We start from the raw sequence: 72,089 nt of genomic DNA on the forward strand, positions 1-72,089 counted from the left end.
AGTGACGTCACTTCCATTCACATAAATGAAAGTTAATGCACCATTGATTGTACAGTACAGCACATTGCTTCTCACCATAAAAGAGACCGCAGTTCCTAAACAACCAACTGGACAAGACAGATATCAGATTTTTCAGTGAATGGTTTCCAAATCAACCAATTTTGTCTACAAGGTCCTTGAGCAATCTACCAAACATTACTATACAGATGCAGCCTTGGTCGTATCAGGTAGAATAAACCCACTGAAAGCAGCCATGGTTTTTACGGTTCGTTCCCCGAGCCGCAGCGTTTTGCTTTTCTTCACACAGCTCTGGCGATAGTAATACTGGCTACATCTGTATCCAATACAAAGGCAGAGAATGGCGGGGGAGGGGGGCATTTTTTATTACCGTGTTTATTTTTCATTGGCGAAACTTTTACAGAAAAATATTTTTCTCCTGTGCGTTCAACCTACAAAAAAAAGAAAAGAAAAAGATAATAGATCACGTCCTAACTAAGGCCTCGTCCAGGCTCTTCGCTTGCGTGCTGAGGCGCAGGGAAAGCGTTGTCTTTCCCTGGCCTTGCGGTTGCTTGCCCTGCGCTCCGTCAGGGGGCGGGCCAGTTCCGTCACGGAGCTGGTCCGCCCTCATTGGGCGAACCGCTCACGTGACCGGCAAGCGCTTGATTTTTTTGGATTTTTAAAATTGGGTAAGACCTACGGTTCCGCGCGCTTGCGGAAGCGTAAGCGAGCCCCTACTGAAGCCGCTCTAATTGCGACTGTAGGGGCTCAGTGCTGAACGGGAGCGCGCGTCAGCATGCTTCAGCAAGCAAGTGCTTACCATGGACGAGGCCTAAAGGTGTAATTAGCAGTGACATCTACAAGTCATACTCTACATTTTACTTGCCAATTTCCTATCAAATGGCAGAAAAGCCAATTGGCTACAGATCATAGAATTTACTTAGTAAAAAGTCATTTATTTATAAAGAGATAATATTTAGCAGCGCAGTACAACGGGCTGTGAAAGACCATAACAATAAAATGACATTAACAGACAATAAGCAAGGAGGGCCTTGCTCAAAGGATACAGTCCAAAACGTGAGGGCGTGCAAGTTACAGTGGGGAAGAAAAAAGGAAGGGTGTGTGCCGAGCATGCGCGTTCTAAGTGAAACTTCTTTGTGTTTTGTCACTGACATTGTATTTTGATTGTTATGATTTTGATTGAATTAAAGACTTGAGTATAATTTTTTTTCCTGCAGAAATTTCCATAATACCAGTTGGAAAAGATGATACAATTGACTTATGATAACTAAAGTAAGATATACAGGTAAACCCCGTTATAGCGCGACCCGTTATAACGCGGTTTTCACGTGGCTCCCGTTTAAAAATAAATAAATATATAAATCAAAATTTTTTTTTACATGTTTTTTTGCACACTGCACGCTTCACACTGCACACACTGCACACACTGCACACACACTCTCACTGCACACACACACACTCTCACTGCACACACACACTCACTGCACACACACTCTCACTGCACCACTGCACACACTCACAGGACACTACATACTCACAGGACACTGCACACACTGACTGCACACTGCACACACACTGCACACACTCACAGGACACTGCACACACTCACAGGACACTGCACACTGCACACACTCACAGGACACTGCACACACTCACAGGACACTGCACACACTCACAGGACACTGCACACACTCACAGGATACTGCACACTGCACACACATTCACAGGACACTGCACACACACTCACAGGACACTGCACAGCACACACACTCACAGGACACTGCACAGCACACACACTGACAGGACACTGCACAGTACACACACTCACAGGACACTGCACAGCACACACACTCACAGGACACACACACTCTCTCCCTCTCCCCCCCCCCCCCCCCCCCACACACAGGATAGAATGTCTGTGGTGTAGAGCAGGAGAAGCTATCAGGAACACAGACACACAGACACACAGCTCTCTTCCTAGACAGGGCAGGCTCCCCTGGCGTCCCTGAAAAGTTTGCGAGTGAGAGCAGGAGAAGCTGCTGTGCGGGTGATCAGTGGACATGTGAGTAAAATTGCCATGGAGAGAAGGCTGCAGCCCTGAGCCTCGCACTCTCCAAGCACTGCCTGCAGCTCTCTGACTGCTGGGGAGGAGGGAGGAGTAGCACAGTGCGATGATGCGATCCCAGCTCTCCCCCCTCTGTAGACACGGAACCCCGGGCGCGGCGGCCATTTTTAAATTTGTTTAATTCATTAATTAATTTAATTAGCGCGACCCCGTTTGTAGCGCGGTCGGATCGGGTGGTCCCCGAGGACCGCGCTATAACGGGGTTTACCTGTATACATAATTTGGATTTTAAAGTATCTAAATGCCGATACTTTCAAAAGTCTTTCATTCAATCAAAATCATAAAAATCAAAATACAAATCAGTGACAAAACAAAGAAGTTTCACTTCGAACGCGCGTGATCGGCACACACTTTTTTTTTAAAACTCACTTCTATATTTTGCTTTCATTCAGGATTACCCATGTTGTCCTTAGTTACAGTATGTGATACATTTGTATTTTATTTATTATTCATCCTCATGCTTGTGTTGCTGGTTCTTTTCATTCATAAATTTTCAACACACATACTAAGTTTTTTTTTTCAATTATCCTTAGACCAGAAGTGTTTGTTTATTTAGACAGTTGCATACATTGTATTGTATTGTATTGTATTGTATGTCTTTATTTATATAGCGCCATTAGTGTACATAGCGCTTCACAGTAGTAATACATGTGGTAATCAAATAAATAACAGATAATATAAATAACAGATCATGGGAATAAGTGCTTTAGACATAAAAGTAACATTTCGGAAGAGGAGTCCCTGCCCTGAGGAGCTTACATTCTAATTGGTAGGTAGGGAGAACGTACACAGACAGTAGGAGGGAGTTCTGGTAAGTGCGTCTGCAGGGGGCCAATCTTTATGTATCCTGTGTTCAGAATATCCACAGTGCTATTCATATGCTTCTTTAAGTAAGTGTGTCTTAAGGTGGGTCTTAAAGGTGGATAGAGAGGGTGCAAGTCGGGTACTGAGGGGAAGGGCATTCCAGAGGTGTGGGGCAGTCAGTGAAAAAGGTTTAAGGCGGGAGAGGGCTTTAGATACAAAGGGGGTAGAAAGTAGACATCCTTGAGCAGAACGCAAGAGTCGGGATGGTGCATAGCGAGAAATTAGGGCTGAGATGTAAGGAGGAGCAGAAAAGTGTAAAGCTTTAAAAGTGAGGAGAAGAATGGAGTGTGAGATGCGGGATTTGATCGGAAGCCAGGAGAGGGATTTCATGAGGGGAGATGCTGAGACAGATCTAGGAAAGAGTAGAGTGATTCTGGCAGCAGCATTTAGGATAGATTGTAGGGGAGACAGGTGAGAGGCAGGAAGGCCAGACAGCAGGAGGTTACAGTAATCAAGACGGGAGAGAATGAGGGCCTGAGTCAGAGTTTTAGCAGTCGAACAACAGAGGAAAGGGCGTATCTTAGTTATATTGCGGAGGAAAAAGCGACAAGTTTTAGAAATGTTTTGAATGTGAGGGGCGAATGTGAGAGAGGAGTCGAGTGTGACCCCTAGGCAGCGTGCTTGGGCTACTGGGTGAATGATTGTAGTTCCAACAGTAATGTGGAAGGAGGTAGTAGGGCCAGGTTTGGGAGGAAGTATGAGGAGCTCTGTTTTAGCCATGTTGAGTTTAAGGCGTCGGAGGGCCATCCAGGATGATATAGCAGAGAGACATTCAGAAACTTTGGTTTGTACAGCAGGTGTAAGGTCAGGTGTTGAAAAGTATATTTGTGTGTCGTCGGCAAAGAGGTGATAATTAAACCCAAAAGATGTTATTAGGTCACCTATAGAGAGTGTGTACAGAGAAAAGAGAAGAGGTCCCAGGACAGAGCCCTGGGGTACCCCCAAAGAGAGATCAAAAGAGGAGGAGGAGGTGTTAGCAGAAGAGACACTAAAAGTACGATGGGAGAGGTAGGATGAGATCCATGATAGAGCTTTGTTCCGAATACCTAGAGTATGGAGAATGTGGAGGAGAAGAGGGTGGTCCACGGTGTCAAATGCTGCAGAGAGGTCGAGTAATATGAGCAGAGTGTAATGACCTCTGTCTTTGGCAGCATGGAGGTCGTCAGTTATTTTGGTGAGGGCTGTTTCGGTGGAGTGAGCAGTGCGGAAGCCAGATTGTAGAGGGTCTAGGAGAGAATAGGTGTTGAGAAAATGGAGCAAGCGAGAGAATACAAGACGTTCAAGTAGTTTAGAGGCAAAAGGCAGGAGGGAGACAGGTCGATAGTTAGAAAGACAGGTAGGGTCAAGCTTGCTGTTTTTGAGTAATGGTATGACTGTTGCATGTTTGAAGGAGGATGGAAAGGTTCCAGAGCAGAGGGAGGAGTTAAAAATGTGTGTAAGCGTAGGGATTATAGTAGGAGCTAGAGGTTTTAGGAGATGGGAGGGAATGGGGTCAAGAGGGCAAGTGGTAGAGGGAGAAGAGGAGATCAACAGCGACACATCCTCCTCTGAGACAGTGGAAAAAGACTCAAGGAAGGCAGGAGGAGAGTTAGGAAGAGGTGTAGGATGGGGGGAAGAAACAGAGGGGATGTTCTGCCGTATGGATTCCACCTTTTCCTTAAAATAGTCAGCAAAGTCCTGAGCGGAGATGGAAGAAGGAGAGGCAGCTGAGGGTGGTTTGAGTAGAGTATCAAAGACAGAGAACAGTCGGCGTGGGTTAGACTTGTGCATGTTGATTAGTGCAGAAAAGTAGGCTTGTTTAGCTTGCGAGAGGGCAGAGTTGAAACAGGATAGCATAAATTTGTAGTGAAGGAAGTCTGCGAGAGTGTGAGACTTCCTCCAGAGGCGTTCAGAGGAACGAGTGGAGGAACGCAGCATGCGCGTGTGGGAATTTAGCCAGGGTCTAGGGTTAGAAGGGCGAGGGCGGCAGAGAGAAAGCGGGGCATGTAGATCAAGAGACGAGGACAAGACAGAGTTGTACTTTCTTTCATACATACAATGAATTTAACAGATGGGTGTGTAATATCAATTGTTACTTCTTTATAAGCTCATGTTCTGCTCATTTAGAGGGCTATTGAATCACCTTTGATGAAGCGAGAATTTACCTCACAAAATGTGCCAGGTGTGCCATAAATAGTGGGAACACCATAGCAACGTTTCCCAACATCCAGCACATGTGCAAGCAGCTCTGGCTGTTTCTGCACATGCGTGAAAATGGGAAACCTCTTCTATGCATGCGTGAGGGTGGACGGCCGTTTACACGCATGCACAAGCGGCTCTGGTCGTTTCTGCGAATGCGGTGCTGGCCTCTGTTAGTTGTTTCTGCGCATGCACGATAATGGAAAAGTTCTTCAGCACATGCGCGAATGCCATCAGGCGTTTGTACGCATGTGGATGCAACTTTTGCCGCTTCTGCGCATGCACTCTGACTGCTCCTGCACAAGCGGTTCTGATGTCACCTGCGCATGCGGCGACCACTTCTGTGTATGCGCGGTGCAGCACCAGCAAATTACGTCACTTCCGTTACACATTTTCGCCTCCGTGAAGGAGATTTTGTCCTATGAGAATTTACTAGGTGCCATTAAAGTTTCACTTCAAAAGATGGGTGTGGTTGTAAAGACTACTATGAATCTAGCACAGGGGTGGGCAACTCCAGTCCTCAAGGGCCACCAACAGGTCTGGTATTAATGATATTCCTGCGTCAGCACAGGTGGCTCAGTCAAAAACTGCCACCTGCGCTGAAGCAGGGATATCCTTAATACCGGACCTGTTGGTGGCCCATGAGGATTGGAGTTGCCCACCCCTGAGCTAATGTGTGTTGCAGTAGAGGCAGGAATAAGCAGAGTAACATAACAGGAGGATGTTGAAAACCATTCTTCGAAGGAAGGCGTTTTTCAGACACCTTATGTGAAGGGTAAGGCAAATTTGATGTTCCAGGGTAGGTAGAAAATGTTTGGACCCGGCAGAGGTTTTGGATGCAAGTTGAGGAATAGGAGACTAAAAAGTGAGATATCATGGAAAATGTGTGTGTGGAAGAGTTGTTTGGAGAGAACTTGCAATGTGTACAGAGCAGTGGTTCTAAAATGTAAGATTCAAAAATATATACTTACGGCCAATGTTTTAGGAATTGCTCTTTCATTGAAGTGAACAATAATATCTACATCTGCAACATATTTTTTCCCAAGCTTCAGATCTGAAAAATGCACTAAAGGAGCATGATCCTGTTAAAAAAAAAAATATATATATATATATATATATATATATATATATATATCACTATATATAGTATAGAATAGATCATGAAGCATATTTATATAATTTTTTAAAAAAAAGGGAAGAAGGGGAGGATTCAGCACCCACCTTCCGATTTCATTTTGGACAGACCATACTGTGCAGTGATATTTTGTGGATACCTCCCACGGGAAAATAGACCTTTAACTTGATCCAAAAAGTATGGGGTGTCACATAAATGGAATGATTTACTTAAATCTGCAGTTCAGGCTGCCGTTTTTTTTTAATGTATTTATTTTTTCATTTAATATGTGCATCAATAAAATCTGCACACTGACAAGTGATTAGCTAAGCTGCAGATCGATTGTTTCTCCTGTAATTAATCGCTGAAGATTTGGTTTTGGGGGTTCTTTACATCACCATTAGGGCAGCAGAAGATTCCCCAAGATGCAAAGTTCTGTGGGAAAGATCATGTGACCAGGCAGCCACTAGATACAATTGGTGTACTGCTAGAGAGGGCAAAAGGGGTATGCCAGAGCGTTTCAGAAGAGGAAGTGTGTGTGACTTTGTAAATGGTTGCTATAGAAACAAAAATGCTTGTTACATTATAATACATTAAAAATGTCTTTAAAAAATTGTTAAAAAAAAAAAAGGGCTACAAGTATTTTCTCATTGTACAGAACTGATTTATTAAAACAAACATACACGTAGGATATTGCTTGAACTGCAGCTTTAAACCCGTCCCCTGAGCTAAAATCTCACTTCTTTGTATTAACTAATTGCAACAACAAAATTGAAACAGAAAAAAAGCCCGTCTCTCAAAAACGAATTTTAAATAAATGGTTACATTGCGCAAACGTGGGAAATTCTGGTGGTCAGTTTGCCTCCAAACTGAAGATGGACTTCCTGTTTTTGTAAGCAACACATTCCACATCGGACAAAATAGCCACCATCCCTGGTTCAAATCCAAGCCTAAGGCTGGGTCCATAGAAGGGGAAGCAGGGCTGGACCGCGCTGACGCTGAGGCTCGCCTGCTGAAATCTGCGCGATTTCATGCCCATGCAGGCGAGCCAGCGGGCGCGATCGGAGGCGGGGGGAGACTGAGGGAGGCGGGGCAGTGACGTCGCTGGGCCAATCGCCCGCGACGCACCAATGTCAACGTCACGGCGCCGTGACATTGACGCTGCTCCGCGCTGATTGGTTGTTTTCAGCCGACAGCGCTCTGAAAAACAGCTTGGCTGTCGGCTGAAAAATCCAGCGCCTCAGCATGCCTGCGGACGCTCGCGTGAGCCCCCTCTCAAGGCATCCTCATTGAGGATGCAGGGGCTCAGCGCGGAGCGTATATATAAGAAAATAGATCAGGCAATTAAGTCACCAGCAAAACAATGTAATAAGTTAATAATGAATTTCACTGTATCCAATGAGGGAGCAGCAACAACTGAACCCTTTTAGGCACGCTAGATCGTGCGGGTAATCGCTGAGAGAGTTGTGCATCTTCATCTGCACATGAAAAAGAGATGCAGGGGTTTGTAAATCTCTGTACACTCAATTATCTCTGAAAAATTCTAGTTGTTGGTTTATTAAAAAATGTATGACAGTCATTGAATCATTTAAAACTATGAAGGAACATTAATACATAGTGACGGAAGAGTAACAGGGTAAGTTCTTTTTGTTTTTGTTTCCTGTCAATATAAATACTAATAGGGATTGGTTCATTGAACTGCTGCAATTACCTCCACACTCATTTCACTCCATGTTAGAGTGTTTTTGTCATTGAAGACAGACAGATGTAGTCAGATTGAATGATTAGAAGGACGCTCCCTCCCCATCAGAGGTACACACAAAAGCACCCTAAATAATGTAGTTAATGGCTGAACAATAAAGCAAAACATTCTCATGCAAACAATTTATTAAGCCTTAGGCAGAGGCCAGGCAGGGAGCGGGCGCTCATGCGCGGTGACGTCACTCTCCCTGCTCGGTTGGGAGATTTGTGGCTGGCTAGATGCGCACACTGGGGGCGCGGCCATGACGTCACAGAGCTGGTTCGCCCTCATTGGGCAAACAGCTCACGTGATGTGCGAGGAACAAATTCAATTTTGCTTGCTTTGGCAAGCAGGTAGGCGCCGCTCATGCACTTGCTCACACTGGCCACACATTGTCGCAATGTGTTTCATCGCGGCCAGCGTGAGCGCCCGCTCAGCGCCACCCTGACCGAGGCCTTCGTGTTGCATTCATTATCAGGAGCAAATAAATAACAGGCAGTCCTTGGTTATCCAACAGAATCCGTTCTGGAAGTAGCGTTGGATAATGAAAACGTTGTAAAGTGAGTCCCATGTTAATCAGTGGTGGTGAGCGTTGGATAACGCATTCCGGCGTAGAAAAATGGCCCATAGGGTTGCATTGTAAAGCATTGGATATGCCATTCATTGTAATGTGAAACGTTGGACAGCGAGGACTACCTGTACTTGTGATGGATGGGGTAGCTGTCATCACAAAACTGGGATGAAGCCCAGCTAGCTACCCCATAATCCATGTAACTTGGCCACCTATGTAAGGCTTATTTTGGCCAAATGTACTTTAATATCTGGGGGAGAACAGGGAAAGTATAATGCACTATGTATGTAAATCAAAGCACTTTATTCCCTGTAAATGCAAGCCCCCAGTTTAGTGAATCAACATTGTTCTGTGATGTGATTTGGGAGTCAGCCCTGTAAAGTGTAAATTGGATTAGGTGACTGTATGTGCTCATTTCTAAGATGACAGACTTGTAATGTGATTTGCATGTGTACATTTCTATAGAGGGGACTCTGTGATTTAATCAGCTGAGGTTCCTTCAGAGAAATGTGTATTGTGACAAAGGCTGGGAACGTGGAGGTGTTAAAGACATTTGGCGAGTGGGAAAGAGTGGTCAATCAGGTCTGCTCTGATTGGCCAGCAACCCGTCCCATGTAAAGGATAGCAACAGAGGGCTATATAAGAGGCACTGCTGATCAGAGAATCTATCTGGGAGACATTCTGTGAAGGAGTTTGGATCTTGACTGTGACCAGCTGGAGATACGTTAGAGGGGCTGCTGTGTGATCAGCACTCTGATATCCTGGACGAGAAGCGGACAGGGCAAGCCTTTTTGAAGCAGGCCCCTGCACCTAGCGAGGCTAGTCTACTCCCCAGGTGGTATTGTATCTTGCTTTGTGCATCTTTGTTTTGTCTGCTGGCGTGCCAGAATAAACCTCATTTTACTCAACAACCTTGTCCTATTTGGTGCTAGTGATCCCGGTGTAAAAGTTCTGGTCTCCTGTGACAGTACTTACATTAGAAGATTTCAGTTCGGAATTGCTGGTAGTATCTGGATGGCTTCCACTGTCATCTTCACCTTTAACAGAAAGAAAATATATTCTTGCAAACCAATTCATTTAGTATTTTTTTTTTTTAGGGACAGAGTAATATTTTATCCTTCTTACCGGAGATAACGTAGCTGTCACAGCACACATTAATATTATCTTCAATCGCATGCACCTGACAAGGAGTAAAACGAAAGTATCACACCTTTATTCTAAAAACAGTGAAATAATTACAGAATATGGATGTCTGGTAAATAATGTCACCCATTAAAACAAATTTCAGGTATCAGCATTGCATCTTCGTTCGACTTTTTGATAACTCCTATGAACAGCCAGCTGATAAATGCTGGTTAAACCATACTCAAGTTAAAATGATGGAATTGTGAGGCGAGAGAATTTGAGGCCACGCTGGTGAACTGGGAATCTATATTCAGCTACTGTATAAACATGCTTCATAGATAAAATCAATAATCTACTCTACACTCTGTTTTGCCAACACAAAAGGCAAATCACACCTGGCAAGGGGGTCACCCCCTTTATCATTGGAACATGTGAATAACAATCAATAAACCCCACGTATTAAAAAAAAAAAATCTAAATGTAATATCCTCATTACCCGTTATAGAGCTGGCCTAGCCCGCATGGGTGGCTACAGCTATTGACCGGGGGGTGCGGCCCCCCCCCCCAGCTAGGCTGTTGGTCGCGTGCACGATCAGGGAAGGCAGTTGGGGCGGTTAGTTTTTAAATAGAGCCAAGGAACAAGCAACTGTCACTTGTTCCTTGGCGTTCAACAGTTTCACACACTCTCCTCTCTTCTCCTGCGTTTAGTAGGTTAAAATTGGTTTGATTTGGGCCCCCCTCCCGGGGTGAGGGATTTTCCCTTCCCTCCTCGTGGTGAGGGACCCTCCGCCTCCCCCCGTGTGTTTTTGCCGGTTTTGCCAGTGCCCGGGGGGGGGGGGGGGGGGGAATTGCAAGTAAGGCTGTTGTTTTTTGTCCTGCGTGGGACCTCCCTTCCTTCCTCGTGGTGAGGGACCCTCCGCCCCCCCCCCCCCATGTGTTTTTGCCGGTTTTGCCGGTGCTCGGGGGGAGGTTGGGGATTGCGAGTAGGGATAGGTTTTTGTCCTGCCTTTCGTTATCGCGCTGTTTTATTGGTAGCAGCGGCGGGGGGAGGAGGGAGAAGGATGAGGAGAGTGACTCCTACCTGGGGCTGATGCGTGTAGGAAGGCGCATCGGCGTGGAGGAGGTTTTTGCTTGGCGCCGTTTGCGAGCCCTGTTCCTGTCCTCCTATTGTGGCCGCTTGTGTGGCTGGGGGGGGGGAAGAGAGGCTCGCCCAGCCCACGCTTAGCCGTGCGGTTGGGCTAATGGCAAGGGAGGTCTTTGCATACACGAGTGTCATGTGGTTCCGCCTCCTGACGATGATCAGGGGGTGGTTTTTTTGGGGGGGGGCTGGGGGCAAGGCTGTTATTACGTCTGGGGGAGGGGGCTGTTCGTGGTTTGGCTGGAATGGTGGGCTTTTGCCCCCCCTCCTCCCTCCTCCTTGGGGAGATATTGGCCCTTTTCCTTCCCCCCCTTTTTTCTTCCACTCTTTTAAACAGGGGCTGTCCATTTAAAAAAATAATAATAATTAAATAAATAATTAAAAATATATATTAAAAAAAAAAAAAGGTTTAAAAAAAAAAAACGCCTTTTGAGGTTGGTCTTGGTTGTGGTTAATGGAAGCCAATTCTAAGGTTTTTCGTGTCGTGGGTGACACCATACTTAAAAAAAAAAAAAAGCTTTAGAGCGGTTCTAAGTCTATTCAAGTGAACTGGTTTTCGTGGAAAGATCGGCCAGGCAAGAGTTCAAGAGTAGTTTGCTGGCAGGATTTAGGTGGTGGAATTAAACCAGTGTTTGACGAGCCATTGGATAAATTCAGCGCTAGTAGCGATGTCCTTTCAGGTCAGCACCATGCAGCTTTTGGCGGAGGCGCACAACAATGAGGAAGGATGGTTTCAGAAGCAGATGTGTGCACTAGTGCTGAAAGCTGGAAGTGATCAAGGAAGTTTGGGCAGTCGTGGAAACGCGAGAGGACAGGGTGGTTCCCATGCTACCTGCGCTGAGGCGTGGCCATCATCAAGTGATGAAGGGGGTCCTAGTTACGGAGCACGGGAAGCGTTGGTGGTGCAGAAGGGTATGTCATGGCGGAGTTTTTGGAAATCACAGCCTATTTGGTTGAAGGCTGGGTGACTTTTGGGAGGAGCCTGGGAGATGGGTTCCCACATGAACAGGTGTGGGACATTGGGTCCCTGGAAAAACAGGGGTGGGACATGGGTCTCCACAAAAACAGGTGTGCGACATGGGTCCCCACAAAAAACAAGTGTTGGACATGGGTCCCCACAAAAACAGGTGTGGGACATGGGCCCCTGGAAAAAACAGGGGTGGGACATGGGTCTCCACAAAAACAGGTGTGGGACATGGGTCCCCACAAAAACAAGTGTTGGACATGGGTCCCCACAAAAACCGGTGTGGGACATGGGTCCCTGGAAAAAGCAAGGGTGGGACATGGGTCCCTGGAAAAAACAAGGGTGGGACATGGGTCCCTGAGAAAAAAAAAAAAAATAAAAAAAAAAAACAAGGGTGGGACATGGGTCCCTGGAAAAACAGGGGTGGGACATGGGTCCCAACCTTATATAAAAAAAAAAAAAAAAAAGCATGGATGGAGGCGAGCAGTAGGTGGCTAAGTATTCCATTTCTCCCCTAAAAAAAAAAAAAAGGGGGGGATTTTGGGAGAGGGCCGACATGCTCGCCATAGCCGGTTACTGGTGAAAGGAAAGCTGGAAAAGGATAGTTGGTAATAAAAAAAAAAAAAAAAAAAAAAAAAATAGAGGTTGGGGGGTTTGGTCCCAGCCTAGAAGAGAACGTAGGTAAAGGATTGGTCCTTTTAAAAAAAAAAAAAAAATAAGCGTTTATTCAGGAATAAAGGTTAGCTTAATTGGGGGTTTAATATTTGCTTCCTCATTTACAGGTAAATCTGGAACGGCCGGGACGCGGTCGACCTCGCTTCGTGGCGCTGGTACGTCGTCCACGGCTCGCAAGCGGTCCGGGCCTCGGGTTGAGCTTGCTGTCAGAGGCTTAGAGGACAAGGGTCTTGGGGCAGGTCCCGACAGGCGGTTCAAAACACCGCCGGGGACTGGGGCATCGAAGGGTAAGCGAAAAAGAGTTGCTTGTTTGGGAAATAAGGGCGTTACCTTGCCGGGCATTGTTAGCTCCCCTGGGCCACAGGTGTTGGAGTTGGGGTTAGCGGGCGATGCCGAGGCAAGAATGATTAGTGCGGTGGTTAAGGGCGTTCAGTTAGCTTTATTGCCGATGACAACGTTATTATCCACTAAGCAAGCAGTGGAGGCATGCAAGTCAAGTGAGCGGCAGGGGGGGTCAGATTCAGTGCTTGATGGGGGGAGCAACCGTGGAACAGTGGGTGGAGAGTTGGCTCAGGTGTCTTTGGGTGGGGAGAGTACAGCAGGTTGTACCCTTAGCACAGTGCCGAAAGTTATTCAAGATGCGTTGGCATCGGCCACAGCATTGCCGGTGCAGGTGGCGGGACAAGGAGCTGATTTAACGACAGTTGTTAGTTTGTTAGGTGAGCATCCGGTGGTGAATTCAGGTGCTGGGCAGGGGACAGGGCTCGGAAGGCCATTGGCAGGTTCAAAAAGGCTGCCGGATGCGGCCTATGGGGACTCATGTACGACCATATCACGTTCCTTAGGCGTGCATTTGTCAAAGGAAGTAAAGGAAAAGATTTGGGCGGGTGATTACGTTGAGATTTTGTCATTGCTTCCGGGTTACAATGAAGCGGTAGCTAAATCCGGAAAAAAAAAGGGGGAGGCTAAAAAGGAGGATGTGGAAAAGCGTCTTTTTCCTCGCAAGTTCAGTAATTGGTCGCAGGCATTTGGGATTTTGGCGGGCGTTGCGGGGGAAAAGGATCCGCATTTATGCTCGGCGCTTTTTAAGTATCAGGATACGATTAGAAAAGCGTTTCAGAAACACGGGGGGTCGTCCTTTCGTGGGTCAAATAGCCTCAAAGGGGTCTGGCGGGAGCATTTTCAGGTGCGCACATCAGGGAGAGGGCGTGCAGGTGGGAAGCAGTCGGGGGTATGTTGGCGTTACAACGAGTCAAGATGCAATTTTGAGAATTGTATGTAGATTCCAACATACTTGCGCTGGGTGCGGGGGTCAGCATCCCAAATCAAAGTGCTTTAAGAAAGATAGTAAGGGTTTCAAGGGAGCAGGACAGCAGGCTGTTCAGGAAGGCGGGAACGCCAGTTTCAGCAGAGGCAATGGCGCCTTGGCTGGAAAAATACCCCAATAGACGGGCAGCTAGCTTATTACGAGAGGGGTTTAAGGAAGGATTCAGGATCCCCTTTGAGTATCAGGAGGGATCGGGGGGCGAGAGGAATTTGAAGTCGGTCAGGTTGAATGGGGATGTGGCAAAAGAAAAAATTGATAAAGAGATTGAGTTGGGCAGAATGGCGGGCCCTTTCCTTTCCCCGCCCCTGAAAAATCTTAGGGTGTCGCTGTTGGGAGTGGTTCCGAAAAAGGAGGCGGGGGCTTTCAGGTTAATTCAACATCTGTCTTACCCGAAAGGGTCGTCAGTTAATGACGGGATAGATAGGGACTTATGCTCCGTAAGCTACGCCACTTTTGATCAAGCGGCGGCTTTGGTGGGAAGGATGGGGCAGGGGGCATTGATGGCGAAGGCTGACGTTAAGTCAGCTTTCAGACTCTTGCCGGTACATCCAGATGGTTTTCATTTATCGGGCTGTATGTTGGAAGGGCGTTATTTTGTTGACCTTTGTTTACCTATGGGTTGTGCATTGTCTTGTTTTTATTTTGAAACATTCAGCACATTTTGGAAAAATACCCCAATAGACGGGCAGCTAGCTTATTACGAGAGGGGTTTAAGGAAGGATTCAGGATCCCCTTTGAGTATCAGGAGGGATCGGGGGGCGAGAGGAATTTGAAGTTGGTCAGGTTGAATGGGGATGTGGCAAAAGAAAAAATTGATAAAGAGATTGAGTTGGGCAGAATGGCGGGCCCTTTCCTTTCCCCGCCACTGAAAAATCTTAGGGTGTCACTGTTGGGAGTGGTTCCAAAAAAGGAGGCGGGGGCTTTCAGGTTAATTCAACATCTGTCTTACCCGAAAGGGTCGTCAGTTAATGACGGGATAGATAGGGACTTATGCTCAGTAAGCTACGCCACTTTTGATCAAGCGGCGGCTTTGGTGGGAAGGATGGGGCAGGGGGCATTGATGGCGAAGGCTGACGTTAAGTCAGCTTTCAGACTCTTGCCGGTACATCCAGATGGTTTTCATTTATCGGGCTGTATGTTGGAAGGGCTTTATTTTGTTGACCTTTGTTTACCTATGGGTTGTGCATTGTCTTGTTTTTATTTTGAAACATTCAGCACATTTTTGGAGTGGGTGATCCGCAATAGGGTGCAGGCAGCAGGGATCATACATTATTTGGATGATTTCCTTTTCGTTGGTCCGCAGGGGTCTGATTTGTGCGCAAGGTGGCTTTTTCATTTTCAGCCATGGCGCGCGAATTTGGGGTTCCTTTGGCGAATGAAAAAACAGTGGCACCCACGACCACTCTCAGTTTTCTGGGCATAGTAATTGATTCAGTGAACAGGGAATATAGGTTACCTCCTGAGAAGTTAGTTGTTTTGGAGAGTATGATAAAGGATTTCATGCTTCTTAGGAAGGCCTCATTAAGACAGTTTCCGGTTTTGATGGGCCATTTGGTGCTTGCAGCTCGCATTATGCCTGTGGGAAGGGTGTTTTCCAGGCGCTTGTCAGCAGCTACAGCGGGGGTAAGGTGTCCCAACCACTTCATTCGGGTCACAACAGATATTCGGAAGGATTTGGTGGTGTGGCAAGAATTCTTACAGAGTTACAACGGAAGGACGTTGTGGAGGGGGCGTCCAGCGCGGAACGATGAGCTGCAGCTATTTACGGATGCGGCTGGGTCAGTAGGGTTTGGTGTATATTTTAATGGAGCTTGGTGTGCGGAGGAATGGCCAGAGGATTGGCGAGGGACTCAGCTTATCAGGAATCTGACATTTTTTGAACTTTTCCCTTTACTAGTGGCTGTACATCTTTGGGGGGACAAGTTTGCTAACAGGGAGGTGACGTTTTGGTCCAACAACTTGGGTGTGGTGGAGGCTGTGAATAATTTTGGTTCACGGTCCCCACCAGTGTTGGTTCTGTTGAGGCATTTTGTGTTACGGTGTTTACAGCTTAATATAGGTTTCAAGGCTAGGCATGTTCCTGGGGTGGAGAACAACATTGCTGATGCATTATCACGTTTGCAGATGGAGCTGTTTCGGAGGTTGGCACCGGGGGCGGAGACCCAGGGCGAACGGTGCCCAGCAGTCTTGTGGGATCTGGTAACGGAGGTGTGATTGATATAATCAAGGCTTCACTCGCCCCGGGTACGTGGGGTGCTTAGGTGGCTGCTTGGCGAGAATTTCGGGAGGCGGAAAGGTTGGCGGGAGGAAAGATCTCGGAGGTAGACATTTTGCTGGGTCACATGATGAGTTTGAGGGACAAGTGTTTAGCTGGTGGATCCATAGGGAGAAAGATGGCGGGTATATCGTTCTTCCTTAGGCTGAATGGTAGGGTTGATGTGTTTTGTGGTAAGGAAGGTGCTAGCAGGCATGGTTAAAGGGATAACTAGCAGGGATGGCAGAAGACCAGTGACGCCGGTAATTTTGGAAGGTTTGTTGTGGGTCACAGACGTGGTATGCTCTTCCAGTTTTGAGGCAGTACTTTTTAAGGTCACATTCATCATAGCATTTTTTGCAGCTCTGTGAGCAGGTGAATTGGTTTGTGTATCCAAGAAAGGAGGGGGTGGCTTGCAGCGGGCTGACGTAAGTTTAGGAGAAGGTTTGGTGAGGTTGCTGGTACGGAGGTCTAAAACGGATCCGAAAGGAAAGGGAGCGTGGATCTTGTTGAAGGGTTTGCCTGGAAGTGTGGTGTGCCCAGTAAAAGCTTTGGAAGATTATTTGGCCATTAGGCCAGAACAAGGGGGTCCACTGTTAGTGCACATGAACGGGGGGGCATTGTCAAGGTTTCAATATTTGCGGGTCTTTCGGATGTGTCTCAAGCAGCAAGGGTTAGAAGGGGGCAGTATGGAACGCATTCTTTTCGCATTGGGTCAGCGACGGAAGCAGCACGCGTTGGGCTCGCGGTAGCAAAGATACGGAGGATTGGGCGCTGGAAGTCAGACAGTTACCGGACATACATCAGGCCGGATTTGGTAGGGGAGAATGTTGCGATAGAGTAATCACTCTGCTGTTGTTTTTCTTTTTTCCCACCATGTTTTTGCCTCCTCAGATTTCGTGGTAATTTGGATCGTGGGAGATTCAATGGTACACTGGGCGGGGAAGAGGGTGAATTCGCGCCCGTATGGAAAGAATTTAGGTTTGAGTATGGAGCAGGTGGAGGTAACGTGGTGGGGGATGAGAGGGATGCGGTGGGGACGTCTTTTTCCGCTGCTAATTTCTAGGGCCAGGGGTAGGAGGGCACCGGACATCATCATTATTCATGTTGGGGGTAATGATGTGGCAAAATTGCGGTCGATTGATTTATTCCAGCAGATTAAGCAAGATTTGGCGCGCATGTTAGCGTTTTGGCCAAAGGTGCAATTATTTTGGTCCGAGATAATAAGATAATATGCAGGTTGGTTTGGAAAGGTGCGCGTATCCCGGGGAGAGTTAACAAGATGAGGAAGAGGTTAAACAGGAAGGTGGGGAATTTCTTGGTTCAATGTGGGGGTGGGGTCATTCGTCACCCGCAGTTTAGTTTTTAATTGAGTGGATGGTTTAGGGAAGATGGGGTACAGTTGTCGGATGTGGGTGTGGATATGTTTAATAATGATTTACAGGAAGGTTTGGAAGAGGTCATAAGGGGTATGGCGGTACGGGTCTGATTTAAGGGGGTTAAACAGGCCCGTTGGTGGCGGCAGTTGGGGGGGGGGGTGTTAACATTTCTTTATTTTGCAGATAAATAAGAGTATATATTCGAGACAAGGAAGAAAAGATAACGATGGAGGGGTCAGTGGACCAATTGCTTTGTCGCGGCGGCAGTTGGGGGGGGGGGGGTAGGTGCTTGTTCCCCAGAAGTGGCTCGGGGCTGGTTATCGGGGGGTTTGAAGCAATTGGGCAGGTCACCGGGACGTACTTCCGGGTGCCCCCTTTGCGTTGCCCAGCCCTGAGCATTCTGGCGCGGACAGGTGGTACGCTATCCCCATTTGTGTTAATAAATAAGCCGCGGCCTTTTACCTCCATATATGTGTCCTCTTGTTATTTGTATGTCTTTATGTAGAGGGTTTTTATGAGAGGGGGGGGGGGGAAGCTCGCGCCTCCTTGGTCAATGAAAATGTTTACGTTTTGAAAACCAGACAACGCATGCATATAATGTAAATATCAAACTTAAGATAAAAAGGATCTATACATTTGTTAAGATATTTAATTCTGAAAGGAGCATTCCATACTAAGGTCACATATTGTAAATCGGTATGAAGCTGAACCGCATTCGTTTTGGTTCTGCGGACCCCATGCTTCCCAAGATACTAACTTCTGTAGTTGCTGTTGGTACTTACTGGATCTAAAACCTCCCATGGCACGTGGGCCAAAAGGATGCAATTTTGTTACCCCAGCAGGGGATGGTACCGAGGGTCACCAGTAGTGGATTTACAAAAACTGCCGGCCATAGTCACTTACCTGGTGCCGCGCCCCTCCTTCTGCAGCATCAAATGAAGCTACAACGTCCCATGGCTTCGCGTTACGATGGTAACGTGACGTCATGTTGTCATGGTACCGCGATGTGACACGGCAGCACGTTGCCATGGTACCGGACGTCGCTGCGTCATTTGACTCTGCAGAAGAAGCGCGGCATGACGCAGAAGGTAAGAACTTTAGAGGCCCTATTCTCTCCTGCAGCAACCAGTGGGGAAGAGAGAGGCGCCTCTTTATATTGTGGGGGGAGGGGGTGTAAAGAAATATGCCGGCCTAGGCACAGGCCTAATGGAAAATCCACCACTGGGGGTCAGAGGCAAGTATATCTGCAAGAGATGATTCCCAAAGCTGAAAATAACGCAGTACAGCTCCTGCTTCCAATCTAGGGGGGACAAAAGAAACCCAAGACCGAACCACAACTTCAATGCATGTTGTTGGAAATTCTAGATCTGCTTTGTAAAGCAGTGTAAAAAAAAAAAGTGTGACCACATAGGTATAATAATAATAATAATAAATGTACTACTAGAATAAGTATTTATTTGGGCTTTCACTGTGCGTGATATGCTATATATGAATACTTAATATCAGGAAACGCTTGTGATTAAAGTTGTTTGTGTATGGTTATATACAGTGGTTGACAAATCACCAAAAAATCTACTCGCCACACAAAAAAATCTACTCGCCACCTAGTACTAAACGTGTGCTGCTTGGGCCAATATTTACTCGCCCGGGGGATAAATCCACTCGCCCGGGGCGAGCAAATGTATAGGTTTGTCGAACACTGGTTATATATATATGGACACATTTCAACGTATGCATATGAGAGTATGCATGTGTAAGTCCCTCAGGAGGGTACGGCAGTCCTTGTCACAGCAATTCATTGCTCCCGTTTCATTTTTCTTTTTAGTCAATCCCTAACCGGGTTAGTCTTCAATTTGTAATTGCTGCAGCATTTACTAAAAAGGAACATTAACTCATAATGGAAGAAATCCCAAGCTTTGGTGGACAGAGCTCTTTTATAGAGGGACACCTAGCTCCTCCCTTACCTGTACATGTATGTCCTGTTGGAGGGGAAAGGATTACACATTATCTCCATAAAAGACTTTGCACTTATCTAAAAGGGAGTTGAGGATTTATGCATGAAATGTTATGGGAGCATGGAAAACACGGGGCATAATCCAGATGAGGAAGAGCGAGAAGAAACCACCAATGATGTACCATGCGTGTTAGTCCTGGTCTCCCGTGACACATGCTACCGGTAATCATTTGATCTCTGTACCACTCCTGAGCGGTGACGTCACCCTTGAGTGTCTGTGTCGCAGCTGCTCCCTGAAAGGAGGTGATTCCAGCCCCCGATGAAGCCACAACGGTGAAACATATGTTGGGCAGGCTAAGCGTCACCACCTAGTGCGCTGGCTATATCGGAGAGGACTGTTGCCTTCTCTCAGTTAGAGTGTTTCGGAGCCTTCTAAAGGAAGCACAACACTCTGACTACTTTCCTATTTGTCATGGTTCTGAGTACAAGACACATACTTTGTGATCTTGAAATAGCTGTTCTGCTAAACATAACAGACCTCTATGTTCATTTACCTTTGAACCCGTTGGTCTGGTACATATGTGTGTGTATATATCCGTATACTAGCATTAGCTGGCTCAACAAATATATTATTCTGAGCACACACACTACATTAAGCTATACTCTCCATTTAGGTGTAGTCCTCAAACTATATAGAACTGTATTGGTATAACTACCACTGTTAGTATAATTATATAGCAGTGGGACATTCTAAAATAGTTATTCCTAGCATACACTGTTAGTTTGAATTAGGCATACAGTTACCTGCTCCGTTTTTTAATTTATTTTAATCACTTTGGTTCACGTTAGCTTTTTGCTGCAATAAATATATTTTAATCATTTATTAATAAATAGTAATTTTTAACATAGGTATAGGTGTTCTCTTGTGCGGCTATTAGGGAGCTTTCTTTCTTTTCTTTGCTTATGATTCCAGCTTAACCTGCTCATCTGAGTGGAGCGTGGGGTGTGGACGCCTTAGGCCTCGGGCATGGTCAGTGCTTAGGCGCTGAGGCGCGCTGCTGCTCGGCAGCGAGCCCCTGCAGCCGCAATGAGAGCGGCTTTAGAAGGGGCTTCCGCAAGCGTGTCTTAAGAAAATTTTAGTTGCAGTGATGGAGTGTATGCTTTGGACCGGGAGAGGGTGCTTTCCCTATCGGAACGGGTATTTCCAATGCTGCAGTGATTGTGTGAATACACCTACCTGCATTGTTACCAATAGGCTGGCTGGGCTTCCTTGTGGGGTCCCTGTCACTTCGGTGTGCCTATGAGGGTCTGGTATTCCGACGACTCCTGATGGTTATTATACCCAATTGTTTTTATTTTTCCACTGTACCATATGTGTATTCAGTACCTTTTACCCACTAAAATATTTGTTTAGTAATGCTTTATGAGGGTTTGGGCTTGTCTTTTCTATCTATCTTAAGCAAAATAAGACTACAAAGTTGATAAATACCTTTTTCTTTGAACGATTTTTATATTTCGGTTTCTTTTTAATATTTTTATAGCAGCCATTCCATATTTTGGGTCCTAGATTTAAAAAAAAAAAAAAAGAAAGAAAAGATTGAGTAAAAATGAACACATTAAATAAAGCAGAGAAGGGGAGTCATCCGTTGAGATAATAATTTATTGGATTGCTAGACGTTATAGGTTTGCTTTTTCTTGTCATATTTAATGGGTTAAAAAGTGTCATCACAGTGCTAGGTGAACTACAATGGTAGCACAAATATTGCTGTAGTCTGGATACCCAACCAAGGAATGCTTGCAGTAGCAGCTGTTGGTATCAATATCAGGTCAGAATTAGGCTGTAGCCCGAGAGGAGAGAAATGCTGGCAGCTACAGAGACTTGCTCTGAACCAGTGGGCAGAAGTAGGTTAAAAGAGCCAAAACATCTGAGAAGACATCTACTGAGATAGGTAGGAGTGTTAAATGAACCACTCAAGGAGCATAACGGAGAGATAAGTGGATGGCTGAATAAAGATGGAAAGTATTGCAGACTTGAGGAGAGAGAAGTGGATCGTGTTCAACTTTCAATTAATGAAAGGAGGTCCCAATATGAACTGGCCGAAGACGTTCATTTTGATATCATTGGTAGGGATGACACAAACATCTTCCTACACTTACTAATAGCTACAAAGAAATGATGATCAAATCACGTGCAACCGGAAATTAATTACATGTTCTGTCCAAAACGAAGCCATTGATCTTTGCAACACTGGACACATGTCTAAAAAATTTTTTAGATATATATACAGGCATTAACGTACACAATGGGACCAAAGCATGTATGTTAAGCGAAAATGTACTTAAAGTGAAGCACTACCTTTTCCCCCCACTTATCGATGCTTCGGTACAGGTAGGGAGCCGGTATTGCTGTTCAGGACGTGCAGACAGGCGCATGCGCGAGCTGCCGTTTGCCTATTGGGCGAGGGGAATCAGCGCATCGCTACTACGGCGGTCTGTAGGGCAGAATAAGTGTCCGCACTCGCGAAGCAAGCGTATGGACACAGAGGTATGGTGCTATTGTAAATATGTCCTTACTCGCGAGTGTACTTAAAGTGAGTGTCCTTAAACTGGGGTATGCCTGTAAGCAATTCATTCTTTGACATGATGGTTAATGTAAAAAAATATGAAGCAGTTAGATCTATTCCCACCTTTCTCCAATTTCAGCGATGCCATATTGCAATTATAGAGAGGAGTGCCACCATAAAAAAAAGCTGACACGCTTGGCTACTACAGTGTAATCGGGACACCAAAACAGCAGCACTGGTGTAATTGCCTTGGTACTGCAGAATCTCCAACAAACGCCACTCGCAAATGAATGTTCCAAGTGTTTAATTAAATAGATCAATCTCTGGTCCCGATGGGATCTTTAACACTTGCAACATTCATTTGAATGTGAGACACGCATTAAAATAATGTTACAAGATATAACAAGCCAGAAAATGAAACCGTACAATTATTATGCATACAATCATACACAGTATTAACAGGTCACTTGACATTTCCTGGGGTTTGTTTTTTTAAAGTAGTAAGTAGTTTTCATGTTCATTTGGAAATATAAACACTTTACATGTCCGTGCTATTGGACCAGACTACATTTCTTGGCTCCAACAATTAACCGATTAAAAGAACAATTTACCCACTCACATGAGATTTCCCATGGACTTTTATCGGTTGCAAATACTTCCTTACCATTTGGGGTATCATAAGTTAAACTTGCAATATCTATTAGTAGATCATCTTCAAAAGGCTTGTCGTACTATGTAAAAAAAAAAAAACAGACATGAAAAGGCGTTGCAGCAGTTACTATTTACTTTGTAGCAGACAGAACCATAACAACAAATACCTTCACATTATTCAGCTACACCTCACACTTATCTGATATGGAATGTCGTGGTGGTGTGTGTTGGATACAGATATAACATTCACTGCTGGTTGTACTGCAGCACACAATCTGCTTTTTCAGGTGCTCCACTAAAATTAGGGTTGAAGCAGCATCCCCCACCAAAATAATATATATATATATAAAAAAAATAAAAATCAGAACCCAAAACAGTTAGATTGTATTGTGCAGATTTTTCTTGTTCTATTTAATTTTTTTCCAAAAAACTGGTTTACACAGTTTTCACCGGTTTATTATTGCACTGTTAAGACATCCCCATGCAAATAGCTGCTTTAAAATGTTTGTGGGTGGCAGCAACCATTTTTATTTCCCTCGGAGGGGAAGAAAAATAAAAATCATTTATCCAGAATGCCCTTACAGAATTTAGAAATGAAATAAACATTTATTTTTATGGCGGGCACAGGAGATTGTCACTTTATATGGAATACCAACTTAAAGTAGCCTGTGAAAACACATGCACAGGTGTACCAGGTGTGTTCTCTCTACTCTTGTACAGGCTTTCAAACCCATGTACTCCATTCCTCTGACAGACCTGAGAAATGTCTGCGAACCCCCCTGATGCAGATCACATCATAAATAATATATAGCACAGGCATAGGCTTTAAACGGTTAAATGAAAATATCATGTAAGAAACATCAATCCATATATTCATGGTAGAGCGATATGGCTCCTACCTTCATTAAAATCATTGTCATTTTAGCTTGGAAGACCTTCTCATTTCTGTCCAGTTCACTGTTCAAAACGCCGCTTGGGTCCAGAGGCAATTTCCCGGAGGACAGGTCAGCGAAGACCTGGGTAGGGTAAAATTAAACACGAAAAATCAAGTCTTCCGAATTCACCGACAAAGGCACTCAGGGTAGGGCTTTAACTTCTTAAAATGTCTCACTAATGTCATTGTTGTAGTACAGAAGAAGGGGCAACAAACAAGCCAATACGTTCACTAACTATCTAGGAGGTCGGTTACCTGATGTTTAACCAGAACCAAGCATAATAGGATGGAAGACTAGTGCTGGAACTTAATTTCAACATTACTGTTTGATACTCAAGACAGGTTAAAAATCAGCAGCTCACGATGCTATACCTTTTTGGTTCTTATTTGGTTTATAACTTACTTGGAATTGGGTTCCCCTTGAGCTGATCCATGGTCCTCCAACCTTCAATGGACCATTTAATTCCTGAGATATTTGTTGTTTTTTTGTGTGCTTGTTTTGACACACACAAAAAAAAACCCTACAAATAATAGCCATTTTATGTAAACCTGGCAGTAGTTCCTATAATCTTAGGTATTCTTGCTGGGTTTCAGGTAAGCTTTAAATAATCAAAAAGTGAAAATTGTCACTTTCTGGTCTTTCATCACAGAATTTTCAGTTTATATTTTATATTGTTATACAGTATTGAATAATTCACTAAGCACTTTCTTATTTAAGAATTGCACTTATATTTGGTTTTGAGCACAATTACCCTGATAACACTGTTTTATTCAAGCTTTAAATGATGTTACACTGGTGAGTTCTCTCCTTATAATGGGGCGGTTTATGAATCACTGAACCAAAATATTACACAAGGTTGTCTCTGCACTTCACTAAAAAACAGTATGAACCGGCTCCGGACACGCGCGGCAGTGAAGATACCGGAAAGGAGTGTGGGAATAGGCTCGGGTGACATTTCCAGCACACTCTGCAGTCAGACCACTACTAGAAGCATCCAGCATATACAGCTGCAATGCCTTCGAGGAGAACTACCCACTTTTCTGATGAACCCGCTGATACTGGCATCTTGTGAGTGCATTGATGACTTTACGTTGCCCCACTTAAACTACTGCACAATGCAATCACATTCATGAGTGTCCACCAAAATGGTCTCAGGGTCAGCATTTCGCTTTTTGTGGGGAGTGAAACATGACCGGTTGTCACGTTTGTAACTTTTGTAGTTTTGTTAAAGACATAATATATATAATATATATATATATATATATATATTGCATAAATAAAATAGCATGTTTCCCAGGAATCTCAGGGGTGTTCCATTAGGTGCACGTCTCTCTCCACGTTGTATAAAATGGTGTGTTTTGGGAGGTATATACAGGCATACCCCGCATTAACGTACGCAATGGGACCGGAGCATGTATGTAAAGCGAAAATGTACTTAAAGTGAAGCACTACCTTTTCCCCACTTATTGATGCATGTACTGTACTGTAATCATCATATACGTGCATAACTGATGTAAATAACGCATTTGTAACAGGCTCTATAGTCTCCCCGCTTGCGCACAGCTTCGGTACAGGTAGGGAGCCGGTATTGCTGTTCAGGACGTGCTGACAGGCGCATGCGTGAGCTGCCGTTTGCCTATTGGGCGATATGTACTTACTCGCGAGTGTACTTAAAGTGAGTGTACTTAAAGCGGGGTATGCCTGTATAGCACTTGGGACTCTAGTGATAACGAGTCTCAGCGAAATTTATGAAGTTTGTCGGTGCGAACTCTAGTGGCGCAAGGTGAAACTGCATGTTTTTGCACAAACTTTTTATAACAAACTCTTTGCACAAACCTCCACGGATTTGCAAAGAAATAGTAATGTGCGTGAGAATTTGCAGACTGAACACGCTCGTCCATCTCTAATAACGTCGAAGCCATACTTTCTCACGTCTACCCTTAGGGACACCAGAGAGACCAGGTTTTTGTGACTAACCAAAGTATGCAATATACAAAGCGCTGTGTCAGGGCCCTGGAGTCCAAACCAAGGGGGAAATGCAGGCAACCATAGAAAGCTTTATAAAGAAAACACTGCTGTACTGTATTAACGGATCGACATTAAGATCAACACACAATACACACCTAAACGCAAATCAAAAAAGTGTGCAACACACACACCGACCCACTAAAGCGATAGTGAGACATATTAAAAGTCATAAGTGACCCGGCGGTAGCAAGCCTTAGGCTACGTTTATAGTGCCGGCGATCCGACTGTCAGGTGACGGTCGCTGGAAAATCAAATAGAGATGACTTCCAGCGATCGCGACCAATCCGTCGCGCTTACTATAAGCGCACACGATGGCGGCAATATATTTGTTTTGCCGCGACGTCGCCAGCACTATAAGCGCAGCCTTAGGCCTCTCCATGTTGATCAATGTAAATCCATTGGAGTGTCCATACTCTGTGTGCGCGCTCGCGCGTCTGTAGGCGCGATTCATGCAGAGACAAAAATTGTCTGTTGCGCGATGGGCCGGTCACGTGCTTGGTTCAGCCAATGAGAGCGAACTGCGCACGTGACATCACGGGCACACCCCGAGCAAGCCGCCCATCGCGCTACACTGCAGGCCAGGAATCGCCCGTGCTGCAAGCGAGCGCCATGGCGCTCCGTCCTCATGGACAAGGCATAAGGCCTCGTCCCCACTGCTAGCACGTACAAAATACGGCTCTATGGGGCCGGCCCCAGTCAGTGCATGCGCGCATATGATCAAGCGCGAGTGGCGACTACATTTTGAGAAGTCAAGAAATTTGACTTATGGTGCGGCCGAGCGATGGCCACGTCACGGTGGCGGTTCAGCCAATGAGGGCGAAGCAGACACATGAGATCATGGCTGCGCCCCCGCCGCCTCAGATTGCTCGGCTGAAGGCCACGAGCGCCACCAGGCACTCCGTTGCTCGCGCACGCTCACTGGCGCTGTAGCTTTAAGCTTAAAACCACGGGAAACTCTTTTTGAAGTTGAGGTAATAATATAGGGACATTGTGATATGATAATATAATATTGTTGCTTATGCATTCCTGTGCTTGGATTGTTTTCAGGCATAAATCCCTGCACTATTAACATTATAATGTAACATTATAATAACAGTAGTTGAGGCACAAGGGGACGTAAAGTGACTTTACCCAGGACGTAGGCAGCAGACACTGGGTTTTTAACGGTGATCACCCACTTCAAAAGGTTGTGACATTACCACTACTGCTCCTGGCGATTGCGTTTCACTCCCCCTCAATATTTGGGTGCCACGGCCCGTGCCTCGTTTTAGCGCTGGCCTTCCTCTGAGTTTCAGTTTCGATAATAAAAAAAAAAAATCATTAAAATAATGCCAACTGATACGGGTTACTTTAAATGTCCAAAAGTAACTGCATTATTGCCCAATGCTTCATTAATGGTTCCTAAAATCTGGTCTGCTTGGGTTAGATTAAAGGCAACTGTTCTACAATAAAACCCAAATCATATGGGAAGCTCATTACCAACACTACAGCAGTAATGTTCCAGCATATAATAGAGGGTTATCCTACGCCCTATACTTGGCGTGGGCCTCTCGTGAAGCAATGTGTTCCAGAGCAATGACGCAGTATTAATGGCAAAGAAACAACTGGAAAAAGCAATAAGATCATGGCATACATAATCTATAAATAAAAAGATGTCCTTAGAATTCCAGATGAGATTTAACCAAGACATTGTCAGGCAAATAAGGGGCCCCAAATTGACGAAGCCATCTTCATGGTGAAACGCGTAGGAGGAGGAGCATAGGGTTTTTGCTCTCATTCAGTGCAGTGGAGCAAGCAACATCATACAGTGGGCTCCAGCCAGTAGCACCTGTTTCAAGTTTGTTTGCCTTTCATCGGCAACCACCAGGAGGAGAGCTGACGGACGCAGTCCAGAGACTACCGGGAAGGGTCTGTGCGTCACGGCCGGAAGTGACATCAGACCCGGACACCCGGAGGGCTGCGTGGTATCGTGTGTCAACGTGCATCTGTGCAGCGTGTACTGGAGCAAATTTCGAGATTGAAGAAAGTCATCGGACCCCCACGGACCAGCAGCGATTAAAGGGTGAGCATATCGAGCATTGCTTCAACCCTGGGGTACCCCTCTATATCATAATCTGCCCGGGCAGCGCACAGTTTACAGGACTCTGACTGTACACCGGGATTCTCCCGTTTTTAACCCCTTGGAGACCCATTGAGTGCAATTGCACAACAGCTTCATCTGCACAGTTTTTAAACTTTATTGTCTATATATTGATCATCATGTTTTTGTTGTCCTAGAGGGTGATCCCTGGGACAGGATTTTTAATAAAAGTGTCTAGTTTTACCACTACCCAATTTTGACTGCGCTTCTCACTTTTTTTCTTTTTGCTGTAACATACTCTACGCTTGGATTTACCTGGAAAACGCTAAAGCCCTCCTGGTCTTATCTAGCACTTAAAAAGGTCGCAATGCAGGTCGAGTGCCCTACCATATTTCCTCTATTCCCGTGGTCACTGAAAGATCGCAACCAAAGGGTTAAACATTAAAGTATAGAGTATAGGCAGCACTCTAAAAATAAACACATCTATGCAAAAGCGCAATGGTGGTACAAGTGGAACATGCGAGGGACCCTAAAACCCTTGAAAATATCCACACGAAAACACACTCAAGTTCCCAGCACTGAAAGGTAAATGATGAGTCTCAAATGGATATGCCAAAAAAACTTTACTTAATTACAAAATCATAACAAAAAACACTAATGAATGAACAATGTAGTGTGTGTGTGTGTGTATATATACACACACACACACACACACACACACACACACACACACACACACACACACACACACACACACACACACACACACACACACACACACACACACACACACACACACACACACAGATAAAACCGAGTAGTGTGTGAACAAAATATGAACACAAATGATTCCAAAACAAAGTACAGTGCACACAAGGGAAATACTACACAAAAGAACAGATGACCAAAAAAGGGGGAGGGAGGAAATCTGAATTTGCAGCTATACGGTTCTTTGGTTCCTGCATCACATACCATTAGCCCTGCTGGGGAATATTTAGTATTGAGGACGCTTATACTTGGAGCTTTCCAGCGTTTTGAACTTTTGCTTGTACTTAGCTTTTTTTTTTTTTGCACAAGTTTCGGAGCTCTGTGGGAAAGGGGGAAGGGATGATACTCCCGCATCAGCCTAAGTACCATATTTGCCCGAATATAGTGCGACCTGGTACTTACAGTATAAGGCCGCGCTTATAGTGCTGGCGACGACGGCAGAAGACGTCACCAGCGAAAGTTATAATTTGATTTGAAGCGACGTCCCTGATTGGTTTAGAGACAGTCACATGTGGCGACTGTCTCTAAAAAATCAAATAGACCCGGCGACAAAATGTTTGGTTGCAATGTCGCTCCGTTGCGCTTACTATAAGCACTTGCGAGGTCGTCAATGTATTTGTTTCGGATCGACGTCGCGTCACCGCCGCGGGCACTATAAGCGCAGCCTTAATATATTGATTGATATGTTAACACTGGAGGTGCAATAGGAACAATATAATAATGATAAACAGAACAAGAAAAGTTTCCCTGTTGAACGCACTCACTGTACGAGTGCATTCAACAGGGAAGCTTTTCTTGTTTTGTTTATCACTGCTAGAGGACATACCTGTTTCTTGGGCTATTACATAGGCCAGCCATTGTGCAACTGCTTTCCCATCATTGGGACTACAGTACACATTTTACATCTTTTCTTTGCCAACAAGGGAGGACCTAACTAAGGACTCGTCCATAGTGAATGCGTGTGCAACGTCACGCTCGCCTGTTCTGTCCTGCAGGCAGAAGCGACAGGGAGGCGTGGCTGTGATGTCACAGAGCTGGTTCACACTCATTGGGCGAACTGCTCACGAGAACCAGCATCGCACAGCAAATTCAATAAAGGTTGTCGCGCGAAGCGCCGGTCGCTCTTGTGCACGCGCTCACACTATACACACTTATAATGGCGCCCTAGTGTTTGTTTTCGGCGCAAGCGACGTCACTCACGTCGTCTCCGCACAATGTACGCAGCCTAAGGCTACGGCCCCTGTAACTCAGCTGCAACGCGCGCCCGCGAGATTGGCGGCGCGTGCAGCCGATTACCTGGTCTGCAGGGAGCTGCAGTAAGAGACCGGGGGGGCGTGGCGGAGGAGTGACGGGGGCGTGGCCATGACGTCACCCGGCAGGTTCGCCCTCATTGGCTGAACCGCCGGGGGGCGTGCCGTATCGCTCGACGCTAGGTCCTGCTCTCAATTCTATTGAGAGCAGGAGTAGCTCTCGCTCGAGCGCTGCGGCCCCCGCTCGCAGCGGGCCCGGCGCCATTGCGGGGAGGGCTCTCGTGCGCGCAGCGTCCGCCACAGCGGACGCTGTAGTAGGCAGCGGGGGCAAGGCCTAAGGGTCTTAAGGGAAGTACCACAGACCTTTCGGTGGTAACAGATTTTCATTGTGTTCTTTTCCTTCTCATTTCCCCCCCCCCCTTTGGTCATCTGTTCTTGTGTGTAGTATTTCCCTTTTGCGCACGGTGTTTTGGATTTGTGTTCACACACTGTGCTCTGTTCTCTCTCTATCCGTGTGTTCTTGCATGTATATATACATACAGTGTCTAAACTGTTCATTCATTCGTGTTTTTTGTTATGATTTTGTAATATGGGTAAAGTTTTTTTTGGCATATCCATTTGACACTTACTCATCATTTATGAGTGCTGGGAACATTTTTTTTCTTCAAAGGGTTAAACATCACCCTCAATAGCAAATCAAAGCTTTGCTGTCAAAGTACTCGGATTCCTTCAGTCACAGGGCCAGCAATAAACTTCAGTGTTTCTGCAAGCAGGTTAGGGGTTAAATGAGTTATTTATAAAAATGTTTTACCAGGAAGTAATACATTGAGTTACCTCTCCTTTTCAAGTACTGTATGTCTTGGGCATAGTTACAAAAATTACACATGCAGTGTTGCATGGTTTCACTATGTAAAAAAAAATGTTTTAATGAATTTTTCTGCATACTTTCAATACATTAAAATGTGGATGCAATTGTGTAAAACAAAAAACAAGAAGCCAATAATAGCTTAATATTAACGCTTTGCTGTTCTGTGCAGTGTTTTTCTTTTACTACAGTAAATGCTTTAATCAGAACTGCTGGACACAACAATCGTGTAACGCGTTTTATTATTAACAAAAAAAACAACTAGGTGTAAAAGCAGTAAAATCTGAATTCCTATGATAAAAAAAATAATACTTGGACAGTACACATGCAGTACACATGCAGTAACATTTAGCCAAACCATTGCTAACATGGCGATGCACTCCTGCCCCATCCCAGATGTCACCACATAAACCTGCAGTGTCCTATGCTGGGAATGAGAGATGAATTGTATGAACGGATGTGTAAGGCTGGTGAGATAGGGCCAGTGGGTAATCCAACCACGGGGCCCTGCAGAGAGCTGTCACTCCAGGAAGCAGACACTCTTCACCATTGCATATTACTGCCTACCCGGCCCAGAGTCCGGGCTCTTTCACCCTAATCACGGACTTCTGAGCACGGCTCTTCATGCACAAGGCGCTCTTTACCCAATTCTCTGCCCGTGTGTTGCTTGCCACCCTGGCAGCGCGTGGGGTAACCCTGCTCAGTGCCCCGCCGGCTCTGCCCGTGGTTACCTCGTTGCACGGCCGCGGATCAGCAGCCTGCCCGCTCCTTCCTGCCCTTGCGCCCTGCATGATGATGCCGCCGCCGCCGCTGCAGACGCCCCGTTCTATGCCACCAAACCAGCGCCTGGTGGTGAGGGCAGGCGTAGTGACGTCACTGATAGCCAGCACGCCAGCCCTAGTCACAGTAATGCAGCACGGAGGGGGCTGGGGCAGCAGTCTCCCTAGCTGAGGTGCGCGTGTTCTGTGCGCTGAGGTGCGCGTGTTCTGTGCGCTGAGGTGCGCGTGTTCTGTGCGTTCTTTTAACAATGTTACTCTTTCTGTTATTAAAGCAGAAATCATGTTGAAGGAAACACGGATATCAGTCTCCAAGGACAGAACATGAGTGACATGTAGGTGTTCTGGACCGAAAGTGGCCTTTTCATTTTCATCAAGAAGATCTGATTGTATTCTACAAACCTTCCCAATTCAATATGCTGTGAAGGTGCTTTTGAGTACTGGACAAGATTGTAGTCACATTAGATTGGAGCTGATCTCATCTCCAGCCAGGGAAAGGGGAATAATTTAACAGCATAGTACTGTGTATAATTACAGGCTGTCCTCGGTTATCCAATGGAATCCGTTCTGGAAGTAGCGTTGGATAGTGAAACCGTTGCAAGGGCTGTTCTATAGAGGGCACGCTTGCTACGTGATTGAGTGTGTGTGTTGTGTCTGTGTGTGTTGTGTAGGTTGTGATATGAGTATGTGTTCTGTGTGTGTTGTGATCATGTGTGCTGTGTCTGTGTTGTGATTGAATGCAGCAGTGCGTAAACGGGGGGGGGGGGGGGCGCAAGATTATCTATGGGGGCGCGTGCAGCGAAACCTGGTGTGCGTGGGCCGGCAGATGCTGTGCATGGAAGGGCCAAGAAGATGTGCACGGACGGGCAGCCGAAGATGTGCGCGGGCGAACAGGATAGTGCCGGTGGCGGCCACGTGATTGTGTGTGCGCACGCGCGAGGGCTTCGGAGGTACGGGGAGGAGCACGCCCCAGCGCTGTGATGTCAAACGCCCCTCCTTCCGGTGTCTGCCCTGCAATAGCGCTGGGTTCCTGCTCTCCGCTGGCAAACTGTTTCGCTGCGATCCTCTGCAACTTCCTCTGCAAGTGAAAGGGTAGGCTGCCACTATCAATCATACTATGAATATACAGAAATAATTAAAAATAACACAACATTGAAAACGGAAATAAATAAATAATACATAATACTGTAGGTAGGAGTGTGGATGACACTGGGGAAAGCAAGCTAAAGAGCAGGGAGAATAAAAAGGCAAATGGGAGAAGGAAAAAAGGGAGGGAAGGGAAAAAAATGGAGAGAGGAAAGGGAGGTAGCAAAGAAGTGGATGAATGCCCACCCTAAAGGATTGCCTTTGTGCACGTACGCTCTCCCAAGCTTGGCGCTTGGGGAGACAAACAAAATTGTCTTTGTAGCACGCTCAGCAGCAGTCAATGCACACAGCCACACACACACAGCTACACACAAAAATAGCCCTGATCCACTCCCCCCCCCCCCCCCCACTCGTGCTTGCAAAATTATGTGACTCATGCTTTGAGATGTCACCGCTCTCAGCGGCAACATGGACGCAGCCTAATTTTGCAAGCGTGAGCTGTTGAAATATATAAGTATTTAGACATATTTGTATTTACATTGTATACCGTTTAATAAAGGGTTTTTTTTTCCATACGATTTTTATTACATCAGGCAGGGGGGCCCCGAGAAAGGTCATGGATGAAAAGGGGGGCTCGGCATAAAAAGTTTGCTCACCCCTGGATATGCCATTCGTTGTATAGTGAAACGTTGAAGAGCGGGGACTAACTGTAATGGTATGATAATGCACTACAGTATTCATTTATATAGCACTCTATATACAGCTTCCAGGCACTAGTCCCCTGCCTGTGTAAGGCCGCGCGTATAGTGACCGCGACGGCGACACGTGACGTCACCCGTCGCCGCTAGCGAAAGTTGTATTTCGCTTTGCGGCGGCGGCGCGGGCGACCAGGCCACTGATTGGTTCAGGAGCTGTCACACGAGGCGACAGCCCCTGAAAAATCAAATCTTCCGGCTGCAAAAAATCGCGTCGCCCCGTCACGCTTACTATAAGCGCACGCGACGGCGACAATGCATGTTTTCGGGCGACGTCGCGTCGCCACCACCGGCACTATAAGCGCGGGCCTAAAGCTCACCGTTTAATTATTGCACCACTATACAATATGCTGTGAAACTACTTTCCTGCACTGGGGAAGAGAGCAGCTCCATTTAAACAATAGGGACTAAAATAGTTTCTTGCACAAAGAAGCGGCTCCACAGCATGTTACATTAGGGCCTTGGAGCTTAAGGACAAAGCAGACAAAGTGACTATCCCACAGTTACAAGGAGCTTGTACTGCTTCAAATCCTGTTTAGCCACTTCACAGTTCTAAATGCTTTAAAAGAAATTCTATTCTTCAGCAACCAAGCACCAAACCACAGCTTTTATCAAATGCACTACCACCACTGTCCATAGTTTGTTACCAATCATAATGCTCCTTAACCATTGTAAGATCTAATAGGACATAGCCTTCAACTGAAGCGGAACGCAGGGAAGCAGCTTCATGAGGACAGATTTCGGGCTGACAACAAAGTGAGGGCTGCCGATGCTGATAACTATATCAGACATGTCAATGCCCATTGATTTTCTCCATATCACTGATTCTGAGTTCGTCACTGATTTTTAGCATGAGGGGTTTCATAGACTTCAATATAGTCTGATGAAAGTCAGTCTGGAATAAGTTGGACACTGAACCGAGCCTTCTCCACAATATCTAAGGCCGTGCCTATAATGCCGTCGACCGCGACTCGACGTGTGACGTCGCCACCGGCGGAAGTTATGTTTCGCCGGGCAGCAGCGTTGCGGGATTCCGGCAATTTGATTTGTTCAAGGGCCGTCACGTGACGCAACAGCCCTTGAAAAATCAAAATTTGCCGGCTTCCAGTTTTTGCGACGGCGACATCACTCCGTTACTTTGTCGCGCGCACTATTTTACGTTGGGAAAAAAAAAAGGCATGCATTTATTTGCAGAAAGATCACAACAGTTCAGAGAATGATTCCCTATGTCAGGTGCAGTGAGCAAGTATAGTGCTCCCCACTCTCTTAAATAGTATGGAGGCTGCAAGACCACCACTTAAATTTCCCACCACGCAAATCATGACATTACCGTAAAGCAGGGGTGCGCAAGGTTTTTTTGGGCCGAAGAAGTCTTCCAGCGATCGCGTCGACCCCATTATGGGCACCCGCGATGGACTGCATGTACTTGCTAAGGCACTGCGCAAAATCGCAGTCGCCAGTACTATAAACGCAGCCTTAGGCTGCGCTTATAATGCCGGCGACGTTGCGGCAAAACATGTATTGCCGCCATTGTGTGCGCTTATAGTAAGCGCAATGCGACGTGGCGGCGCGAAATTTGGTGCTGGTCAAATTTGATTTTTCAGAGGCTGTCGCCACGTGACTGCCTCTGAATCTATATATATATATATATATATATTTCAACCATTATCACCTACAGTACAGTAGCATACAGTGCTCCCACTGCAGCAAGGGATTCTGGGAAATGACATGCAATGTTTACTCGCTCATCCCACAACGTGGCGGTATCAAATATAGCGTTTTCCCAGTTATTATATCCCTGCAGGATGTAGGATAATCCCAGCCAAACCCACATACTTACTACATTCCCGTTATGTCACATGTATTATTTCCTGTGAAGGAAGCGCTATGTATATTCCCATTATGGTCACAAATTGGACGATACTGTATTTCCATTATGTCTCCTATTATTTTCCCATGATATCTCATAGAATACTGTCATCCAAAACCACATCATTATTGAATGATTGAAAATGATGCCTCCGTTTTATGTCAAGATTGTCTTGACACTTAGACCCCCAAGATTTCAATAGCGCCTCACTTAAAAGATGACATTATTTTTGATTCAAATTAACTTTTATGGTGCAGAAGCCGCATGGTGCCTGTGCCTACAGTGTATGTATTTGTCAGTGTGTCTCTATCTGCATTTCTGTCTCTTGCTGGCCGCCAGCCTGTGTGATGATGTCAGCCTGTCTGTGATGTAAGAGAGACATTGTGATATCATCACATACTGTAGGCAGGATGGCAGGTGTAAAGCTTCTAAAAGAGAGAGGGAGGGAGAGAGGTAGAGGAGAGAGAGGGAGAAAGAGGGAGAGAGAGAGCAAGCAGCTCCTCCCTCCCATGCAAATGACTGGAGGCAGAGGAGTAGAGGGACAGAAGCCTGTGCTGCTTGTAATGGGACAGGATTTGGGGTGCTGTTTCATGCTCTATCTCCCTCCCTCCCACTGTCTCAGGTGCAGAAAGTTTTCAAGGGAGAGAGGAAAGGAAGAGGAAAATGGAAGCTGAGGAGAGCTGGTCCTGTCCCTCTTGTTGGTAAAGAGGGGGCATCCAGAAAGAGGTAAGGAGATAGTTTTATTTTAATTCAAGAAGGAGTGCCTGGTGGCGAAGCTGGTGTGCTCTGTCACACTACAGACCCCTCCCTGTGTGTGTGTGTGTGCGTGCGTGCGTCTGCAGGGGGTATCTGTCCCATCCATAGATATCAAGGGTACTGCAGCTGCTGCTGCTGTTCAAACTTTTGCTTTAGGCCCATTCCTTTGATGTTAATAAGCGTTTCTAGTACAATCTTTTTCGCTCTGTTCACCCACATCTTTACATTACCTCGTGTGTGTGTGTGTGTGTGTGTGTGTGTGTATGTGTATGTGTGTGTACGTGTGTATAGCATGTGTTTGAAACACTATACTGTATCTGCATAGAAAAAAAGCCTTCTTTTAGTAATGTACAGTTCAAATACTGTATGAACATGACCCCATCTCATCTCATCCCCCTGACTCTGGATACAAAACATTCATGTATTCGTTTGCAACTTTTCATACAATTTGCTTGCACCATTTCAGAGAAATTAAATATTTAAAATGGAAATAAATTGGTAACTGCAGTAACAAACAACACTGTACATGCTAATAGTACATCCATGTAAGCAGTACATACATGCTCAGGAGTTGTTTTTTTGGATCGGTATATACTTGTCATTATCCACTTCAACCATTTTAATTCCCCCCTTTTAAATTATTGTACTGGTTGATGTGTATGTATATATATATATATATATATATATATATATATATATATATATATATATATATATAGATATATATCTATATATCTATATATATATATATATATATATATTTCAACCATTATCACCTACAGTACAGTAGCATACAGTGCTCCCACTGCAGCAAGGGATTCTGGGAAATGACATGCAATGTTTACTCGCTCATCCCACAACGTGGCGGTATCAAATATAGCGTTTTCCCAGTTATTATATCCCTGCAGGATGTAGGATAATCCCAGCCAAACCCACATACTTACTACATTCCCGTTATGTCACATGTATTATTTCCTGTGAAGGAAGCGCTATGTATATTCCCATTATGGTCACAAATTGGACGATACTGTATTTCCATTATGTCTCCTATTATTTTCCCATGATATCTCATAGAATACTGTCATCCAAAACCACATCATTATTGAATGATTGAAAATGATGCCTCCGTTTTATGTCAAGATTGTCTTGACACTTAGACCCCCAAGATTTCAATAGCGCCTCACTTAAAAGATGACATTATTTTTGATTCAAATGAACTTTTATGGTGCAGAAGCCGCATGGTGCCTGTGCCTACAGTGTATGTATTTGTCAGTGTGTCTCTATCTGCATTTCTGTCTCTTGCTGGCCGCCAGCCTGTGTGATGATGTCAGCCTGTCTGTGATGTAAGAGAGACATTGTGATATCATCACATACTGTAGGCAGGATGGCAGGTGTAAAGCTTCTAAAAGAGAGAGGGAGGGAGAGAGGTAGAGGAGAGAGAGGGAGAAAGAGGGAGAGAGAGAGCAAGCAGCTCCTCCCTCCCATGCAAATGACTGGAGGCAGAGGAGTAGAGGGACAGAAGCCTGTGCTGCTTGTAATGGGACAGGATTTGGGGTGCTGTTTCATGCTCTATCTCCCTCCCTCCCACTGTCTCAGGTGCAGAAAGTTTTCAAGGGAGAGAGGAAAGGAAGAGGAAAATGGAAGCTGAGGAGAGCTGGTCCTGTCCCTCTTGTTGGTAAAGAGGGGGCATCCAGAAAGAGGTAAGGAGATAGTTTTATTTTAATTCAAGAAGGAGTGCCTGGTGGCGAAGCTGGTGTGCTCTGTCACACTACAGACCCCTCCCTGTGTGTGTGTGTGTGCGTGCGTGCGTCTGCAGGGGGTATCTGTCCCATCCATAGATATCAAGGGTACTGCAGCTGCTGCTGCTGTTCAAACTTTTGCTTTAGGCCCATTCCTTTGATGTTAATAAGCGTTTCTAGTACAATCTTTTTCGCTCTGTTCACCCACATCTTTACATTACCTCGTGTGTGTGTGTGTGTGTGTGTGTGTATGTGTATGTGTGTGTACGTGTGTATAGCATGTGTTTGAAACACTATACTGTATCTGCATAGAAAAAAAGCCTTCTTTTAGTAATGTACAGTTCAAATACTGTATGAACATGACCCCATCTCATCTCATCCCCCTGACTCTGGATACAAAACATTCATGTATTCGTTTGCAACTTTTCATACAATTTGCTTGCACCATTTCAGAGAAATTAAATATTTAAAATGGAAATAAATTGGTAACTGCAGTAACAAACAACACTGTACATGCTAATAGTACATCCATGTAAGCAGTACATACATGCTCAGGAGTTGTTTTTTTGGATCGGTATATACTTGTCATTATCCACTTCAACCATTTTAATTCCCCCCTTTTAAATTATTGTACTGGTTGATGTGTATGTATATATATATATATATATATATATATATATATATATATATATATATATAGATATATATCTATATATCTATATATATATATATATATATATATATATTTCAACCATTATCACCTACAGTACAGTAGCATACAGTGCTCCCACTGCAGCAAGGGATTCTGGGAAATGACATGCAATGTTTACTCGCTCATCCCACAACGTGGCGGTATCAAATATAGCGTTTTCCCAGTTATTATATCCCTGCAGGATGTAGGATAATCCCAGCCAAACCCACATACTTACTACATTCCCGTTATGTCACATGTATTATTTCCTGTGAAGGAAGCGCTATGTATATTCCCATTATGGTCACAAATTGGACGATACTGTATTTCCATTATGTCTCCTATTATTTTCCCATGATATCTCATAGAATACTGTCATCCAAAACCACATCATTATTGAATGATTGAAAATGATGCCTCCGTTTTATGTCAAGATTGTCTTGACACTTAGACCCCCAAGATTTCAATAGCGCCTCACTTAAAAGATGACATTATTTTTGATTCAAATGAACTTTTATGGTGCAGAAGCCGCATGGTGCCTGTGCCTACAGTGTATGTATTTGTCAGTGTGTCTCTATCTGCATTTCTGTCTCTTGCTGGCCGCCAGCCTGTGTGATGATGTCAGCCTGTCTGTGATGTAGGAGAGACATTGTGATATCATCACATACTGTAGGCAGGATGGCAGGTGTAAAGCTTCTAAAAGAGAGAGGGAGGGAGAGAGGTAGAGGAGAGAGAGGGAGAAAGAGGGAGAGAGAGAGCAAGCAGCTCCTCCCTCCCATGCAAATGACTGGAGGCAGAGGAGTAGAGGGACAGAAGCCTGTGCTGCTTGTAATGGGACAGGATTTGGGGTGCTGTTTCATGCTCTATCTCCCTCCCTCCCACTGTCTCAGGTGCAGAAAGTTTTCAAGGGAGAGAGGAAAGGAAGAGGAAAATGGAAGCTGAGGAGAGCTGGTCCTGTCCCTCTTGTTGGTAAAGAGGGGGCATCCAGAAAGAGGTAAGGAGATAGTTTTATTTTAATTCAAGAAGGAGTGCCTGGTGGCGAAGCTGGTGTGCTCTGTCACACTACAGACCCCTCCCTGTGTGTGTGTGTGTGCGTGCGTGCGTCTGCAGGGGGTATCTGTCCCATCCATAGATATCAAGGGTACTGCAGCTGCTGCTGCTGTTCAAACTTTTGCTTTAGGCCCATTCCTTTGATGTTAATAAGCGTTTCTAGTACAATCTTTTTCGCTCTGTTCACCCACATCTTTACATTACCTCGTGTGTGTGTGTGTGTGTGTGTGTATGTGTATGTGTGTGTACGTGTGTATAGCATGTGTTTGAAACACTATACTGTATCTGCATAGAAAAAAAGCCTTCTTTTAGTAATGTACAGTTCAAATACTGTATGAACATGACCCCATCTCATCTCATCCCCCTGACTCTGGATACAAAACATTCATGTATTCGTTTGCAACTTTTCATACAATTTGCTTGCACCATTTCAGAGAAATTAAATATTTAAAATGGAAATAAATTGGTAACTGCAGTAACAAACAACACTGTACATGCTAATAGTACATCCATGTAAGCAGTACATACATGCTCAGGAGTTGTTTTTTTGGATCGGTATATACTTGTCATTATCCACTTCAACCATTTTAATTCCCCCCTTTTAAATTATTGTACTGGTTGATGTGTATGTATATATATATATATATATATATATATATATATATATATATAGATATATATCTATATATCTATATATATATATATATATATATATATATTTCAACCATTATCACCTACAGTACAGTAGCATACAGTGCTCCCACTGCAGCAAGGGATTCTGGGAAATGACATGCAATGTTTACTCGCTCATCCCACAACGTGGCGGTATCAAATATAGCGTTTTCCCAGTTATTATATCCCTGCAGGATGTAGGATAATCCCAGCCAAACCCACATACTTACTACATTCCCGTTATGTCACATGAGCCAAACCCACATACTTACTACATTCCCGTTATGTCACATGTATTATTTCCTGTGAAGGAAGCGCTATGTATATTCCCATTATGGTCACAAATTGGACGATACTGTATTTCCATTATGTCTCCTATTATTTTCCCATGATATCTCATAGAATACTGTCATCCAAAACCACATCATTATTGAATGATTGAAAATGATGCCTCCGTTTTATGTCAAGATTGTCTTGACACTTAGACCCCCAAGATTTCAATAGCGCCTCACTTAAAAGATGACATTATTTTTGATTCAAATGAACTTTTATGGTGCAGAAGCCGCATGGTGCCTGTGCCTACAGTGTATGTATTTGTCAGTGTGTCTCTATCTGCATTTCTGTCTCTTGCTGGCCGCCAGCCTGTGTGATGATGTCAGCCTGTCTGTGATGTAGGAGAGACATTGTGATATCATCACATACTGTAGGCAGGATGGCAGGTGTAAAGCTTCTAAAAGAGAGAGGGAGGGAGAGAGGTAGAGGAGAGAGAGGGAGAAAGAGGGAGAGAGAGAGCAAGCAGCTCCTCCCTCCCATGCAAATGACTGGAGGCAGAGGAGTAGAGGGACAGAAGCCTGTGCTGCTTGTAATGGGACAGGATTTGGGGTGCTGTTTCATGCTCTATCTCCCTCCCTCCCACTGTCTCAGGTGCAGAAAGTTTTCAAGGGAGAGAGGAAAGGAAGAGGAAAATGGAAGCTGAGGAGAGCTGGTCCTGTCCCTCTTGTTGGTAAAGAGGGGGCATCCAGAAAGAGGTAAGGAGATAGTTTTATTTTAATTCAAGAAGGAGTGCCTGGTGGCGAAGCTGGTGTGCTCTGTCACACTACAGACCCCTCCCTGTGTGTGTGTGTGTGCGTGCGTGCGTCTGCAGGGGGTATCTGTCCCATCCATAGATATCAAGGGTACTGCAGCTGCTGCTGCTGTTCAAACTTTTGCTTTAGGCCCATTCCTTTGATGTTAATAAGCGTTTCTAGTACAATCTTTTTCGCTCTGTTCACCCACATCTTTACATTACCTCGTGTGTGTGTGTGTGTGTGTGTGTGTGTATGTGTATGTGTGTGTACGTGTGTATAGCATGTGTTTGAAACACTATACTGTATCTGCATAGAAAAAAAGCCTTCTTTTAGTAATGTACAGTTCAAATACTGTATGAACATGACCCCATCTCATCTCATCCCCCTGACTCTGGATACAAAACATTCATGTATTCGTTTGCAACTTTTCATACAATTTGCTTGCACCATTTCAGAGAAATTAAATATTTAAAATGGAAATAAATTGGTAACTGCAGTAACAAACAACACTGTACATGCTAATAGTACATCCATGTAAGCAGTACATACATGCTCAGGAGTTGTTTTTTTGGATCGGTATATACTTGTCATTATCCACTTCAACCATTTTAATTCCCCCCTTTTAAATTATTGTACTGGTTGATGTGTATGTATATATATATATATATATATATATATATATATATATATATATATATATATATATATATAGATATATATCTATATATCTATATATATATATATATATATTTCAACCATTATCACCTACAGTACAGTAGCATACAGTGCTCCCACTGCAGCAAGGGATTCTGGGAAATGACATGCAATGTTTACTCGCTCATCCCACAACGTGGCGGTATCAAATATAGCGTTTTCCCAGTTATTATATCCCTGCAGGATGTAGGATAATCCCAGCCAAACCCACATACTTACTACATTCCCGTTATGTCACATGTATTATTTCCTGTGAAGGAAGCGCTATGTATATTCCCATTATGGTCACAAATTGGACGATACTGTATTTCCATTATGTCTCCTATTATTTTCCCATAATATCTCATAGAATACTGTCATCCAAAAGCACATCATTATTGAATGATTGAAAATGATGCCTCCGTTTTATGTCAAGATTGTCTTGACACTTAGACCCCCAAGATTTCAATAGCGCCTCACTTAAAAGATGACATTATTTTTGATTCAAATGAACTTTTATGGTGCAGAAGCCGCATGGTGCCTGTGCCTACAGTGTATGTATTTGTCAGTGTGTCTCTATCTGCATTTCTGTCTCTTGCTGGCCGCCAGCCTGTGTGATGATGTCAGCCTGTCTGTGATGTAAGAGAGACATTGTGATATCATCACATACTGTAGGCAGGATGGCAGGTGTAAAGCTTCTAAAAGAGAGAGGGAGGGAGAGAGGTAGAGGAGAGAGAGGGAGAAAGAGGGAGAGAGAGCAAGCAGCTCCTCCCTCCCATGCAAATGACTGGAGGCAGAGGAGTAGAGGGACAGAAGCCTGTGCTGCTTGTAATGGGACAGGATTTGGGGTGCTGTTTCATGCTCTATCTCCCTCCCTCCCACTGTCTCAGGTGCAGAAAGTTTTCAAGGGAGAGAGGAAAGGAAGAGGAAAATGGAAGCTGAGGAGAGCTGGTCCTGTCCCTCTTGTTGGTAAAGAGGGGGCATCCAGAAAGAGGTAAGGAGATAGTTTTATTTTAATTCAAGAAGGAGTGCCTGGTGGCGAAGCTGGTGTGCTCTGTCACACTACAGACCCCTCCCTGTGTGTGTGTGTGTGCGTGCGTGCGTCTGCAGGGGGTATCTGTCCCATCCATAGATATCAAGGGTACTGCAGCTGCTGCTGCTGTTCAAACTTTTGCTTTAGGCCCATTCCTTTGATGTTAATAAGCGTTTCTAGTACAATCTTTTTCGCTCTGTTCACCCACATCTTTACATTACCTCGTGTGTGTGTGTGTGTGTGTGTGTGTATGTGTATGTGTGTGTACGTGTGTATAGCATGTGTTTGAAACACTATACTGTATCTGCATAGAAAAAAAGCCTTCTTTTAGTAATGTACAGTTCAAATACTGTATGAACATGACCCCATCTCATCTCATCCCCCTGACTCTGGATACAAAACATTCATGTATTCGTTTGCAACTTTTCATACAATTTGCTTGCACCATTTCAGAGAAATTAAATATTTAAAATGGAAATAAATTGGTAACTGCAGTAACAAACAACACTGTACATGCTAATAGTACATCCATGTAAGCAGTACATACATGCTCAGGAGTTGTTTTTTTGGATCGGTATATACTTGTCATTATCCACTTCAACCATTTTAATTCCCCCCTTTTAAATTATTGTACTGGTTGATGTGTATGTATATATATATATATATATATATATATATATATATATATATAGATATATATCTATATATCTATATATATATATATATATATATATATTTCAACCATTATCACCTACAGTACAGTAGCATACAGTGCTCCCACTGCAGCAAGGGATTCTGGGAAATGACATGCAATGTTTACTCGCTCATCCCACAACGTGGCGGTATCAAATATAGCGTTTTCCCAGTTATTATATCCCTGCAGGATGTAGGATAATCCCAGCCAAACCCACATACTTACTACATTCCCGTTATGTCACATGTATTATTTCCTGTGAAGGAAGCGCTATGTATATTCCCATTATGGTCACAAATTGGACGATACTGTATTTCCATTATGTCTCCTATTATTTTCCCATGATATCTCATAGAATACTGTCATCCAAAACCACATCATTATTGAATGATTGAAAATGATGCCTCCGTTTTATGTCAAGATTGTCTTGACACTTAGACCCCCAAGATTTCAATAGCGCCTCACTTAAAAGATGACATTATTTTTGATTCAAATGAACTTTTATGGTGCAGAAGCCGCATGGTGCCTGTGCCTACAGTGTATGTATTTGTCAGTGTGTCTCTATCTGCATTTCTGTCTCTTGCTGGCCGCCAGCCTGTGTGATGATGTCAGCCTGTCTGTGATGTAAGAGAGACATTGTGATATCATCACATACTGTAGGCAGGATGGCAGGTGTAAAGCTTCTAAAAGAGAGAGGGAGGGAGAGAGGTAGAGGAGAGAGAGGGAGAAAGAGGGAGAGAGAGAGCAAGCAGCTCCTCCCTCCCATGCAAATGACTGGAGGCAGAGGAGTAGAGGGACAGAAGCCTGTGCTGCTTGTAATGGGACAGGATTTGGGGTGCTGTTTCATGCTCTATCTCCCTCCCTCCCACTGTCTCAGGTGCAGAAAGTTTTCAAGGGAGAGAGGAAAGGAAGAGGAAAATGGAAGCTGAGGAGAGCTGGTCCTGTCCCTCTTGTTGGTAAAGAGGGGGCATCCAGAAAGAGGTAAGGAGATAGTTTTATTTTAATTCAAGAAGGAGTGCCTGGTGGCGAAGCTGGTGTGCTCTGTCACACTACAGACCCCTCCCTGTGTGTGTGTGTGTGCGTGCGTGCGTCTGCAGGGGGTATCTGTCCCATCCATAGATATCAAGGGTACTGCAGCTGCTGCTGCTGTTCAAACTTTTGCTTTAGGCCCATTCCTTTGATGTTAATAAGCGTTTCTAGTACAATCTTTTTCGCTCTGTTCACCCACATCTTTACATTACCTCGTGTGTGTGTGTGTGTGTGTGTGTGTATGTGTATGTGTGTGTACGTGTGTATAGCATGTGTTTGAAACACTATACTGTATCTGCATAGAAAAAAAGCCTTCTTTTAGTAATGTACAGTTCAAATACTGTATGAACATGACCCCATCTCATCTCATCCCCCTGACTCTGGATACAAAACATTCATGTATTCGTTTGCAACTTTTCATACAATTTGCTTGCACCATTTCAGAGAAATTAAATATTTAAAATGGAAATAAATTGGTAACTGCAGTAACAAACAACACTGTACATGCTAATAGTACATCCATGTAAGCAGTACATACATGCTCAGGAGTTGTTTTTTTGGATCGGTATATACTTGTCATTATCCACTTCAACCATTTTAATTCCTCCCTTTTAAATTATTGTACTGGTTGATGTGTATGTATATATATATATATATATATATATATATATATATATATATATATATAGATATATATCTATATATCTATATATATATATATATATATATATATTTCAACCATTATCACCTACAGTACAGTAGCATACAGTGCTCCCACTGCAGCAAGGGATTCTGGGAAATGACATGCAATGTTTACTCGCTCATCCCACAACGTGGCGGTATCAAATATAGCGTTTTCCCAGTTATTATATCCCTGCAGGATGTAGGATAATCCCAGCCAAACCCACATACTTACTACATTCCCGTTATGTCACATGTATTATTTCCTGTGAAGGAAGCGCTATGTATATTCCCATTATGGTCACAAATTGGACGATACTGTATTTCCATTATGTCTCCTATTATTTTCCCATGATATCTCATAGAATACTGTCATCCAAAAGCACATCATTATTGAATGATTGAAAATGATGCCTCCGTTTTATGTCAAGATTGTCTTGACACTTAGACCCCCAAGATTTCAATAGCGCCTCACTTAAAAGATGACATTATTTTTGATTCAAATGAACTTTTATGGTGCAGAAGCCGCATGGTGCCTGTGCCTACAGTGTATGTATTTGTCAGTGTGTCTCTATCTGCATTTCTGTCTCTTGCTGGCCGCCAGCCTGTGTGATGATGTCAGCCTGTCTGTGATGTAAGAGAGACATTGTGATATCATCACATACTGTAGGCAGGATGGCAGGTGTAAAGCTTCTAAAAGAGAGAGGGAGGGAGAGAGGTAGAGGAGAGAGAGGGAGAAAGAGGGAGAGAGAGAGCAAGCAGCTCCTCCCTCCCATGCAAATGACTGGAGGCAGAGGAGTAGAGGGACAGAAGCCTGTGCTGCTTGTAATGGGACAGGATTTGGGGTGCTGTTTCATGCTCTATCTCCCTCCCTCCCACTGTCTCAGGTGCAGAAAGTTTTCAAGGGAGAGAGGAAAGGAAGAGGAAAATGGAAGCTGAGGAGAGCTGGTCCTGTCCCTCTTGTTGGTAAAGAGGGGGCATCCAGAAAGAGGTAAGGAGATAGTTTTATTTTAATTCAAGAAGGAGTGCCTGGTGGCGAAGCTGGTGTGCTCTGTCACACTACAGACCCCTCCCTGTGTGTGTGTGTGTGCGTGCGTGCGTCTGCAGGGGGTATCTGTCCCATCCATAGATATCAAGGGTACTGCAGCTGCTGCTGCTGTTCAAACTTTTGCTTTAGGCCCATTCCTTTGATGTTAATAAGCGTTTCTAGTACAATCTTTTTCGCTCTGTTCACCCACATCTTTACATTACCTCGTGTGTGTGTGTGTGTGTGTGTGTGTGTATGTGTATGTGTGTGTACGTGTGTATAGCATGTGTTTGAAACACTATACTGTATCTGCATAGAAAAAAAGCCTTCTTTTAGTAATGTACAGTTCAAATACTGTATGAACATGACCCCATCTCATCTCATCCCCCTGACTCTGGATACAAAACATTCATGTATTCGTTTGCAACTTTTCATACAATTTGCTTGCACCATTTCAGAGAAATTAAATATTTAAAATGGAAATAAATTGGTAACTGCAGTAACAAACAACACTGTACATGCTAATAGTACATCCATGTAAGCAGTACATACATGCTCAGGAGTTGTTTTTTTGGATCGGTATATACTTGTCATTATCCACTTCAACCATTTTAATTCCCCCCTTTTAAATTATTGTACTGGTTGATGTGTATGTATGTATATATATATATATATATATATATATATATATATATATATATATATATATATAGATATATATCTATATATCTATATATATATATATATATATATATATATATTTCAACCATTATCACCTACAGTACAGTAGCATACAGTGCTCCCACTGCAGCAAGGGATTCTGGGAAATGACATGCAATGTTTACTCGCTCATCCCACAACGTGGCGGTATCAAATATAGCGTTTTCCCAGTTATTATATCCCTGCAGGATGTAGGATAATCCCAGCCAAACCCACATACTTACTACATTCCCGTTATGTCACATGTATTATTTCCTGTGAAGGAAGCGCTATGTATATTCGCATTATGGTCACAAATTGGACGATACTGTATTTCCATTATGTCTCCTATTATTTTCCCATGATATCTCATAGAATACTGTCATCCAAAAGCACATCATTATTGAATGATTGAAAATGATGCCTCCGTTTTATGTCAAGATTGTCTTGACACTTAGACCCCCAAGATTTCAATAGCGCCTCACTTAAAAGATGACATTATTTTTGATTCAAATGAACTTTTATGGTGCAGAAGCCGCATGGTGCCTGTGCCTACAGTGTATGTATTTGTCAGTGTGTCTCTATCTGCATTTCTGTCTCTTGCTGGCCGCCAGCCTGTGTGATGATGTCAGCCTGTCTGTGATGTAAGAGAGACATTGTGATATCATCACATACTGTAGGCAGGATGGCAGGTGTAAAGCTTCTAAAAGAGAGAGGGAGGGGGAGAGGTAGAGGAGAGAGAGGGAGAAAGAGGGAGAGAGAGCAAGCAGCTCCTCCCTCCCATGCAAATGACTGGAGGCAGAGGAGTAGAGGGACAGAAGCCTGTGCTGCTTGTAATGGGACAGGATTTGGGGTGCTGTTTCATGCTCTATCTCCCTCCCTCCCACTGTCTCAGGTGCAGAAAGTTTTCAAGGGAGAGAGGAAAGGAAGAGGAAAATGGAAGCTGAGGAGAGCTGGTCCTGTCCCTCTTGTTGGTAAAGAGGGGGCATCCAGAAAGAGGTAAGGAGATAGTTTTATTTTAATTCAAGAAGGAGTGCCTGGTGGCGAAGCTGGTGTGCTCTGTCACACTACAGACCCCTCCCTGTGTGTGTGTGTGTGCGTACGTGCGTCTGCAGGGGGTATCTGTCCCATCCATAGATATCAAGGGTACTGCAGCTGCTGCTGCTGTTCAAACTTTTGCTTTAGGCCCATTCCTTTGATGTTAATAAGCGTTTCTAGTACAATCTTTTTCGCTCTGTTCACCCACATCTTTACATTACCTCGTGTGTGTGTGTGTGTGTGTGTGTGTGTGTATGTGTATGTGTGTGTACGTGTGTATAGCATGTGTTTGAAACACTATACTGTATCTGCATAGAAAAAAAGCCTTCTTTTAGTAATGTACAGTTCAAATACTGTATGAACATGACCCCATCTCATCTCATCCCCCTGACTCTGGATACAAAACATTCATGTATTCGTTTGCAACTTTTCATACAATTTGCTTGCACCATTTCAGAGAAATTAAATATTTAAAATGGAAATAAATTGGTAACTGCAGTAACAAACAACACTGTACATGCTAATAGTACATCCATGTAAGCAGTACATACATGCTCAGGAGTTGTTTTTTTGGATCGGTATATACTTGTCATTATCCACTTCAACCATTTTAATTCCCCCCTTTTAAATTATTGTACTGGTTGATGTGTATGTATATATATATATATATATATATATATATATATATATATATATATATAGATATATATCTATATATCTATATATATATATATATATATATATTTCAACCATTATCACCTACAGTACAGTAGCATACAGTGCTCCCACTGCAGCAAGGGATTCTGGGAAATGACATGCAATGTTTACTCGCTCATCCCACAACGTGGCGGTATCAAATATAGCGTTTTCCCAGTTATTATATCCCTGCAGGATGTAGGATAATCCCAGCCAAACCCACATACTTACTACATTCCCGTTATGTCACATGTATTATTTCCTGTGAAGGAAGCGCTATGTATATTCCCATTATGGTCACAAATTGGACGATACTGTATTTCCATTATGTCTCCTATTATTTTCCCATGATATCTCATAGAATACTGTCATCCAAAACCACATCATTATTGAATGATTGAAAATGATGCCTCCGTTTTATGTCAAGATTGTCTTGACACTTAGACCCCCAAGATTTCAATAGCGCCTCACTTAAAAGATGACATTATTTTTGATTCAAATGAACTTTTATGGTGCAGAAGCCGCATGGTGCCTGTGCCTACAGTGTATGTATTTGTCAGTGTGTCTCTATCTGCATTTCTGTCTCTTGCTGGCCGCCAGCCTGTGTGATGATGTCAGCCTGTCTGTGATGTAAGAGAGACATTGTGATATCATCACATACTGTAGGCAGGATGGCAGGTGTAAAGCTTCTAAAAGAGAGAGGGAGGGAGAGAGGTAGAGGAGAGAGAGGGAGAAAGAGGGAGAGAGAGAGCAAGCAGCTCCTCCCTCCCATGCAAATGACTGGAGGCAGAGGAGTAGAGGGACAGAAGCCTGTGCTGCTTGTAATGGGACAGGATTTGGGGTGCTGTTTCATGCTCTATCTCCCTCCCTCCCACTGTCTCAGGTGCAGAAAGTTTTCAAGGGAGAGAGGAAAGGAAGAGGAAAATGGAAGCTGAGGAGAGCTGGTCCTGTCCCTCTTGTTGGTAAAGAGGGGGCATCCAGAAAGAGGTAAGGAGATAGTTTTATTTTAATTCAAGAAGGAGTGCCTGGTGGCGAAGCTGGTGTGCTCTGTCACACTACAGACCCCTCCCTGTGTGTGTGTGTGTGCGTGCGTGCGTCTGCAGGGGGTATCTGTCCCATCCATAGATATCAAGGGTACTGCAGCTGCTGCTGCTGTTCAAACTTTTGCTTTAGGCCCATTCCTTTGATGTTAATAAGCGTTTCTAGTACAATCTTTTTCGCTCTGTTCACCCACATCTTTACATTACCTCGTGTGTGTGTGTGTGTGTGTGTGTGTGTGTATGTGTATGTGTGTGTACGTGTGTATAGCATGTGTTTGAAACACTATACTGTATCTGCATAGAAAAAAAGCCTTCTTTTAGTAATGTACAGTTCAAATACTGTATGAACATGACCCCATCTCATCTCATCCCCCTGACTCTGGATACAAAACATTCATGTATTCGTTTGCAACTTTTCATACAATTTGCTTGCACCATTTCAGAGAAATTAAATATTTAAAATGGAAATAAATTGGTAACTGCAGTAACAAACAACACTGTACATGCTAATAGTACATCCATGTAAGCAGTACATACATGCTCAGGAGTTGTTTTTTTGGATCGGTATATACTTGTCATTATCCACTTCAACCATTTTAATTCCCCCCTTTTAAATTATTGTACTGGTTGATGTGTATGTATATATATATATATATATATATATATATATATATATATATATAGATATATATCTATATATCTATATATATATATATATATATATATTTCAACCATTATCACCTACAGTACAGTAGCATACAGTGCTCCCACTGCAGCAAGGGATTCTGGGAAATGACATGCAATGTTTACTCGCTCATCCCACAACGTGGCGGTATCAAATATAGCGTTTTCCCAGTTATTATATCCCTGCAGGATGTAGGATAATCCCAGCCAAACCCACATACTTACTACATTCCCGTTATGTCACATGTATTATTTCCTGTGAAGGAAGCGCTATGTATATTCCCATTATGGTCACAAATTGGACGATACTGTATTTCCATTATGTCTCCTATTATTTTCCCATGATATCTCATAGAATACTGTCATCCAAAACCACATCATTATTGAATGATTGAAAATGATGCCTCCGTTTTATGTCAAGATTGTCTTGACACTTAGACCCCCAAGATTTCAATAGCGCCTCACTTAAAAGATGACATTATTTTTGATTCAAATGAACTTTTATGGTGCAGAAGCCGCATGGTGCCTGTGCCTACAGTGTATGTATTTGTCAGTGTGTCTCTATCTGCATTTCTGTCTCTTGCTGGCCGCCAGCCTGTGTGATGATGTCAGCCTGTCTGTGATGTAAGAGAGACATTGTGATATCATCACATACTGTAGGCAGGATGGCAGGTGTAAAGCTTCTAAAAGAGAGAGGGAGGGAGAGAGGTAGAGGAGAGAGAGGGAGAAAGAGGGAGAGAGAGAGCAAGCAGCTCCTCCCTCCCATGCAAATGACTGGAGGCAGAGGAGTAGAGGGACAGAAGCCTGTGCTGCTTGTAATGGGACAGGATTTGGGGTGCTGTTTCATGCTCTATCTCCCTCCCTCCCACTGTCTCAGGTGCAGAAAGTTTTCAAGGGAGAGAGGAAAGGAAGAGGAAAATGGAAGCTGAGGAGAGCTGGTCCTGTCCCTCTTGTTGGTAAAGAGGGGGCATCCAGAAAGAGGTAAGGAGATAGTTTTATTTTAATTCAAGAAGGAGTGCCTGGTGGCGAAGCTGGTGTGCTCTGTCACACTACAGACCCCTCCCTGTGTGTGTGTGTGTGCGTGCGTGCGTCTGCAGGGGGTATCTGTCCCATCCATAGATATCAAGGGTACTGCAGCTGCTGCTGCTGTTCAAACTTTTGCTTTAGGCCCATTCCTTTGATGTTAATAAGCGTTTCTAGTACAATCTTTTTCGCTCTGTTCACCCACATCTTTACATTACCTCGTGTGTGTGTGTGTGTGTGTGTGTATGTGTATGTGTGTGTACGTGTGTATAGCATGTGTTTGAAACACTATACTGTATCTGCATAGAAAAAAAGCCTTCTTTTAGTAATGTACAGTTCAAATACTGTATGAACATGACCCCATCTCATCTCATCCCCCTGACTCTGGATACAAAACATTCATGTATTCGTTTGCAACTTTTCATACAATTTGCTTGCACCATTTCAGAGAAATTAAATATTTAAAATGGAAATAAATTGGTAACTGCAGTAACAAACAACACTGTACATGCTAATAGTACATCCATGTAAGCAGTACATACATGCTCAGGAGTTGTTTTTTTGGATCGGTATATACTTGTCATTATCCACTTCAACCATTTTAATTCCCCCCTTTTAAATTATTGTACTGGTTGATGTGTATGTATGTATATATATATATATATATATATATATATATATATATATATATATAGATATATATCTATATATCTATATATATATATATATATATTTCAACCATTATCACCTACAGTACAGTAGCATACAGTGCTCCCACTGCAGCAAGGGATTCTGGGAAATGACATGCAATGTTTACTCGCTCATCCCACAACGTGGCGGTATCAAATATAGCGTTTTCCCAGTTATTATATCCCTGCAGGATGTAGGATAATCCCAGCCAAACCCACATACTTACTACATTCCCGTTATGTCACATGTATTATTTCCTGTGAAGGAAGCGCTATGTATATTCGCATTATGGTCACAAATTGGACGATACTGTATTTCCATTATGTCTCCTATTATTTTCCCATGATATCTCATAGAATACTGTCATCCAAAAGCACATCATTATTGAATGATTGAAAATGATGCCTCCGTTTTATGTCAAGATTGTCTTGACACTTAGACCCCCAAGATTTCAATAGCGCCTCACTTAAAAGATGACATTATTTTTGATTCAAATGAACTTTTATGGTGCAGAAGCCGCATGGTGCCTGTGCCTACAGTGTATGTATTTGTCAGTGTGTCTCTATCTGCATTTCTGTCTCTTGCTGGCCGCCAGCCTGTGTGATGATGTCAGCCTGTCTGTGATGTAAGAGAGACATTGTGATATCATCACATACTGTAGGCAGGATGGCAGGTGTAAAGCTTCTAAAAGAGAGAGGGAGGGAGAGAGGTAGAGGAGAGAGAGGGAGAAAGAGGGAGAGAGAGCAAGCAGCTCCTCCCTCCCATGCAAATGACTGGAGGCAGAGGAGTAGAGGGACAGAAGCCTGTGCTGCTTGTAATGGGACAGGATTTGGGGTGCTGTTTCATGCTCTATCTCCCTCCCTCCCACTGTCTCAGGTGCAGAAAGTTTTCAAGGGAGAGAGGAAAGGAAGAGGAAAATGGAAGCTGAGGAGAGCTGGTCCTGTCCCTCTTGTTGGTAAAGAGGGGGCATCCAGAAAGAGGTAAGGAGATAGTTTTATTTTAATTCAAGAAGGAGTGCCTGGTGGCGAAGCTGGTGTGCTCTGTCACACTACAGACCCCTCCCTGTGTGTGTGTGTGTGCGTGCGTGCGTCTGCAGGGGGTATCTGTCCCATCCATAGATATCAAGGGTACTGCAGCTGCTGCTGCTGTTCAAACTTTTGCTTTAGGCCCATTCCTTTGATGTTAATAAGCGTTTCTAGTACAATCTTTTTCGCTCTGTTCACCCACATCTTTACATTACCTCGTGTGTGTGTGTGTGTGTGTGTGTGTGTGTATGTGTATGTGTGTGTACGTGTGTATAGCATGTGTTTGAAACACTATACTGTATCTGCATAGAAAAAAAGCCTTCTTTTAGTAATGTACAGTTCAAATACTGTATGAACATGACCCCATCTCATCTCATCCCCCTGACTCTGGATACAAAACATTCATGTATTCGTTTGCAACTTTTCATACAATTTGCTTGCACCATTTCAGAGAAATTAAATATTTAAAATGGAAATAAATTGGTAACTGCAGTAACAAACAACACTGTACATGCTAATAGTACATCCATGTAAGCAGTACATACATGCTCAGGAGTTGTTTTTTTGGATCGGTATATACTTGTCATTATCCACTTCAACCATTTTAATTCCCCCCTTTTAAATTATTGTACTGGTTGATGTGTATGTATATATATATATATATATATATATATATATATATATAGATATATATCTATATATCTATATATATATATATATATATATTTCAACCATTATCACCTACAGTACAGTAGCATACAGTGCTCCCACTGCAGCAAGGGATTCTGGGAAATGACATGCAATGTTTACTCGCTCATCCCACAACGTGGCGGTATCAAATATAGCGTTTTCCCAGTTATTATATCCCTGCAGGATGTAGGATAATCCCAGCCAAACCCACATACTTACTACATTCCCGTTATGTCACATGTATTATTTCCTGTGAAGGAAGCGCTATGTATATTCCCATTATGGTCACAAATTGGACGATACTGTATTTCCATTATGTCTCCTATTATTTTCCCATGATATCTCATAGAATACTGTCATCCAAAACCACATCATTATTGAATGATTGAAAATGATGCCTCCGTTTTATGTCAAGATTGTCTTGACACTTAGACCCCCAAGATTTCAATAGCGCCTCACTTAAAAGATGACATTATTTTTGATTCAAATGAACTTTTATGGTGCAGAAGCCGCATGGTGCCTGTGCCTACAGTGTATGTATTTGTCAGTGTGTCTCTATCTGCATTTCTGTCTCTTGCTGGCCGCCAGCCTGTGTGATGATGTCAGCCTGTCTGTGATGTAAGAGAGACATTGTGATATCATCACATACTGTAGGCAGGATGGCAGGTGTAAAGCTTCTAAAAGAGAGAGGGAGGGAGAGAGGTAGAGGAGAGAGAGGGAGAAAGAGGGAGAGAGAGAGCAAGCAGCTCCTCCCTCCCATGCAAATGACTGGAGGCAGAGGAGTAGAGGGACAGAAGCCTGTGCTGCTTGTAATGGGACAGGATTTGGGGTGCTGTTTCATGCTCTATCTCCCTCCCTCCCACTGTCTCAGGTGCAGAAAGTTTTCAAGGGAGAGAGGAAAGGAAGAGGAAAATGGAAGCTGAGGAGAGCTGGTCCTGTCCCTCTTGTTGGTAAAGAGGGGGCATCCAGAAAGAGGTAAGGAGATAGTTTTATTTTAATTCAAGAAGGAGTGCCTGGTGGCGAAGCTGGTGTGCTCTGTCACACTACAGACCCCTCCCTGTGTGTGTGTGTGTGCGTGCGTGCGTCTGCAGGGGGTATCTGTCCCATCCATAGATATCAAGGGTACTGCAGCTGCTGCTGCTGTTCAAACTTTTGCTTTAGGCCCATTCCTTTGATGTTAATAAGCGTTTCTAGTACAATCTTTTTCGCTCTGTTCACCCACATCTTTACATTACCTCGTGTGTGTGTGTGTGTGTGTGTGTGTGTGTATGTGTATGTGTGTGTACGTGTGTATAGCATGTGTTTGAAACACTATACTGTATCTGCATAGAAAAAAAGCCTTCTTTTAGTAATGTACAGTTCAAATACTGTATGAACATGACCCCATCTCATCTCATCCCCCTGACTCTGGATACAAAACATTCATGTATTCGTTTGCAACTTTTCATACAATTTGCTTGCACCATTTCAGAGAAATTAAATATTTAAAATGGAAATAAATTGGTAACTGCAGTAACAAACAACACTGTACATGCTAATAGTACATCCATGTAAGCAGTACATACATGCTCAGGAGTTGTTTTTTTGGATCGGTATATACTTGTCATTATCCACTTCAACCATTTTAATTCCCCCCTTTTAAATTATTGTACTGGTTGATGTGTATGTATATATATATATATATATATATATATATATATATATATATATAGATATATATCTATATATCTATATATATATATATATATATATATTTCAACCATTATCACCTACAGTACAGTAGCATACAGTGCTCCCACTGCAGCAAGGGATTCTGGGAAATGACATGCAATGTTTACTCGCTCATCCCACAACGTGGCGGTATCAAATATAGCGTTTTCCCAGTTATTATATCCCTGCAGGATGTAGGATAATCCCAGCCAAACCCACATACTTACTACATTCCCGTTATGTCACATGTATTATTTCCTGTGAAGGAAGCGCTATGTATATTCCCATTATGGTCACAAATTGGACGATACTGTATTTCCATTATGTCTCCTATTATTTTCCCATGATATCTCATAGAATACTGTCATCCAAAACCACATCATTATTGAATGATTGAAAATGATGCCTCCGTTTTATGTCAAGATTGTCTTGACACTTAGACCCCCAAGATTTCAATAGCGCCTCACTTAAAAGATGACATTATTTTTGATTCAAATGAACTTTTATGGTGCAGAAGCCGCATGGTGCCTGTGCCTACAGTGTATGTATTTGTCAGTGTGTCTCTATCTGCATTTCTGTCTCTTGCTGGCCGCCAGCCTGTGTGATGATGTCAGCCTGTCTGTGATGTAAGAGAGACATTGTGATATCATCACATACTGTAGGCAGGATGGCAGGTGTAAAGCTTCTAAAAGAGAGAGGGAGGGAGAGAGGTAGAGGAGAGAGAGGGAGAAAGAGGGAGAGAGAGAGCAAGCAGCTCCTCCCTCCCATGCAAATGACTGGAGGCAGAGGAGTAGAGGGACAGAAGCCTGTGCTGCTTGTAATGGGACAGGATTTGGGGTGCTGTTTCATGCTCTATCTCCCTCCCTCCCACTGTCTCAGGTGCAGAAAGTTTTCAAGGGAGAGAGGAAAGGAAGAGGAAAATGGAAGCTGAGGAGAGCTGGTCCTGTCCCTCTTGTTGGTAAAGAGGGGGCATCCAGAAAGAGGTAAGGAGATAGTTTTATTTTAATTCAAGAAGGAGTGCCTGGTGGCGAAGCTGGTGTGCTCTGTCACACTACAGACCCCTCCCTGTGTGTGTGTGTGTGCGTGCGTGCGTCTGCAGGGGGTATCTGTCCCATCCATAGATATCAAGGGTACTGCAGCTGCTGCTGCTGTTCAAACTTTTGCTTTAGGCCCATTCCTTTGATGTTAATAAGCGTTTCTAGTACAATCTTTTTCGCTCTGTTCACCCACATCTTTACATTACCTCGTGTGTGTGTGTGTGTGTGTGTGTATGTGTATGTGTGTGTACGTGTGTATAGCATGTGTTTGAAACACTATACTGTATCTGCATAGAAAAAAAGCCTTCTTTTAGTAATGTACAGTTCAAATACTGTATGAACATGACCCCATCTCATCTCATCCCCCTGACTCTGGATACAAAACATTCATGTATTCGTTTGCAACTTTTCATACAATTTGCTTGCACCATTTCAGAGAAATTAAATATTTAAAATGGAAATAAATTGGTAACTGCAGTAACAAACAACACTGTACATGCTAATAGTACATCCATGTAAGCAGTACATACATGCTCAGGAGTTGTTTTTTTGGATCGGTATATACTTGTCATTATCCACTTCAACCATTTTAATTCCCCCCTTTTAAATTATTGTACTGGTTGATGTGTATGTATGTATATATATATATATATATATATATATATATATATATATATATATAGATATATATCTATATATCTATATATATATATATATATATTTCAACCATTATCACCTACAGTACAGTAGCATACAGTGCTCCCACTGCAGCAAGGGATTCTGGGAAATGACATGCAATGTTTACTCGCTCATCCCACAACGTGGCGGTATCAAATATAGCGTTTTCCCAGTTATTATATCCCTGCAGGATGTAGGATAATCCCAGCCAAACCCACATACTTACTACATTCCCGTTATGTCACATGTATTATTTCCTGTGAAGGAAGCGCTATGTATATTCGCATTATGGTCACAAATTGGACGATACTGTATTTCCATTATGTCTCCTATTATTTTCCCATGATATCTCATAGAATACTGTCATCCAAAAGCACATCATTATTGAATGATTGAAAATGATGCCTCCGTTTTATGTCAAGATTGTCTTGACACTTAGACCCCCAAGATTTCAATAGCGCCTCACTTAAAAGATGACATTATTTTTGATTCAAATGAACTTTTATGGTGCAGAAGCCGCATGGTGCCTGTGCCTACAGTGTATGTATTTGTCAGTGTGTCTCTATCTGCATTTCTGTCTCTTGCTGGCCGCCAGCCTGTGTGATGATGTCAGCCTGTCTGTGATGTAAGAGAGACATTGTGATATCATCACATACTGTAGGCAGGATGGCAGGTGTAAAGCTTCTAAAAGAGAGAGGGAGGGAGAGAGGTAGAGGAGAGAGAGGGAGAAAGAGGGAGAGAGAGCAAGCAGCTCCTCCCTCCCATGCAAATGACTGGAGGCAGAGGAGTAGAGGGACAGAAGCCTGTGCTGCTTGTAATGGGACAGGATTTGGGGTGCTGTTTCATGCTCTATCTCCCTCCCTCCCACTGTCTCAGGTGCAGAAAGTTTTCAAGGGAGAGAGGAAAGGAAGAGGAAAATGGAAGCTGAGGAGAGCTGGTCCTGTCCCTCTTGTTGGTAAAGAGGGGGCATCCAGAAAGAGGTAAGGAGATAGTTTTATTTTAATTCAAGAAGGAGTGCCTGGTGGCGAAGCTGGTGTGCTCTGTCACACTACAGACCCCTCCCTGTGTGTGTGTGTGTGCGTGCGTGCGTCTGCAGGGGGTATCTGTCCCATCCATAGATATCAAGGGTACTGCAGCTGCTGCTGCTGTTCAAACTTTTGCTTTAGGCCCATTCCTTTGATGTTAATAAGCGTTTCTAGTACAATCTTTTTCGCTCTGTTCACCCACATCTTTACATTACCTCGTGTGTGTGTGTGTGTGTGTGTGTGTATGTGTATGTGTGTGTACGTGTGTATAGCATGTGTTTGAAACACTATACTGTATCTGCATAGAAAAAAAGCCTTCTTTTAGTAATGTACAGTTCAAATACTGTATGAACATGACCCCATCTCATCTCATCCCCCTGACTCTGGATACAAAACATTCATGTATTCGTTTGCAACTTTTCATACAATTTGCTTGCACCATTTCAGAGAAATTAAATATTTAAAATGGAAATAAATTGGTAACTGCAGTAACAAACAACACTGTACATGCTAATAGTACATCCATGTAAGCAGTACATACATGCTCAGGAGTTGTTTTTTTGGATCGGTATATACTTGTCATTATCCACTTCAACCATTTTAATTCCCCCCTTTTAAATTATTGTACTGGTTGATGTGTATGTATATATATATATATATATATATATATATATATATATAGATATATATCTATATATCTATATATATATATATATATATATATATTTCAACCATTATCACCTACAGTACAGTAGCATACAGTGCTCCCACTGCAGCAAGGGATTCTGGGAAATGACATGCAATGTTTACTCGCTCATCCCACAACGTGGCGGTATCAAATATAGCGTTTTCCCAGTTATTATATCCCTGCAGGATGTAGGATAATCCCAGCCAAACCCACATACTTACTACATTCCCGTTATGTCACATGTATTATTTCCTGTGAAGGAAGCGCTATGTATATTCCCATTATGGTCACAAATTGGACGATACTGTATTTCCATTATGTCTCCTATTATTTTCCCATGATATCTCATAGAATACTGTCATCCAAAACCACATCATTATTGAATGATTGAAAATGATGCCTCCGTTTTATGTCAAGATTGTCTTGACACTTAGACCCCCAAGATTTCAATAGCGCCTCACTTAAAAGATGACATTATTTTTGATTCAAATGAACTTTTATGGTGCAGAAGCCGCATGGTGCCTGTGCCTACAGTGTATGTATTTGTCAGTGTGTCTCTATCTGCATTTCTGTCTCTTGCTGGCCGCCAGCCTGTGTGATGATGTCAGCCTGTCTGTGATGTAAGAGAGACATTGTGATATCATCACATACTGTAGGCAGGATGGCAGGTGTAAAGCTTCTAAAAGAGAGAGGGAGGGAGAGAGGTAGAGGAGAGAGAGGGAGAAAGAGGGAGAGAGAGAGCAAGCAGCTCCTCCCTCCCATGCAAATGACTGGAGGCAGAGGAGTAGAGGGACAGAAGCCTGTGCTGCTTGTAATGGGACAGGATTTGGGGTGCTGTTTCATGCTCTATCTCCCTCCCTCCCACTGTCTCAGGTGCAGAAAGTTTTCAAGGGAGAGAGGAAAGGAAGAGGAAAATGGAAGCTGAGGAGAGCTGGTCCTGTCCCTCTTGTTGGTAAAGAGGGGGCATCCAGAAAGAGGTAAGGAGATAGTTTTATTTTAATTCAAGAAGGAGTGCCTGGTGGCGAAGCTGGTGTGCTCTGTCACACTACAGACCCCTCCCTGTGTGTGTGTGTGTGCGTGCGTGCGTCTGCAGGGGGTATCTGTCCCATCCATAGATATCAAGGGTACTGCAGCTGCTGCTGCTGTTCAAACTTTTGCTTTAGGCCCATTCCTTTGATGTTAATAAGCGTTTCTAGTACAATCTTTTTCGCTCTGTTCACCCACATCTTTACATTACCTCGTGTGTGTGTGTGTGTGTGTGTGTGTATGTGTATGTGTGTGTACGTGTGTATAGCATGTGTTTGAAACACTATACTGTATCTGCATAGAAAAAAAGCCTTCTTTTAGTAATGTACAGTTCAAATACTGTATGAACATGACCCCATCTCATCTCATCCCCCTGACTCTGGATACAAAACATTCATGTATTCGTTTGCAACTTTTCATACAATTTGCTTGCACCATTTCAGAGAAATTAAATATTTAAAATGGAAATAAATTGGTAACTGCAGTAACAAACAACACTGTACATGCTAATAGTACATCCATGTAAGCAGTACATACATGCTCAGGAGTTGTTTTTTTGGATCGGTATATACTTGTCATTATCCACTTCAACCATTTTAATTCCCCCCTTTTAAATTATTGTACTGGTTGATGTGTATGTATATATATATATATATATATATATATATATATATATATATAGATATATATCTATATATCTATATATATATATATATATATATATATATTTCAACCATTATCACCTACAGTACAGTAGCATACAGTGCTCCCACTGCAGCAAGGGATTCTGGGAAATGACATGCAATGTTTACTCGCTCATCCCACAACGTGGCGGTATCAAATATAGCGTTTTCCCAGTTATTATATCCCTGCAGGATGTAGGATAATCCCAGCCAAACCCACATACTTACTACATTCCCGTTATGTCACATGTATTATTTCCTGTGAAGGAAGCGCTATGTATATTCCCATTATGGTCACAAATTGGACGATACTGTATTTCCATTATGTCTCCTATTATTTTCCCATGATATCTCATAGAATACTGTCATCCAAAACCACATCATTATTGAATGATTGAAAATGATGCCTCCGTTTTATGTCAAGATTGTCTTGACACTTAGACCCCCAAGATTTCAATAGCGCCTCACTTAAAAGATGACATTATTTTTGATTCAAATGAACTTTTATGGTGCAGAAGCCGCATGGTGCCTGTGCCTACAGTGTATGTATTTGTCAGTGTGTCTCTATCTGCATTTCTGTCTCTTGCTGGCCGCCAGCCTGTGTGATGATGTCAGCCTGTCTGTGATGTAAGAGAGACATTGTGATATCATCACATACTGTAGGCAGGATGGCAGGTGTAAAGCTTCTAAAAGAGAGAGGGAGGGAGAGAGGTAGAGGAGAGAGAGGGAGAAAGAGGGAGAGAGAGAGCAAGCAGCTCCTCCCTCCCATGCAAATGACTGGAGGCAGAGGAGTAGAGGGACAGAAGCCTGTGCTGCTTGTAATGGGACAGGATTTGGGGTGCTGTTTCATGCTCTATCTCCCTCCCTCCCACTGTCTCAGGTGCAGAAAGTTTTCAAGGGAGAGAGGAAAGGAAGAGGAAAATGGAAGCTGAGGAGAGCTGGTCCTGTCCCTCTTGTTGGTAAAGAGGGGGCATCCAGAAAGAGGTAAGGAGATAGTTTTATTTTAATTCAAGAAGGAGTGCCTGGTGGCGAAGCTGGTGTGCTCTGTCACACTACAGACCCCTCCCTGTGTGTGTGTGTGTGCGTGCGTGCGTCTGCAGGGGGTATCTGTCCCATCCATAGATATCAAGGGTACTGCAGCTGCTGCTGCTGTTCAAACTTTTGCTTTAGGCCCATTCCTTTGATGTTAATAAGCGTTTCTAGTACAATCTTTTTCGCTCTGTTCACCCACATCTTTACATTACCTCGTGTGTGTGTGTGTGTGTGTGTGTGTGTATGTGTATGTGTGTGTACGTGTGTATAGCATGTGTTTGAAACACTATACTGTATCTGCATAGAAAAAAAGCCTTCTTTTAGTAATGTACAGTTCAAATACTGTATGAACATGACCCCATCTCATCTCATCCCCCTGACTCTGGATACAAAACATTCATGTATTCGTTTGCAACTTTTCATACAATTTGCTTGCACCATTTCAGAGAAATTAAATATTTAAAATGGAAATAAATTGGTAACTGCAGTAACAAACAACACTGTACATGCTAATAGTACATCCATGTAAGCAGTACATACATGCTCAGGAGTTGTTTTTTTGGATCGGTATATACTTGTCATTATCCACTTCAACCATTTTAATTCCCCCCTTTTAAATTATTGTACTGGTTGATGTGTATGTATATATATATATATATATATATATATATATATATATAGATATATATATATTATATCTATATATATATATATATATATATATATTTCAACCATTATCACCTACAGTACAGTAGCATACAGTGCTCCCACTGCAGCAAGGGATTCTGGGAAATGACATGCAATGTTTACTCGCTCATCCCACAACGTGGCGGTATCAAATATAGCGTTTTCCCAGTTATTATATCCCTGCAGGATGTAGGATAATCCCAGCCAAACCCACATACTTACTACATTCCCGTTATGTCACATGTATTATTTCCTGTGAAGGAAGCGCTATGTATATTCCCATTATGGTCACAAATTGGACGATACTGTATTTCCATTATGTCTCCTATTATTTTCCCATGATATCTCATAGAATACTGTCATCCAAAACCACATCATTATTGAATGATTGAAAATGATGCCTCCGTTTTATGTCAAGATTGTCTTGACACTTAGACCCCCAAGATTTCAATAGCGCCTCACTTAAAAGATGACATTATTTTTGATTCAAATGAACTTTTATGGTGCAGAAGCCGCATGGTGCCTGTGCCTACAGTGTATGTATTTGTCAGTGTGTCTCTATCTGCATTTCTGTCTCTTGCTGGCCGCCAGCCTGTGTGATGATGTCAGCCTGTCTGTGATGTAGGAGAGACATTGTGATATCATCACATACTGTAGGCAGGATGGCAGGTGTAAAGCTTCTAAAAGAGAGAGGGAGGGAGAGAGGTAGAGGAGAGAGAGGGAGAAAGAGGGAGAGAGAGAGCAAGCAGCTCCTCCCTCCCATGCAAATGACTGGAGGCAGAGGAGTAGAGGGACAGAAGCCTGTGCTGCTTGTAATGGGACAGGATTTGGGGTGCTGTTTCATGCTCTATCTCCCTCCCTCCCACTGTCTCAGGTGCAGAAAGTTTTCAAGGGAGAGAGGAAAGGAAGAGGAAAATGGAAGCTGAGGAGAGCTGGTCCTGTCCCTCTTGTTGGTAAAGAGGGGGCATCCAGAAAGAGGTAAGGAGATAGTTTTATTTTAATTCAAGAAGGAGTGCCTGGTGGCGAAGCTGGTGTGCTCTGTCACACTACAGACCCCTCCCTGTGTGTGTGTGTGTGCGTGCGTGCGTCTGCAGGGGGTATCTGTCCCATCCATAGATATCAAGGGTACTGCAGCTGCTGCTGCTGTTCAAACTTTTGCTTTAGGCCCATTCCTTTGATGTTAATAAGCGTTTCTAGTACAATCTTTTTCGCTCTGTTCACCCACATCTTTACATTACCTCGTGTGTGTGTGTGTGTGTGTGTGTGTATGTGTATGTGTGTGTACGTGTGTATAGCATGTGTTTGAAACACTATACTGTATCTGCATAGAAAAAAAGCCTTCTTTTAGTAATGTACAGTTCAAATACTGTATGAACATGACCCCATCTCATCTCATCCCCCTGACTCTGGATACAAAACATTCATGTATTCGTTTGCAACTTTTCATACAATTTGCTTGCACCATTTCAGAGAAATTAAATATTTAAAATGGAAATAAATTGGTAACTGCAGTAACAAACAACACTGTACATGCTAATAGTACATCCATGTAAGCAGTACATACATGCTCAGGAGTTGTTTTTTTGGATCGGTATATACTTGTCATTATCCACTTCAACCATTTTAATTCCCCCCTTTTAAATTATTGTACTGGTTGATGTGTATGTATATATATATATATATATATATATATATATATATATATATATAGATATATATCTATATATCTATATATATATATATATATATATATATATTTCAACCATTATCACCTACAGTACAGTAGCATACAGTGCTCCCACTGCAGCAAGGGATTCTGGGAAATGACATGCAATGTTTACTCGCTCATCCCACAACGTGGCGGTATCAAATATAGCGTTTTCCCAGTTATTATATCCCTGCAGGATGTAGGATAATCCCAGCCAAACCCACATACTTACTACATTCCCGTTATGTCACATGTATTATTTCCTGTGAAGGAAGCGCTATGTATATTCCCATTATGGTCACAAATTGGACGATACTGTATTTCCATTATGTCTCCTATTATTTTCCCATGATATCTCATAGAATACTGTCATCCAAAACCACATCATTATTGAATGATTGAAAATGATGCCTCCGTTTTATGTCAAGATTGTCTTGACACTTAGACCCCCAAGATTTCAATAGCGCCTCACTTAAAAGATGACATTATTTTTGATTCAAATGAACTTTTATGGTGCAGAAGCCGCATGGTGCCTGTGCCTACAGTGTATGTATTTGTCAGTGTGTCTCTATCTGCATTTCTGTCTCTTGCTGGCCGCCAGCCTGTGTGATGATGTCAGCCTGTCTGTGATGTAAGAGAGACATTGTGATATCATCACATACTGTAGGCAGGATGGCAGGTGTAAAGCTTCTAAAAGAGAGAGGGAGGGAGAGAGGTAGAGGAGAGAGAGGGAGAAAGAGGGAGAGAGAGAGCAAGCAGCTCCTCCCTCCCATGCAAATGACTGGAGGCAGAGGAGTAGAGGGACAGAAGCCTGTGCTGCTTGTAATGGGACAGGATTTGGGGTGCTGTTTCATGCTCTATCTCCCTCCCTCCCACTGTCTCAGGTGCAGAAAGTTTTCAAGGGAGAGAGGAAAGGAAGAGGAAAATGGAAGCTGAGGAGAGCTGGTCCTGTCCCTCTTGTTGGTAAAGAGGGGGCATCCAGAAAGAGGTAAGGAGATAGTTTTATTTTAATTCAAGAAGGAGTGCCTGGTGGCGAAGCTGGTGTGCTCTGTCACACTACAGACCCCTCCCTGTGTGTGTGTGTGTGCGTGCGTGCGTCTGCAGGGGGTATCTGTCCCATCCATAGATATCAAGGGTACTGCAGCTGCTGCTGCTGTTCAAACTTTTGCTTTAGGCCCATTCCTTTGATGTTAATAAGCGTTTCTAGTACAATCTTTTTCGCTCTGTTCACCCACATCTTTACATTACCTCGTGTGTGTGTGTGTGTGTGTGTGTGTGTATGTGTATGTGTGTGTACGTGTGTATAGCATGTGTTTGAAACACTATACTGTATCTGCATAGAAAAAAAGCCTTCTTTTAGTAATGTACAGTTCAAATACTGTATGAACATGACCCCATCTCATCTCATCCCCCTGACTCTGGATACAAAACATTCATGTATTCGTTTGCAACTTTTCATACAATTTGCTTGCACCATTTCAGAGAAATTAAATATTTAAAATGGAAATAAATTGGTAACTGCAGTAACAAACAACACTGTACATGCTAATAGTACATCCATGTAAGCAGTACATACATGCTCAGGAGTTGTTTTTTTGGATCGGTATATACTTGTCATTATCCACTTCAACCATTTTAATTCCCCCCTTTTAAATTATTGTACTGGTTGATGTGTATGTATATATATATATATATATATATATATATATATATATATATAGATATATATCTATATATCTATATATATATATATATATATATATATTTCAACCATTATCACCTACAGTACAGTAGCATACAGTGCTCCCACTGCAGCAAGGGATTCTGGGAAATGACATGCAATGTTTACTCGCTCATCCCACAACGTGGCGGTATCAAATATAGCGTTTTCCCAGTTATTATATCCCTGCAGGATGTAGGATAATCCCAGCCAAACCCACATACTTACTACATTCCCGTTATGTCACATGTATTATTTCCTGTGAAGGAAGCGCTATGTATATTCCCATTATGGTCACAAATTGGACGATACTGTATTTCCATTATGTCTCCTATTATTTTCCCATGATATCTCATAGAATACTGTCATCCAAAACCACATCATTATTGAATGATTGAAAATGATGCCTCCGTTTTATGTCAAGATTGTCTTGACACTTAGACCCCCAAGATTTCAATAGCGCCTCACTTAAAAGATGACATTATTTTTGATTCAAATGAACTTTTATGGTGCAGAAGCCGCATGGTGCCTGTGCCTACAGTGTATGTATTTGTCAGTGTGTCTCTATCTGCATTTCTGTCTCTTGCTGGCCGCCAGCCTGTGTGATGATGTCAGCCTGTCTGTGATGTAGGAGAGACATTGTGATATCATCACATACTGTAGGCAGGATGGCAGGTGTAAAGCTTCTAAAAGAGAGAGGGAGGGAGAGAGGTAGAGGAGAGAGAGGGAGAAAGAGGGAGAGAGAGAGCAAGCAGCTCCTCCCTCCCATGCAAATGACTGGAGGCAGAGGAGTAGAGGGACAGAAGCCTGTGCTGCTTGTAATGGGACAGGATTTGGGGTGCTGTTTCATGCTCTATCTCCCTCCCTCCCACTGTCTCAGGTGCAGAAAGTTTTCAAGGGAGAGAGGAAAGGAAGAGGAAAATGGAAGCTGAGGAGAGCTGGTCCTGTCCCTCTTGTTGGTAAAGAGGGGGCATCCAGAAAGAGGTAAGGAGATAGTTTTATTTTAATTCAAGAAGGAGTGCCTGGTGGCGAAGCTGGTGTGCTCTGTCACACTACAGACCCCTCCCTGTGTGTGTGTGTGTGCGTGCGTGCGTCTGCAGGGGGTATCTGTCCCATCCATAGATATCAAGGGTACTGCAGCTGCTGCTGCTGTTCAAACTTTTGCTTTAGGCCCATTCCTTTGATGTTAATAAGCGTTTCTAGTACAATCTTTTTCGCTCTGTTCACCCACATCTTTACATTACCTTGTGTGTGTGTGTGTGTGTGTGTGTATGTGTATGTGTGTGTACGTGTGTATAGCATGTGTTTGAAACACTATACTGTATCTGCATAGAAAAAAAGCCTTCTTTTAGTAATGTACAGTTCAAATACTGTATGAACATGACCCCATCTCATCTCATCCCCCTGACTCTGGATACAAAACATTCATGTATTCGTTTGCAACTTTTCATACAATTTGCTTGCACCATTTCAGAGAAATTAAATATTTAAAATGGAAATAAATTGGTAACTGCAGTAACAAACAACACTGTACATGCTAATAGTACATCCATGTAAGCAGTACATACATGCTCAGGAGTTGTTTTTTTGGATCGGTATATACTTGTCATTATCCACTTCAACCATTTTAATTCCCCCCTTTTAAATTATTGTACTGGTTGATGTGTATGTATATATATATATATATATATATATATATATATATATATATAGATATATATCTATATATATATATATATATATATATATATATATATTTCAACCATTATCACCTACAGTACAGTAGCATACAGTGCTCCCACTGCAGCAAGGGATTCTGGGAAATGACATGCAATGTTTACTCGCTCATCCCACAACGTGGCGGTATCAAATATAGCGTTTTCCCAGTTATTATATCCCTGCAGGATGTAGGATAATCCCAGCCAAACCCACATACTTACTACATTCCCGTTATGTCACATGTATTATTTCCTGTGAAGGAAGCGCTATGTATATTCCCATTATGGTCACAAATTGGACGATACTGTATTTCCATTATGTCTCCTATTATTTTCCCATGATATCTCATAGAATACTGTCATCCAAAACCACATCATTATTGAATGATTGAAAATGATGCCTCCGTTTTATGTCAAGATTGTCTTGACACTTAGACCCCCAAGATTTCAATAGCGCCTCACTTAAAAGATGACATTATTTTTGATTCAAATGAACTTTTATGGTGCAGAAGCCGCATGGTGCCTGTGCCTACAGTGTATGTATTTGTCAGTGTGTCTCTATCTGCATTTCTGTCTCTTGCTGGCCGCCAGCCTGTGTGATGATGTCAGCCTGTCTGTGATGTAAGAGAGACATTGTGATATCATCACATACTGTAGGCAGGATGGCAGGTGTAAAGCTTCTAAAAGAGAGAGGGAGGGAGAGAGGTAGAGGAGAGAGAGGGAGAAAGAGGGAGAGAGAGAGCAAGCAGCTCCTCCCTCCCATGCAAATGACTGGAGGCAGAGGAGTAGAGGGACAGAAGCCTGTGCTGCTTGTAATGGGACAGGATTTGGGGTGCTGTTTCATGCTCTATCTCCCTCCCTCCCACTGTCTCAGGTGCAGAAAGTTTTCAAGGGAGAGAGGAAAGGAAGAGGAAAATGGAAGCTGAGGAGAGCTGGTCCTGTCCCTCTTGTTGGTAAAGAGGGGGCATCCAGAAAGAGGTAAGGAGATAGTTTTATTTTAATTCAAGAAGGAGTGCCTGGTGGCGAAGCTGGTGTGCTCTGTCACACTACAGACCCCTCCCTGTGTGTGTGTGTGTGCGTGCGTGCGTCTGCAGGGGGTATCTGTCCCATCCATAGATATCAAGGGTACTGCAGCTGCTGCTGCTGTTCAAACTTTTGCTTTAGGCCCATTCCTTTGATGTTAATAAGCGTTTCTAGTACAATCTTTTTCGCTCTGTTCACCCACATCTTTACATTACCTCGTGTGTGTGTGTGTGTGTGTGTGTGTGTATGTGTATGTGTGTGTACGTGTGTATAGCATGTGTTTGAAACACTATACTGTATCTGCATAGAAAAAAAGCCTTCTTTTAGTAATGTACAGTTCAAATACTGTATGAACATGACCCCATCTCATCTCATCCCCCTGACTCTGGATACAAAACATTCATGTATTCGTTTGCAACTTTTCATACAATTTGCTTGCACCATTTCAGAGAAATTAAATATTTAAAATGGAAATAAATTGGTAACTGCAGTAACAAACAACACTGTACATGCTAATAGTACATCCATGTAAGCAGTACATACATGCTCAGGAGTTGTTTTTTTGGATCGGTATATACTTGTCATTATCCACTTCAACCATTTTAATTCCCCCCTTTTAAATTATTGTACTGGTTGATGTGTATGTATATATATATATATATATATATATATATATATATATATATATATATATATATATATATAGATATATATCTATATATCTATATATATATATATATATATATATATATTTCAACCATTATCACCTACAGTACAGTAGCATACAGTGCTCCCACTGCAGCAAGGGATTCTGGGAAATGACATGCAATGTTTACTCGCTCATCCCACAACGTGGCGGTATCAGATATAGCGTTTTCCCAGTTATTATATCCCTGCAGGATGTAGGATAATCCCAGCCAAACCCACATACTTACTACATTCCCGTTATGTCACATGTATTATTTCCTGTGAAGGAAGCGCTATGTATATTCCCATTATGGTCACAAATTGGACGATACTGTATTTCCATTATGTCTCCTATTATTTTCCCATGATATCTCATAGAATACTGTCATCCAAAAGCACATCATTATTGAATGATTGAAAATGATGCCTCCGTTTTATGTCAAGATTGTCTTGACACTTAGACCCCCAAGATTTCAATAGCGCCTCACTTAAAAGATGACATTATTTTTGATTCAAATTAACTTTTATGGTGCAGAAGCCGCATGGTGCCTGTGCCTACAGTGTATGTATTTGTCAGTGTGTCTCTATCTGCATTTCTGTCTCTTGCTGGCCGCCAGCCTGTGTGATGATGTCAGCCTGTCTGTGATGTAAGAGAGACATTGTGATATCATCACATACTGTAGGCAGGATGGCAGGTGTAAAGCTTCTAAAAGAGAGAGGGAGGGAGAGAGGTAGAGGAGAGAGAGGGAGAAAGAGGGAGAGAGAGAGCAAGCAGCTCCTCCCTCCCATGCAAATGACTGGAGGCAGAGGAGTAGAGGGACAGAAGCCTGTGCTGCTTGTAATGGGACAGGATTTGGGGTGCTGTTTCATGCTCTATCTCCCTCCCTCCCACTGTCTCAGGTGCAGAAAGTTTTCAAGGGAGAGAGGAAAGGAAGAGGAAAATGGAAGCTGAGGAGAGCTGGTCCTGTCCCTCTTGTTGGTAAAGAGGGGGCATCCAGAAAGAGGTAAGGAGATAGTTTTATTTTAATTCAAGAAGGAGTGCCTGGTGGCGAAGCTGGTGTGCTCTGTCACACTACAGACCCCTCCCTGTGTGTGTGTGTGTGCGTGCGTGCGTCTGCAGGGGGTATCTGTCCCATCCATAGATATCAAGGGTACTGCAGCTGCTGCTGCTGTTCAAACTTTTGCTTTAGGCCCATTCCTTTGATGTTAATAAGCGTTTCTAGTACAATCTTTTTCGCTCTGTTCACCCACATCTTTACATTACCTCGTGTGTGTGTGTGTGTGTGTGTGTATGTGTATGTGTGTGTACGTGTGTATAGCATGTGTTTGAAACACTATACTGTATCTGCATAGAAAAAAAGCCTTCTTTTAGTAATGTACAGTTCAAATACTGTATGAACATGACCCCATCTCATCTCATCCCCCTGACTCTGGATACAAAACATTCATGTATTCGTTTGCAACTTTTCATACAATTTGCTTGCACCATTTCAGAGAAATTAAATATTTAAAATGGAAATAAATTGGTAACTGCAGTAACAAACAACACTGTACATGCTAATAGTACATCCATGTAAGCAGTACATACATGCTCAGGAGTTGTTTTTTTGGATCGGTATATACTTGTCATTATCCACTTCAACCATTTTAATTCCCCCCTTTTAAATTATTGTACTGGTTGATGTGTATGTATATATATATATATATATATATATATATATATATATATATATATATATATATATATATAGATATATATAGATATATATCTATATATCTATATATATATATATTATATATATATTTCAACCATTATCACCTACAGTACAGTAGCATACAGTGCTCCCACTGCAGCAAGGGATTCTGGGAAATGACATGCAATGTTTACTCGCTCATCCCACAACGTGGCGGTATCAAATATAGCGTTTTCCCAGTTATTATATCCCTGCAGGATGTAGGATAATCCCAGCCAAACCCACATACTTACTACATTCCCGTTATGTCACATGTATTATTTCCTGTGAAGGAAGCGCTATGTATATTCGCATTATGGTCACAAATTGGACGATACTGTATTTCCATTATGTCTCCTATTATTTTCCCATGATATCTCATAGAATACTGTCATCCAAAAGCACATCATTATTGAATGATTGAAAATGATGCCTCCGTTTTATGTCAAGATTGTCTTGACACTTAGACCCCCAAGATTTCAATAGCGCCTCACTTAAAAGATGACATTATTTTTGATTCAAATGAACTTTTATGGTGCAGAAGCCGCATGGTGCCTGTGCCTACAGTGTATGTATTTGTCAGTGTGTCTCTATCTGCATTTCTGTCTCTTGCTGGCCGCCAGCCTGTGTGATGATGTCAGCCTGTCTGTGATGTAAGAGAGACATTGTGATATCATCACATACTGTAGGCAGGATGGCAGGTGTAAAGCTTCTAAAAGAGAGAGGGAGGGAGAGAGGTAGAGGAGAGAGAGGGAGAAAGAGGGAGAGAGAGCAAGCAGCTCCTCCCTCCCATGCAAATGACTGGAGGCAGAGGAGTAGAGGGACAGAAGCCTGTGCTGCTTGTAATGGGACAGGATTTGGGGTGCTGTTTCATGCTCTATCTCCCTCCCTCCCACTGTCTCAGGTGCAGAAAGTTTTCAAGGGAGAGAGGAAAGGAAGAGGAAAATGGAAGCTGAGGAGAGCTGGTCCTGTCCCTCTTGTTGGTAAAGAGGGGGCATCCAGAAAGAGGTAAGGAGATAGTTTTATTTTAATTCAAGAAGGAGTGCCTGGTGGCGAAGCTGGTGTGCTCTGTCACACTACAGACCCCTCCCTGTGTGTGTGTGTGTGCGTGCGTGCGTCTGCAGGGGGTATCTGTCCCATCCATAGATATCAAGGGTACTGC

General features: G+C 43.2%; 2 protein-coding genes across 3 annotated transcripts; one reads left to right on the forward strand and one right to left on the reverse strand.

The window, feature by feature from the left end:
• Positions 1 to 299: 299 nt before the first annotated feature.
• On the reverse strand, positions 300 to 31,493 carry LOC142483974 (Holliday junction recognition protein-like). Its single transcript, XM_075583894.1, has 8 exons — positions 31,300 to 31,493; positions 23,542 to 23,658; positions 22,656 to 22,722; positions 20,917 to 20,990; positions 9,737 to 9,791; positions 9,587 to 9,648; positions 6,157 to 6,267; positions 300 to 449 (listed from the first exon to the last, which is right to left on the reverse strand). Exons 1-8 carry the CDS (start codon positions 31,357 to 31,359, stop codon positions 300 to 302), a joined length of 696 nt encoding a protein of 231 aa, XP_075440009.1. The 5' UTR covers positions 31,360 to 31,493.
• Positions 11,090 to 17,989, forward strand: LOC142483975 (uncharacterized). Of its 2 annotated transcripts, XM_075583896.1 has the most exons (3): positions 11,090 to 11,786; positions 12,621 to 12,800; positions 15,965 to 17,989. In XM_075583896.1, the coding sequence occupies exons 1-3, from the start codon at positions 11,543 to 11,545 to the stop codon at positions 16,099 to 16,101; spliced, it is 561 nt and encodes a 186-aa protein (XP_075440011.1). In that variant the 5' UTR covers positions 11,090 to 11,542; the 3' UTR covers positions 16,102 to 17,989. The 2 variants fall into 2 exon arrangements, with proteins under 2 accessions (XP_075440011.1, XP_075440010.1); XM_075583895.1 differs by having other exon boundaries at positions 12,621 to 17,989.
• Positions 31,494 to 72,089: the final 40,596 nt, after the last annotated feature.

The sequence above is a fragment of the Ascaphus truei genome, unplaced genomic scaffold (assembly GCF_040206685.1).
Source record: "Ascaphus truei isolate aAscTru1 unplaced genomic scaffold, aAscTru1.hap1 HAP1_SCAFFOLD_410, whole genome shotgun sequence".
Classification (NCBI taxonomy): Eukaryota; Metazoa; Chordata; class Amphibia; order Anura; family Ascaphidae; genus Ascaphus; species Ascaphus truei.

Coding starts and splice junctions, on each gene's coding strand:
- LOC142483975 (XM_075583895.1), top strand. CDS start 11,543: ATGTCCTTTCAGGTCAGCACCATGCAGCTTTTGGCGGAGGCGCACAAC. Junction 11,787..12,620: donor AGCGTTGGTGGTGCAGAAGG/GTATGTCATGGC, acceptor CCTCATTTACAG/GTAAATCTGGAACGGCCGGG.
- LOC142483974 (XM_075583894.1), bottom strand. CDS start 31,359: ATGCAGGGCGCAAGGGCAGGAAGGAGCGGGCAGGCTGCTGATCCGCGG. Junction 23,659..31,299: donor ATCCGCGGCCGTGCAACGAG/GTAACCACGGGC, acceptor TACCCTACCCAG/GTCTTCGCTGACCTGTCCTC. Junction 22,723..23,541: donor TGACAATGATTTTAATGAAG/GTAGGAGCCATA, acceptor TTTTTTACATAG/TACGACAAGCCTTTTGAAGA.